The 56,080-nt window shown below is 44.4% G+C and overlaps 2 protein-coding genes across 6 annotated transcripts; one reads left to right on the top strand and one right to left on the bottom strand.

Moving 5' to 3' along the window:
* Positions 1 to 219: 219 nt before the first annotated feature.
* On the bottom strand, positions 220 to 16,307 carry SHISAL2A (shisa like 2A). 2 transcript variants are annotated; one of them, XM_083510174.1, is made up of 4 exons: positions 15,877 to 16,307; positions 10,259 to 10,404; positions 7,087 to 7,169; positions 220 to 2,887 (listed from the first exon to the last, which is right to left on the bottom strand). In XM_083510174.1, exons 1-3 carry the CDS (start codon positions 16,056 to 16,058, stop codon positions 7,138 to 7,140), a joined length of 360 nt encoding a protein of 119 aa, XP_083366300.1. In that variant the 5' UTR covers positions 16,059 to 16,307; the 3' UTR covers positions 220 to 2,887; positions 7,087 to 7,137. The 2 variants fall into 2 exon arrangements, with proteins under 2 accessions (XP_083366300.1, XP_083366301.1); XM_083510175.1 differs by having other exon boundaries at positions 220 to 2,884; positions 15,877 to 16,303.
* Positions 16,308 to 18,825: 2,518 nt separating this feature from the next.
* Positions 18,826 to 54,245, top strand: SLC26A8 (solute carrier family 26 member 8). Of its 4 annotated transcripts, XM_083510082.1 has the most exons (22): positions 18,836 to 18,948; positions 19,645 to 19,793; positions 20,198 to 20,300; positions 28,006 to 28,193; positions 30,580 to 30,719; positions 31,983 to 32,099; positions 34,043 to 34,218; positions 35,269 to 35,433; positions 36,716 to 36,865; positions 38,280 to 38,362; positions 39,812 to 39,959; positions 40,462 to 40,575; positions 41,341 to 41,418; positions 42,277 to 42,372; positions 43,181 to 43,287; positions 44,858 to 44,927; positions 45,645 to 45,737; positions 46,179 to 46,310; positions 47,988 to 48,317; positions 50,000 to 50,054; positions 50,188 to 50,381; positions 53,737 to 54,245. In XM_083510082.1, the coding sequence occupies exons 4-22, from the start codon at positions 28,021 to 28,023 to the stop codon at positions 53,989 to 53,991; spliced, it is 2,676 nt and encodes an 891-aa protein (XP_083366208.1). In that variant the 5' UTR covers positions 18,836 to 18,948; positions 19,645 to 19,793; positions 20,198 to 20,300; positions 28,006 to 28,020; the 3' UTR covers positions 53,992 to 54,245. The 4 variants fall into 4 exon arrangements, with proteins under 4 accessions (XP_083366207.1, XP_083366210.1, XP_083366208.1 ...); XM_083510081.1 differs by lacking the exon at positions 19,645 to 19,793 and having other exon boundaries at positions 18,826 to 18,948; XM_083510083.1 differs by lacking the exon at positions 20,198 to 20,300 and having other exon boundaries at positions 18,837 to 18,948.
* The last annotated feature ends 1,835 nt before the right edge of the window (positions 54,246 to 56,080 follow it).

The following is a 56,080-nucleotide window of genomic DNA, read 5'->3' as shown; positions in this document are numbered from 1 at the left end:
GTTAGCAGTACCAAAGTGACCTCCACAGAGTACAAACCTGGGCAGTGTGTATGGAGGTCTTGAGCTGCCCAGACAACAAGGCTCCCCTTTCAGCCTTGCTGATGTGGTCCAAAGGAAAGCTTGGCACCAGCTTGGCTGCAGGAGGTGCCAGAATGAGGCATACAAGGTGCTAGGCAACCATCTTAGATTAAAGAAAGATGACTAAGGAAGCTGATGGGGTAACCAATAATTTCCACATTTTAATTTCCATACAATCACCAATTTAAATCATTTGCATACAATTCACATAAGCATGGCAGAGTACCAACAATAGCTTTTGAAGTTGTCCCTTTTCTGTGATGCCAAATGCACATTTTCCGGAGGTAAGAGCAGCGGGTCCTTAGGGATTTTGATGAAAACAATTGGTTGAGATCTCATTCTACATTTTTAAAAAACCTTTGGCAATAATGGAGTGGACAGATGGAGCAATTAGTGTTGGAGTACTGGCATGATGCATGGAGCATGCAGAATAAGATGCTAGACCATTTCTCATGCCAAAAATCAATTTAATATGACACTTTTTTAAAAAAACCTATTACAAAAGCACCTGTGATGGTGGGGCTTGTTGTCTCTGACTATTCATATCAGCTTCAGCCCCTAAACTATGGAATAGAAAGGAAAAGTGCAGAGAGAGGAAAACAAAGTGATGCGTGGTTGCAGACAAACTTGTGAATAAGAAAAGAGAGGATTGGTAGACTAAAGTACAGAGGGGGAGCAGAGAGATAATGGAATTCAGAAATGGAATTCAGTGGAGGAGAATGTGGGCAAAAACAGATGAGGCAGTTGAGAAACTGAGCGTACAGTATCTGGGGAAAGCAAACAAAATGCAGACCTGTGATTGTGCAGAGAAAGAAATAGTTCGTGGAGAAGGGCTATAGTTTAGGGACAAAGCATCTGCTTTGCATGCAGAAAGGTCCCAGGTTCAATCCCCAGCATCTCCAGATAGGGCTTTAAATGTCTCCCTGCCTGAAACCCTGGACTACAACTCCCATCAGCCCCAACCGACATGACCAATGATGAGGTATGATGGCACTTGGAGCCCAGCAACACGGGGAAGGCATAGCCTCCCCACTTCTGGGATACAGAAAGAAATGACAGTGTACTATGGAGCAGAGAGAAAGAAAGAAAAGGAGGAAAAATGATCAGAAAGTGGAGTTCGGTATTAGTGAAAAGTGAGAAAGCACTGCGTAGCACAGAAATGAAATAGAGAATGAATTGAAAAGATGACAATGAGTTAACACTGTAATCAAAATACTTTTCTATGGTTCACGTAACAATGTAGCTCACTTGAGTTAGCAGAACTACAGAAGTGGCCCTCAAAGTGATGTGCAGCCGTGATCTAAACAATATGCCTTTCCTTTTTTTATATATATTTATATAGCCAGGAGTTTTCCACCCCATGCAAGTTTATGTCTATAATTAATATAGGAGAGTTGATCACTGTAAGCCTTCAAAAATAATAGTGTAAGCTAAACAGGCTTGCTTATCGTTAACATGATGCATAGAAGACTGTCAGCCTATGGTTTAATGAGAAACAGCTGCTCTGATGAACAAAGGTGTCACTAACAGATGTCTTTATAAACCGTAAGCCACTGAAGCAGATCCTGTGGGCCTCAAATGCTCCTGGCAAATTAGTAAACTGTTTACTTACCTGCTTTTTAATTTTATCAAGCCAATTTCATGGAACTGGTTTTAATTGCTAATTGCATCTTTCTATTTAGGATTATGTAATACATTGAGGAGTCTCTTCAATTTGGCTTTGAGCATGCACTTTTAACTCTTGCTCATGTTGGTGCCTTGAGTGAAGCACTGTTGGTTTTTGCTGCAATTTGAATTGCCACAACTAACTTTAATAGTATATATAGTGAAGTTATCGTGCCTTCTCAACATCTGCCTATTTTCACCCTAAGAGCTGCAGGGGAGGCCCTGCTCAGGGTCAGTGAGCATGGCCCATTTGGCAGTGACATTGAACAAGACCTTCTCTGTGGTGGCACCCCAACTGTGGAACTCTCTCCTGCTAGAGTTGCATTTGTGCCCCCCTCCCTGATTCTGCCAACAGCTAATCCAGGCCTTTGGAGTAGAGTGAATGCAACTGATCATTTGTAATCCCTTGTCTGATGTACTGTGAATTCTGTCTTTTAAATCATTTTACTGATATTACTTTGTATAATGTACTTAAGGTTTTGATTTGGTTTATATTCTTTGCCATCTTAGACCCCTGGGAAGGAAGAGTGGGGCAGAAATAAATAAATAATATGTATGAGCAGATATCATCAAAATGTGTTTCTGCAGTACACAATGAAGACACAAATGAAATCTTAGGAAGCGGGGTATTGTCTGTTCAGAAAGAACCACGTGTTTAACGCAAATGTTTGCAGATGCATAATTCAAAGCAAATATTGGGGCACAAAAAAATCACTTTCTTAACAGAAGTTATGCAGATCAAAATATACTGTTGTATTTGCATTTTGGGCATGTAAGATGGTCTGTATGAACAACAGGTTACTTTTTTTAAAAAAGCAATAGTAGCTCATTTAATTAAAAGTTAACATTCCTGCAAATATAAGACAATACATACTTGTAAAACAGAGGGGGAAGGTTGTCACTGGATCAGGGCCTGCAATGTACATGAATGGTGACAATCATGATTTCATTTTCCTGGATACTTGTCCAGGTTGGCCCCTGAGCATCAATAGCTTTCACAGCAGCAATAGAACAACTTTCAAAGTGCTCCTTGGCTTCTTGAGTTGGATTCTTCCAGTCCAGCTTAAAGACAAGAGACTCCTTTTGTTTCTGTGGGGCTGTGTAGACAGTTTTGCTGGTGTGTTCTGAAAGATGCAGTTTTCTGCTATGGAAACAAAACAGAAACCACTATTAAAAACTCTCTCTCTCTCTCTCTCTCTCTCTCTCTCTCTTCTGAATAGATTTGTCTTTGTCATACTTGAATCTCACTCTTCCTCCATGGAGCTCAGGATTGCATACATGGGGCAATCATATTTTATTTGCACAATAACTCTTTGACTAATAACCTTAGAAGCAAGAAATAATGTTACCCCAGCCAAGATCAAGGGCCAAGCAGGAATGTGAACTCCAGGCTAGAATCCTAGATCTGGGAATGCCCCATTAAAGTCAACTGGACTTGCTTCCAGAGAATTGCACTATCCGTTTCCTACCCAGGAACACGTTAACTACTACAGCTGTAGCTCTACACATGCTTCATAAGTATAAGCTTTAAAAAAAGAAAAGACAAGAACACTGAGCTAACAATCCAGTTCTGTGATGAAGCACAGAAAGTTATTAATACTAGCCTAAAAGAATGCATGAAGAAGATGACAAAGATATCTTGGCACGGGGCCAAATCAAGTGTGATGTGGGACATCCACAATTAGGATCTTTCAGCTCCTGTTTTGCTTACAGTGACTTTGAAGATCAGCTCTGGGAAAGTTTCACCCTTTCTTCCTATGTGTTTTCTCTAGTGCAAATTGCTTTCCCCTCCCAAGCTATTATTAGCTCCAAAAGGAGGCAAAAGACAGGAAACTATTAGCAGCTCCATCAGAAAAGGGGCATGGGAAGAAAGGGTTAAACAACATTCCTCAGAGCACTACTCTGCCAACCTCCAAAACAGCACAATAACAAAAACGCGGGAGAGTCTGTTAGTGGATTTCCGACCTCACATCTAACTTGTCACTAATTTAGCCAAATCAACAGCTGTCTGCCAAAAGCACAAACAGATTCATCAACAGATAGTAGCTGAAGTAGGAAAATGCCCTCTTGCATTCTGCTGGGGACAATGGATCAATAATGCCCAAGGTCAGAGTGCTAGGAAGGCTTGCACTTCAACAGCTAAAACAACCATGAAGCTTCACTCCATTTGCCTGTATAAAATCCCCACTCATTTGTCAGAGCAATGCTGATACAAATGCCATGCAAAGCATTGCCTCTTTCTCCATCGTTTTTGCCCCAAGTCAGTCTCTTGGATGCCAAAGCTGCTCCATGAAAGGGGCTTGCAGGTTTTCTTTTTGGTGTAGCTGAGTAAGATTGCCTTCCATGAACACAGTGAATCTGTAAGTGACTGTGGAGGCCAGTTCTAGATCCACATGTCCTTCCACATTGGGGACATAGGTTTCTGGCCGGAAGTTAATCATGGTGAGGGTTTGCCAAACGTGCCTTTCTCTTAGCACATTTCTCCCTTTTGTCCTGAGTTCGAGCGTCTTTAAAGTCGCTGTTCTCCAACTGGAGCGCTCACAGGCCAGTGTTTCCCAATTGTCGGTGTTTACATTTTTTAAGATTTGCCTTCAGAGAGCCTTTAAACCTCTTTTGTTGACCACCAGCATTACACTTTCCATTTATAAGTTCAGAATAGAGTAGTTGCTTTGGAAGACGATAATCAGACATCCAAACAACATGCCCAGTCCAACGAAGTTGATGTTGAAGAATCATTGCTTTAACAATGATCCTTGCAGGTACTGCTGCTACAGTGTCATGGCTTCAGCTCCTCCCCCAGCAGACGTAGTAGGGCAGCCTTGCAGTGGTGGAACAAAGATTTCATTTGCACAGGGACTAGTCAGTGTGAGAACAAGGCTTCCTGTTACACCAGCTTAGTGCTTGATGTAGTGCTATGTAACTACAGTATAACTACATTGAATCAGGTTTCAGTCCCATTGTTGAATCAGTGCTAGCTCTCACACAGTTGGCTACATTACATTCTGTCATGCTGTGCATCAAAGGACGTAGCAATACAGGTGTGCATCAGAGATGTGCATCAAAGGCACAGCAGAAAGATCTGATCAAGCCACATTTCAAATATGTACTAATAAAACATATCAACAGGCACAAAGTGCAAACAGAAGGAAACAGCCAGCTTCTTCATGAGCAGCAGAAGACTGTAAAGTGGCATCCGGGGGGGGGGGGGAGGACAGTTACACTTCTATAATATATGCTTGAGAAGACTTGCTTTTGAAACTCCAAGGGCTCTGATTTCAAAAACAATATTAAACTGCATGGTCTTTCTTTCTTTCTTTCTAGGCTATCAAGCTAAGTACCATAGAAAGCATATGTTATATATGCATTCCTCTTTGGCCATGGATTGATCTGTTCCCATTCACAATTCTGCATTAAGCAAAAACCATAGAAATTTATGGTAGCTGCTTTCCAGCCCTCTTTTTTAGCTGCACTGAATTAGCCATCAGATCGTTTTCCTCATCTTAAATACACACGTGGACATGGAAGAAAGAAGTATAGCTACATAAACTCTAAGCTCTGCTTCAAGACCCAGAAAAACAGCTTGGAGAAAAAGCCCCTGCTATTAATAATTTTGTTATCTTCACTTCGACCCTGCCTCCCATGTTCATCAATATACTAAGGCTTAATCACTGGTAACATAAGAGGGAAATGACTGTTATTCATATTTAATCTAAGCACACACACAAGGGCTTCTGATCACAAGGTGTTTAGCGCTGCAATGTTGTACGTTATCTGTTAACTCTGTTCTACCCTGTTTCCCCACTGTTTAAACCAATTCACAAACCAAGAACTTACACACCTAACGCTAATAATGAACCATATGTTGCAGATATTACACATGACAAGAAGACTTGGTCTATTTATTTGTATCATTTATTATGATCCTTGTTTATAAAACCCAATAAAAAGTTATTTTTAAAAATGCACCCTGAAACTCACAAACAAGATTGTAAAGCCAACCAAAGGAATGCAGTATATTTCATTTGTTGACTAAAGCATGTTTCTTTTATCAGCATTTTTAGTTCAAATCCTCATTGATCAGTCAGCAACACTGTGCTGCCTCCCTTTCAATAATCCACAGACAAGTGCACTACAAAAATAATTTTCTTCTGTCCAGATGAATCAGTGTTTATTCTCAATGGCTAAATCCTTCTGTCTCAGCTGAATTATGTGCTCTATGACGCAGACAGCTTGGCCTTTCACCTGAAATGTTACTACTGCAATACAACATACTATCTCCCCATCTCTCTGAGGAAGAAACAATCCACACTCATTATTCAGGAAGTAGAACAATGCTAAGCTACTTAGCCCAAACTTAATTTCCTGTCTTACCCAGGGGTCTATGTCCCAGAATATTTGCTTTCATGAAAATGTTTCATTGACTGTTTCCACAATGAGTTCTAACGCTTCCAATTGTCAGTTGTGAAATTTATTAGCATTGCATTAGGGTGGGGAGGGCAACCGGTGGCTTTCAGCCTAATTTCATGGGGTAAGGGGCAGGGCCGGCCCACCCATGAGGCAAGTTGAGGTGATTGCCTCAGGTGACAGGATCCAGAGGCAGAAGATCCTAAAAGGGATCTTAATTCCCCCTTTGTTCCTGATGTAGATCTTCCCTCACCCCTTCTTCCCTGGCAGGGAGCAGAGTACCATTTTGTGGTTTGCCTCAACATCAAAATGTCTTGGACTAGCCCCAGGTAGCTCAGAATAAGAAAACGAGGATTTGGGGAGAACCTCTGCCAAGTGATCGGTTCAGACCTCTAAGAAGAGTGATTTGTTCTACCCCCAGCAATCTGCTAAAGAGAGAAGGGGGTGACAGAAAGAGACGACTTCTCTCCTCTGTGCACCTTTAAAAGATGCTGGGGGGAGGCGTGTCTGGAGGGTGCACAGGGGTCTGGAGAGGAGGAATGGGGAAAGTTCCCTTTTGCAAATGGAAGTCTACTGCACTAGTGGAACATCAGTACTGGGTATAACCCAATGTTACCTAATCCCTGCATTTCACAAAAGCTAATATTTGACCTGAATGGGCCTGCTCAATGAAAGTCACAAAGATGGCAAGGACTCTTATGGACTAAATAATACAGCAACAAAGTAGGCATACAAATTAACAATCTTGCAAGTTCCATGACTGCATGAGAGGGTAGTGGGAACACACCCTCTGCCATTGTACAGGTGAAGGGGTTTGTTTAAACACACCTATACTGTCTTTCAAATAGCAAACAATTCTCATCAATCCTGAATTCAAAAGCAAACATTCCCTCATGTACAAATAAGAGACTGGGGGTTGTAACGGGAAGAACAGTGTACCTGTTTGCTTGCAGAACTGGTCCGTACATGTCCTGTTCCACACACCTTTCTTTAACATAAAGAACTTCCTCTAGTTTCTCGACCTGAAAAACAAAAAGGACATCTTTCTCAGTCAACCTGAAATGAAGGAGGCATCTTTCAGTTACAGGATCTAATGAGGATGCTCTGCTGGTATGGTCTGAAGGTACATGAAGCCATCACCTTGCTGAAGTTAAGTTGAGTCTGATCAATATCTGGATAGGTGACTGCCTTGGGTCCAATGACAGGGGGAAAGGGGGCTCTAACTCTAAGAAAATAAATAAAGGATGCTCCAGCCACATAGTTAGCAAGAGCAGGCAGTGCAGTGGGGAGGTGTCTTACCAGGGCAAGTCAGCAGCTAGAACAAGGCTGTGTGTGCACACTGGTGGGAGCATCCATTGGTGTGCTTGCACAGCCCCAACCTTGCACACTGCCCTGCCCTGCATCATCCCAGTAAGTGACGGTGATTACCGTGTTAGCTCTGCAGCGCTGCCCCAACTACTCCTGGTAGTTATTCTTGATGGGATGAATTAGCATAATTTCTTTCCAGATCTGATCTCTGAGCTTCTGACAAAGCAAGGTTTAGGAAGGCAATGGCTGCGTAAGCTGAAATTGAGTTTGCCGCTTAGTTCTGAACTTGCTCTATTGTCACAATTAAAATGCATCTTGTACTATTCTAGTAAGTTGGCAACCCTAATAAGCAGAGGCACCAAAGTCAACTTGTGTAGTTGGCCTTTTAACACTTACTGCACAGAGTGTCAGCTGTTCCTCAAAGCCTCAGATTTATCACTTAAAAAGGCCAAGTAGAAAGTTTCAACAGCTTTACTGTTTCTAATTAAGCAGATTAGGAACATTCAAAGCATGACTCACTAGTTCCAAAGGAAATGAACAGATATCCAGTTATGATAAAGCAACTTGATCATCAGCTAACCTTATAATTAAGAGAGATAAGAACAGGTATCAACAAATTTAAGTTAACGCACTCAAGAGTATAATAATCATTTTTAACAAGCTGGAAAACTTCAAATTCACATATATATATATTTCAAATCAACCTAATTAAGGTTGTCATAGTTACCAAATGTGCCACTTAGTGATCTTTCCCCAGGTCATTCTTTTAAGGGGAAAAACAGGAAATAAATGAGTTTATCTGATTCTGAAGTTCCTTTAATAATTAGACCAATATGTCTGCTGCTGTATCTGTACCCACAAGCAATTGTTGCTCAAAGATGGACATTAAAGCTTATTCCTTTTCTAGTCCATTGACAGCTAAGTCATATTTTCTACTGTGACCTGGTGTTTTCTGATGGTAGATAAAGTTCCACAAAATCAACTGTTTTACCATAGTTATGACGACATATGAGGCAGAAAGGGGGTGCTTCCAGATGGGAGGTTTTGTCATGACCCCACTGAAGGAAACCTCTTTGGAGGATCTGGAGAAGCAGCCTACATCACAGGGTCATGAAGCAGAGGAGGGAGAGGAAGGGACCCTGGGGGTCAACTAGTCCAACTCCCTGCATTGCAGGAATCTCAACACATGACCCCCTCCCATACAATTTGAAACCATCCCGGACCATGCTTAGCTTCGCAAATGTGCTAGCACTCTTATTGCTGCACCACTAGTTGACAGTATATATGCTGCTAGAGCTTTAGTGAAACACCACAACTGCCCCCCCCCCAATTTCAAAAGATTGAAATAATAACTAGAAAAGTAGCTGGAGACTGGTGATGGGTTTAATTCCAATTTCAGAGGATAATCAATACAGTTCCCTTGAATTCACAGAACAAAAAGTTTTCATCTGGAATTGAATTAAAATGAGTAGGTCTGTTGCCTAAGGATGAGAAAAACTAGGACTAAGAATCTCTTAATTAGCAGGCCGATATGCTTGCCATCTCTAGAGAATGTCCCATTAGGAACCCTTTAACAAAAAAAGGGAGCAAAGAAGGCAGCTTGCTGTTTCTGTCAGGCTCAACTTTGCCTTTCAAAAAAAAAGTATTAGGTGTTTTTGCTAATTAAAATAAAATAAGAGAGCTGACAGAATTCTCTATAAAATGATTGCACCTCAAATATCTTTCCACACCTCTCTGTTGGAATCAGGAAATCTTTTGTATTAGAAAAATTTTCTCTGCTGCTCCTGCAACATGGCTTATAATACTCAACAAGAAGGTGAACAGGAGGTCTCTCTTTAAAGAAACGTTGGCTCCTGTCATTTATGAACATTTTCAATATGACCTTTGAGATGAGTTTGTTTGGTCTTATTTTCTGTATATCAGCAGTAATGAAGGATTAGAAATTGGTGATGATTAGCCCGAACCAGAACTTGCTAACATCAATGGGAGCCTTTAGTCTGCAGCTGAAGCCAGACCAGGCAGTTGTGGTTATGGGCAAGGGAGCTGCATGCTTTGTATAGTGTGGGGATGCCCATGATTAAGGTGGCTACCATGCATGTGGTAATCAGATTCGGCGTCTGAATGTAGTCCTGGACCCAGCACCAGTTTTGGAGTTGCAGGGCACTAACAGTGTGGGATTATGACCATACTTCGAAATCAAGGATCTGTCAACTATCATCCATGTTCCCCCAGCTGCCAGGATGAACTACACTATCAGAGAACACTGACACCAGAAAACGCATCAGATAAGTCTTCTGATATTGTATTTAAAGACAGGAAGACACTGTGGTGATCAGTTTATAGGTCAGGCCATAGCTCTCAAATGGTGATAAGGTCTTCCCTAACATGATGGAGGCAAGATCTAAGAGAACTGCTAAGTCCTCCCAGTCCAGGTGTGCATCTTTTCCAACAAGCTATACAACAGCCCATTCCCTTCCTTTCCTAATGAGCATAAAATGAATCCCTGTGATTGGCTTGCTCCTTTTCACTGTTGTACTGAGTGACTGTTGTATTGCCCAATGGACTACTTGTTCTCCTGCTACATACTGTCTGAATATTTTTTTGCCTCTAGAACTTCAAGAAGGAATAAATGTTGCCTGAGCCATCTGAATTTGGAAGACTCGGAGAGCTTAGCGTTGATTTAGAGAGAGGCTAAAATTTGAGACTGCTTGATATCAGAACAATTTAAAAACCCAGGTGGTGAGGAATCCTGGAACTACTAAGGAAACATCTGAATGTTCTCTGCTGAATGAAGAGCTCTTACCTGCTGACTGTAAGCTTAAACTGAGGCCTCTATCCAGTTTGCTTTGTGGCTTCGTGCTGATAAACAAGTAACAAAGAACGCACACAGTGATGATAAAAGCCAGCAGGACCACTGCTGCAATTGACAAGCCAATAAGTGCTCCAACACTGAGAAAAGAAAGCAACAGAATTTAATGTGCTGGACATTCTAGGAGCATTGTCAAGCGCACCACAACAAGAAATCATCAGCATCACATGTACTTAAAGAAGGAAGACAGATGTTTTGACAGAATAGAGATAAACTGATTTGTCTTTAATATTCTCATGGGAACTGAATTTGTCATGAAATTCTACTCTTATTGATCCAGAGCAGAACTCCAACGTATAGTTAGCAGAGTAAAAACTTAAACACGTTGCAGGATTCCCAAAAAATAGATCAGAGGCAATTGTATTTCATCCAGCAGAGCTTTACTGCTACCGAAGGCAAATGAGCATAATGGTCACAAATCCAATACAATCAGGATTGGCACTGTCCATAAGAAATCTAGTTGCAGCGGACTTAACTTAAACTTACAATAACATAATAAGACTAAAACTTAACACTATATACAGAACACCACACCAGAAGGAAAAGAGAAAGAAAGAGAAACTGAAACCCAGGCTCCTTCTGGCCTTACTTTTATAGTCAGCATGATCTTGACAGAAAAGAGATCCAGTTTCAACCAGCTGTACTCAGCTTCTCTGAAGGAATAACCCAAACATCATGAACCTTCTGCTTGTTTCTTTCACACAGAGAAGCTTCCAGAACCCTCTTGAATTAAGTAGAATAGGAAAGATTTTTACACATCAGAACAATACTTTCTGTACTCAGGGGTGCCGACTTATAAAAAATATTGGGGGGGCCCATACCGGGGTCCTGCCGCTGGTTCGCTCGGGTAGCCGGGAGAACGCAGTTCGAGGTGGCGGTGTTGGGGAGAGACCCTCGCTCAGGGCGCCACTAGACTTGGCGGCCGGCGGCCTATCTGGGGGCTTTTGGAGCGTATTTCGGCGGAGCGATTGGGGAGGAGGGGGCTTGTTGCCGGATTCTTCAGCTGGGCCGGAGATCCGCTGCTGGGGGGTCCCTGGGCCGAGTTGTGAGCACGGCCTGCTGAAGGGAGATCCAGCCGATTGCGTGACGGGGACGGCCGGGGCTCTCCGGCTAGGGCGCGCAGCTGGCTGGCTGGCGAGGGAGCAGGTGGGGAGGAGGCGGGGGTCCTCACTCTCTTAGGAAACGCACCCACGCGCCCGATTGCCACGAAGTCCGAAGGGTGCGTGTGTGGAATTAAAAAGCAAAAACGAGATACGGGCAGGGCAGGCAAAGAGTTTTCTGCAAGAGGATGGAGGGCAGGTTGAAGAGAAAATCACTCAGGATGAGACAGTCAAATCAGCCATGATAAAATGGGCTCAGGATATTGGGTATAACATCATGTTTGAGGACTGGGAAAGGTTATGGACCACCGGAATGAAATTCATGGCATGTAATGCCTTGAAGGAAAATATTATGAAAATGATTTATAGGTGGTACATGACCCCAGTCAAGCTTGCAAAAATATATCACCTGTCTGATAATAAATGTTGGAAATGTAAGGAGGCTGAAGGGACATTCTTTCACCTCTGGTGGACTTGTCCAAAAGTGAAGGCCTTCTGGGAAATGATCTATAATGAGTTAAAAAAGGTATTTAAGTATACCTTTCCCAAGAAACCAGAGGCCTTCCTCTTGGGCATTGTTGGCCAGAAAGTGTTAAAGAAGGATAGAACTTTCTTTATGTATGCAACTACAGCAGCAAGAATACTTATCGCAAAATATTGGAAGACACAAGATTTGCCCACACTGGAAGAGTGGCAGACGCAATTGATGGACTACATGGAACTGGCTGAAATGACTGGCAGAATCCGAGATTTGGGAGAAGAAACAACGGAAGAGGACTGGGAAAAAATTAAGGACTATTTACAAAAACAATATAAGTTGTATGAATGTTAAAAATTTACACGATTCGGAAACTATAGCTTCAGCAATTAGATTTGGGAAACAGGAAATTATATTTTAAGTAAGAAAAGGTCAAAATCTAAGGTAATACTATGTTTAATTTAAGATATAAGTAACTGATGAAAAGTATGTTAAATTTAGAGGTATAGTATTTGAAAAGTACAAAATAAGGTACGAAACAAGGTAATAATTTGCTGATATCTTTATTATAAAGAATGCAGGGTAAGGGAGATGCGAGGAAGTCCAGTTAGTTATATAAAAAATGTGTTGAATGGTTGGTTTTCTTTTCTTCTTTTTCTTTTTTTCTTTTTCTTGTTCTTTTACTTTTTTCTTCAGTGTATGTTTCTAACTTTGTATTTGAAAACTTATTAAATATTTATAAAAAAAGAAGAAGAGAAAATCCTTTCGCTTTTCTGGGGCTCAGGGAAGTCTCAGAGCCGGAGGTTGGGGAAGGGACCCCCTTTGCTCTGCCCTCTTCTCCCGTCTTAGATTTGCATGGGGGTCCCCGCCCGAGCTTGCCTGGCCACCGGGCCACACAAGGGCCGCGCTCTACGCGGCACACCTTGCTAGCCGCGCAGCTGTCCTCCGCGGCTGCGGAGCGGCCCTGCGCCGGTGCCCAGCCCCTCTGGGCGCCCGCTGCGCTGTCAATGACAAGCGGGCGACGTCGCGGGCGGGGAAGGCGTCGCTTTCTTTCCCGATCCTTCATCCTCCCAGTCTTCCAGCCCTTTTTTGGGTTGGAAGCTCGTCTCGTTCGCCCTTCTCCTGTCTTCACCCTGCGCGCAATTTTCCTCCCTCGTCTCCCTCCCCATTTCTCCTTCCTTCCTGACTGACTGACTGACTGACTGACGGGCTTGGGCTCGGGCTCCGGCTCGGGGTCGGGCTCCGGGTCGGGCTCCGGCTCGGGGTCGGGCTCCGGGTCGGGCTCAGGCTCAGGCTCGGGCTCCGGGTCGGGCTCAGGCTCAGGCTCAGGCTCGGGCTCGGGCAGCCACAGCGTCGGCGGTGTTGGCGATCGGCGGCGCGGGGGGATGGCCCTCCCGGGGAGCCGGCGCTGCTCAATGGGGTTGCCAAGGAGACAGGCCGGCCGCCCCCCTCCCCCGGCCCGGCGCCCCCCGCCGCGCCGGTGCCCGTTATCGAGCTGGTGCGCGCCGGGCGCCCTATAAAAGCCGCGGACGCGCCCACCGCCGCCCGAGATTATTGGGGGGGCTGAGCCCCCCCAAACGAATTTTTGAGGGGGCTCGGGCCCCCTCAAGCCCCATGGAGTCGGCGCCTATGTCTGTACTGAGAAAATGCAAACTGATACTCCCCCCATTTATTAGGTACAGGAAGCATTGATATGCAAAACGCCTATAGAAAAACATTGCATGTACACCTTCCTTCTACAAGAATAAATCCTAGCCTTTTGTTGCTAGACCTGCAATTTACAGCAAACACATTCCTTCACTATTCCTGGGGAGATAAACATAGAGAGAGAGAAGGGGACTGAAGCTATCTAGTCCAACTTTCTGCTGCAGGAAGGACAATATGCCTGTCAGCCACACACACCCATTGTGATATTCAGTTCTAAATGGACTAAAACAGAAGTGGTGTGCTGAAGCAAATGTTTTGCCACAGGCCCCCATTGTAGATTCCATTTGCTGGTCTGGTCTTCGCATGCAACAGAAACAGGTGTAGAGTCCCAAGGTATGGACTGTACCACTTCAGACCACATGTGGAGGATCATTATTTTGAATGATCCTTTGTATAAAATTATTACTTTTTAATATGAAAAAAGTGAAATTCCGCAGGTTTCTTTTTAACTCCTACACAGGAATTTAATTCCTATACAGCCTTTGCTGTAGAAATTTTGTATTCTGTGAGGTGGACCTCTCTCACATGAAATGTAGTAGCACCATCTGCCTGCATAGCTTAGTACCTAAATTCAGTCACTGATGATTGATATTCTTGTTTTGAGATGGCATCTGTTACTTCTGAGGAAGAAACTGGCAGAGGAGAGAGTGTAATGAGGAACTTTAAGTGTTATGTTGCTATTCCAACCATAGTTGACATCCCATCCCTAATGACGCCGTCAGCATTGAAAGTGCTGCTGTTTTTGACTAGTCATAACAATAAAATAGCTGTTCTTGTTGGTAGCTATTTGGTCTGTCTACTTTTCTGAAATAACTCAGCATGGTGTCAGAAGTCTAAGCCTTAAAACTCACAATTGCTTACTATGACAGTTTTAAGCTCCAGAAAGCTTCAACTTTGATGATACATGTGCAAGGCTATGCCTCCTAGGAGCCACTTATTTGGCCACAGTACTTAGTGATGTCTGCATGTACGGTAGGTGTCACTGAACACAGGATCCCACCCACAAGATGTCATTTGCAAATACTCTTTTACTCAATATCCAGGTGATCACAGTTGATACTCCTTAAAAATATAAACTTATTCAATACTTTGGTTTCTCTTCAGATTGGAGAAATCTTTTTATCTTTTACTCATACAAACTTAGCAGTAACATAGAACTTTTTTAAAAGTGTTCAAAGTGTTTTCTGTGTATTAGTACAGGCTTGTTGTAAACCACTCACAGGGTTGGTTGCCTGTGACAATTATTAATCACCTCCAGGTAACCAGGCAGGGAAACCTCTACAATACGGTAGTTTGTTCCTCTTTTGAGCACAAGTAAATACAATAATATATTGGAGGACTAGACAAGGGATTCTGCCTCCCCCTGCCCCCTCAGCTTGTTAACTCAGGTGGACTTTTCCAAGGCTGCACAAACCTTGCCACAGCTACACTATCCATATTGCAAATGCGACATGGAGGCTACAAGCTTATACTGTACCCACTTATCTGGGAGTAAGCCTCACTGAATTCAACGGGATTTACTTCGAAGTGGAAATGCATAGGATTGCACTGTGAATATAACATGACTTGCCTAAAACCACCTGGATTAAGTTTGAACCAAATCAGATTCTTGTTAAGAAAACTCTTTCGCCAATTATTAATGATGAGTTATTTCTACAAAGAGACAAATCTTTCATTTGGATTAGACTAGGCTAGTAGCTACCATTCTCCTGTTCTGTACCACTAATATTAATTAGAGTTAATGAAAAGGCATGCATTGGAGTCTCAGAGAACCCATCCTTTTGTCACTCTGGTTGTTGCCAGTAATAGATATACAATGATTCAAAGGACAAGAGGGGAAATTACGGTATTATATGTTAAGTCGTCTCTTGAGCATACCTCTTTGTCTTGCTGCAAAGTGACGATCCTCTCACACTGCTGCTGCTACAAGGTTGCTAAAACAGGGGTAAAAAAATCCCCTCCTAAAATAATACAAGCTCTAAGCAATCGGTTTAGATTGCAGAAAGTTCCCATATTTGGTTACACTACCAGTTTGCACATTCACACCCCTGCCACACACATTCCCTCTCTGCTAGTGGCTCAACTTAACTTAGTGCCAAAGCTTAGCCTGGTGCTAAGGCTACACTGAAACGGGCACAGAATCATTATACAACCTCTGAGCGTGTGCAGAGCGCATTCCACTAATTCCACACACAGAGACACACCAAAGGGTCTTGGCACTGTGGTGGACTGGGCGGGCAGCCCCCCAGCCCGCCTCCTCGTCTCACCTGAGCCACCACATGTAGTTGTGCTCGTAGGGGAAGAAGCTGTTCGGGTCATCGCAACAATACTTGAGGTCCTGGAAGCCGCAACAGTAGATGGAGCCGGGCTCGCCGTCCTCCCCCGGGCAGCTGAAGGCGCTGACCAGCACCTTGTCGGCGTTCATGTAACTCGTGCAGTCGGCGCTCATGGTGCAGCCGAGCGAGCGGAGTCTGCGGCGAGGCAGCTCGGCTTCTTCTTTCAGAAGCGGCGGGGAATTGGAATCGAAGGCGCCGCAGAGCAAGGAACCGCGCGCCGGAGGCAGAGCGGGTAAAAGACGCCCGCGCTAAGGGAGGAAGAAAGGGGCAACCCGAGGGCGCCAGAGGAGCCGGCTCGCCTTTCCTGCCACTTTTGAGGCGCCACAGGCGCGCCCCCTTCCACCTCCGCCGACGGACTGTCTGCTGTCGCCAAGGCGGAGGGTTTCTTTCTCCCTCTCCCGCCACTCCCGCGCTCGCCCTGTGCGACGCCCCGCCTCCCTCGCCCTGCTGAGCCTTCTGGCCATTGCTAACGCAGCAGCGATCCTGTGAAGGGAAGCGAAAGGGATGGATCACGCAGCCTCGGCTCAGCGTCGAGGGGATTTCAAGAGAAACCATTTCAGGCGTTATTCCAGACCCTTTTTCTTGTCCGGAGGGTCCCATTCATGGGTACGAATAAATCCACATCAGCGCCCAACTGTGTTTGAGGAGCCAGGTCTGGCAGGCTGCAGCAGCCTGGAAGATTGCCGTCGTCTGAAAAACTGGCCCAACCAACGCAGTTAAAACGGTGAGGTGACAGACCACGATCTTTGGACACCTGGTTTCCAGTTTTGACATTTGATAAGCAAAAGACGCCCTGGAATCAACCACCCTGGGATCACGCGGATAGTTTGGGATTGATCCAAGAATGGAAGAGGCAGGGTAAGAAGGAGATCAGGGTAGCTAAGAACCAGCTCTGAACTGTGGAGGTGGCACCTGGTGCTAGGTGACAAAAGTGCACACACTTCAGTCTAGACTCAGGATAAGTTATGGGTTGGCCCTACCATTAGGCAAAGTGAGGCAACCGCCTCTGGTGGCAGATTCGGGGTCACAGATTCCCCTCTACCAGAGGAGAGAGCTAGGTATGCACCCCCTAACCTAGCCTCCTTCTCTTGGGTGCCATGGAGGGTGCCATCCTAGTGCCAGTACTGCAAGTCACATTTCACTGCTGATTTTGTTGACTTCCATATATGGAGCATCAGGCACCACCTTGCCTCTCTTTCAAAGCGGCTGAAGTGGGGGGGGGGACCAGAGAGAGGAGAGAGCCCCACCCCACCTCCAACCCCAGTTCCCACCCGTCAGCCCTCCCTTCCCGGTTTCTACATTCACCTGCCAACCCAAGTCTGATCCCAACAGTGCTGCAGGCCTTGTGACAAACAACATAAATAAAGAAGTGAGGGTGGCACTGTGATCTAAACCACTGAGCCTAGGGCTTGCCGATCAGAAGGTTGGCGGTTCGAATCCCCGTGACGGGGTGAGCTCCCATTGTTCAGTCCCAGCTCCTGCCCACCTAGCAGTTTGAAAGCACGTCAAAGTGCAAGTAGATAAATAGGTACCGCTCCGGTGGGAAGGTAAACGGTGTTTCCGTGCGCTGCTCTGGTTTCACTGGAAGTGGCTTAGTCATTCTGGCCACATGACCCGGAAAAACTGTCTGTGGACAAACGTTGGCTCCCTCGGCCAGTAAAGTGAGATGAGTGTCGCAACCCCAGAATCATTCACGACTGGACTTAATTGTCAGTGGTCCTTTACCTTTACCTATGCCCTGCCCTTAAAACAAACATTGGCTCGTTCTAAAATCTTGCACCCCATAACCAGGATGAACTTCAGCCTTGTAATTACAAAATGCACTTTAAGTATCCTTGGTATTACAAAATGCACACTGTAAGTCTAAATAGTGTTCTAGGACATTGTCACATTGGGGCTTTAGTTCTTGGCATAAGGGCTAAGACAGCGGTTAACCAAACGGTGAAGTACAATGGTACCTCAGTTTACGAACTTAATCTGTTCCGGAAGTCCGTTCTTAAGCAGAAACCATTCTTAAACTGAGGCACGCTTTCCCTAATGAGGCCTCCCGCCGCCGGTGCCCTTCCACTGTTCAGATTCCGTTCTTAGACCAAGGTAAAGTTCTCAAACCGGGACACTACTTCCGGTTTTGTGGAGTTTGTAAACCAAATAGTTTGTAAACAGGGCTGTTCTTAAACCGAGGTACCACTGTAAAGCTCTACAGCGCTAAAGTCAGGTGGGCCAAAAATACTGAGGGTAAGGAAGGAATTTGCCCTAAATCACACACCCACACCCATTTATCCAGGGGACTGTTTGTTTACTCAGCTAAATCTCAAAGTCATATTATCTCAGTTTTACTTTAGGGCAATAGCAGTGAACTTTGGTGCTACACAGGCTGCAAGTCACCCTACAACTAGAGCACAGAGCTTTAGCACTATCAGGAAATTGCTATGCAGTAAGGCCACAACTTTTGCAAAGGTTATGTTCAGGGCATTGTGCCCAAAGTAAAAACCCAAAAAGTAAAAACAACAACAAGCAAAGTCAAAATTGTGTGTATAGTCAAAACCCATTGGCTTCTATAAAGCACATAAGTTAAATGTGTACAAGTTGCAGGCTTACTATATTGCTCTGAGGTTGTACCTAATTAAGCAGTATGTTTCCAGTTCACTTCTATAATGCTCAACATCAGGGTGACATTAAGAATAAAAAGGAAAAAACAAAGAACACATCCATGCCAGCACACACACGGATGCAAAATTGTAGGATATAATCTTCAAACAGAAATGCTAAACTAATGCAGAAAATTAGGCATTACTGACAACTGTTAGCACCATCAAGTGGAACTATGGAAGCCTGGGAAATGTTTACATCATGCAACAGAACGCTCAGTCCCAGTGCCAGACTGCCACTGGTGCTATTTAAAAGAACACAGAGGTTCTAAACTGTTCTAACTGTTAGAGAGAAACGAGTAACGTAGCTACAAAAAGGAAAGTAGCAGATCAAGGAGCTGAATCATCCAGAATGGTAAGTGAACAACAAGAGGAAGTAGGATATTAAACTGGGCTAATGTTGTAACCGTGAAAAATTTAAAAAAATAAGTCAGTCGCTAGTAACAAAAAGTGGGGGGGGGGCAATTTCTTGTTGCGACACAACATAGTACCCCACCCCCTTTTTCTCTTTCACGTTAAAGAGCAAGTATTCACCTGCCTCGGGGATGGCAAAAACCTCTTCTGCCTGCAATTCATTTTGGAAATAGGACCATGAACACATACCTTTAACTAGGCAGCAGTGTTGGGGCTAACCAGTAGGGCCACAAAACAGGACCCTTCACGGCTAGGGTAGCAGTTTCTGTAAATTGGAGGTGGGGGCATCTGATATAAGCAAATACTACTTTGTTACAAAAAAAGGAGATAGTCATATTCCCCTGCCAATCCACTACTGATATAAATCTGGTTTATTACTCTTAAATACTTTTGGGGTTGTTTTTTTTTTTTAAAAAAAAAACTTCTCTGCTATGTCTTGCTGTTAAAGCTTAGATTTTAATTTGGCAAGCCACTTTGAGTTTATAATTATTAAAGAGAAAGGCTGATGAGAGTGGTGATGGCGGTGCTACAATTTTTAAGTTCTAATTGTTTCCACACACAAAGCAAACTTTTCTTATCAGTCCTTTAAGAACATGTTCTCTCATGTTCTTGTTCAACTTATTTCTTTGTTATTTAGAGCATTTGTACCCCACTCTTCAGCCAAGAAGGCTCCCAGAGGGGCCTTTACGCAGTCATTTAAAACAAGAGAGTCCCTACCCACCAGCTTGCCTGGAAGACACAGCACAAAAGGAAAGAGGAAGGGGGAGGCAAGAAAAGCAAATTCAGGTGCCAATTCTTAAAGTTCTGTTGTAGTTCTTATACTACCAGATAGAATATAAATACAATTATTTTTATCCTTTTACTTATCCTCTATCCTCTTTCAGTGTATCTCATATAACCAGCCCATAGGTGCTGTTGCACTAATATGAAAAAACTATCTAGAATTTGTGGGAAATTATTAGTTATTCTTCATGTTGTGATGGCAGATTATCCAGAAGCTTTTTGATTTTCCAAAAGGAGTGAATCAAACACCCCCCAATGGCACCTTCCATGCTATTGCTGATCAAAAATAATAATAATTAAAATCTGTGTTAGCGGATAAAAAAGGATAATGAAATGCCTAATGATCTTTCTATTCTATTTCTTTCTTGGCTGATTCATGAATGTAATTCTCTCAATTACACTGAAAGGACTGCCACAAAGAACAGCACTTCTGTTTTCTGTCACTGGATGGAAGTACTGAATAGTTCTTAGAAGCCAGCCAATCCATCTTCCAGGAACAAATATCACTAAGTATTAAGGCTTGACATTTTCATTATTTGTGTAACTAGTTCTTTTTAAAGGATATTCGCCACAAATGACATTTTTTAACAAAATAGATCAATAGATCTCAAATAGATCAATAGATCAATAGATCTCAAATAACATCTGCCTATCAACCTCCAAGGTCATCTTAAAATCATTAACAAGACCATGTAAAATTATTTCCATCTCTTTCTGCCTCATTGATTCTCTGTTCTTTTAACTATTTCATACAAAAGTATAATTTGCCTGGTTTCATGTGAGGCCCCTAATATAATTTTTTCCTCTCTTGTTGTTAACTCATGCCAGAGCTGCTTTGTCAGCACGTCTAACCTGACCTGGAGATCCCTGCAGGCGGCAGCTGCCTCCTCCTCTCTCTTCCTGGATGCGAGAGCCTCTGCATTCAGTTGTGCCACTGCTTTTCTGAGTTCCTCTATCTGCTGCTCAGCCGTCATGTCGTCTGCCGTTCGTGAGCTAGCTAGTAGGCACCTGTTTCTCTCCCCTCCTCGAGGCTGTAGATGCCCACAATCGTGAGACGGAGCTTACTGTCAGAGCTGCTTGAAGATCCTAGCTCACAGAGGATCACGCTAGCCAGCGATCATTAAGTAAAAGTCTTTATTGAATTACAGTTTCCATTCTCACGCTGCTGCGCGCAACTCTATGTCTAGTAGCTAGATCGGCGAAGCTCCGTCTGAGTCTCCGCCCCGTGTGCACCAACTTAATATCCTAGCCTTGCTCCACCTTTTCCGCCTGACTGTCCTCCTCTGGGTCCCCCTACCCCCCGGGGCTTCTTCCTTCCGGGATTCTTCTGACGCTGACCCGGACCCTCCTGCCTCCTTGCGCCGGGCTTTAGGACCTGGTTCCCTTTCGGGGCTGCTTACTGCGCCGCCTTCCTCTGCATTTGAACTTGGCGCGCGCGCCCAACCTTCCACTTTCCTCTTAACCGTTTCTTCGCTCCCCGATGGAGGTGTGGCCACTCCTGACTCATGCCCTCCCTCCTGTGGTGAGCTGCCAGCGCTTCCCCCCTGGCTCCCTTCCTCTTCCCTGCTTCCTGGCGGTGACGCTGGTCCCGATTTCCAGCTGCTCCCCCCTGAGTCCCCTCTGGCTCTATCTTCCTGGGGTGCCCCCCTAGACTCCCCCCTTGCCCTGGCCACTGGTGCTCCTTTCTGTGAATCCTCTGATTCACTGGAAAGACTAGGAGATCTCGGGTCGTCGTCATCACTCATCTTTTCTTCTGCCTCCTCCCCTTCGCTCTCTGTTTCCTCCCTTGCCCGTGCCTCTGCTCCTAAACCCCTGACATCCATCCCCCCCTCGAAGCCCCCCATTCCCCCCTCCCCTCCTTCCGGTGCTGGAGCTGGGGGCTGCTGTTGCAAAGGGACGAACGTCGGATATCGGTCGCTTCCCGTGGCGGGCCTCCATCTGAAGTCTCGCGGGTCTTCCTCCCTGCTCTCGTCGACAACGGTCACCTCCGCTTCCATCTCTGTGCCGCCGTGCTCGAAACCAGGGTCGTCCCCGAAAACGTCCATGTCCGTCTCTCCCTCACTTCCTCCTGGCGGTGTTGCTCGTCCTGGGCCTTCCAGCCACCGTCTGCGGAACTGCTCCTCTGGTCTATCGTCCCACCAATACGAGGGTTCTGATGCAGATCCCGAGGGTGACCCCTCCGGGGAACGGACGTCTTGTGTCGGGTCCTCGTCCGAGTCGAACCCCCGGAAAGTGCTGGCCGAAAGCGTGGGCGTGAAAAGCCAGTCGTCGAAAAAGTCTGCTGGCATAGGTCTATGGGGGAAGAGGGCATGAAACTCGTCTTTGAGGAGAGGTTCGTCCAAGGCGTAGCCCGGCACCCAGCTGTTCGCACTGGCCGGGGTGCCCTCCTTGGCGAGAAAGTATTCTACCCCCTCTTCCCCCCATCTGGAGTCCAAAATCTCCGTGACTTCGTTGATGCGCTCCTTCTGTGCCACTCCCGCGTGCCCTGTTCTGTCTCTGACCGGACTCGGCGCCGTTCCGGGTTCCTGGAACCTGTGCGGTGCCTTGTAGGGAGTGAGCACCGATCTGTGGAATACCGGATGCATTCTGGAACCCTCCGGAAGTGCCAGTCTGAAAGCTACCGGGTTGACCTGCTCTTCGACTTGGTAGGGCCCCAGTTGTTTATGCCCTAGTTTCTTCTTGGCCAACGACCTGGCCGGCACTGCGTGGGCTGCTAACCAAACCCAGTCTCCCACGTGGAGCTCTTCGCCAACCCTTCTGTGCTTGTCCGCTTGTACCTTGTATGCGTGCTTGGCCAGCTCCAGGTGGCGCCTCAGCTGATCATGGACTTCCTGCAGCTCCGACGCGAACGCATCTGCTGTCTGCGGCTCCCCCTCCCCCATTCTTTCCAGTCCCGGGAAGGTTCTGGGGTGCCTCCCGTTGTTGGCGAAGAACGGCGTGACCCCCGTGGACACGTGCTTCGTGTTGTTGTAGGCGAACTCGGCAAGCGGCAGGTAATCCACCCACGTCGCAGGCTGTTGATTTGCATAACATCTCAGGTACTGCTGCATGATGGCATTGACCCGCTCCGCTTGCCCGTTGGTCTGCGGGTGTCTCGCCGACGCCAGGTTGATCTTGACGTTCAGGAAGCCCATCAGCTTCTGCCAGAAATTCGAGATGAACTGCCGCCCCCGGTCGGACAGAATAGACCGTGGCAGACCGTGAACCTTGAACACGTGGTCTATGAACAGTTTGGCGGTTTGCTCCGCCGTGGCCACCTTAGCACACGGAATGAAATGCGCCATCTTGGAAAACAGGTCCACCACCACCAGCACTGCCGTCTTGCCCCTCGAGCTGGGCAGATCCGTGACAAAGTCCAGGGCCACCCTTTCCCAAGGTTCGACCGGAGTTTGCAGCGGTTCCAACAGTCCGGCCGGCGGTTTGTGCACTGGTTTGGCCCTCTGGCAGGTGTCACACCTCGCCACGTAGTCTGCGACCTCCCCTCTCATTCCAGGCCACCAGAAATCCCTGGCTACTAATTCCACCGTCTTCTCCTTGCCAAAGTGCCCGGCCGTGGGCGCGTCGTGCAGCTGCTGCAGCACCTTGGCGCGAAGGTCGTCTCCCGGCACGTAGATGGCCCCTTTACGGATGAGCAATCCATCTCGTAGCTGGAAACCGTCGGTCGCGGCCGTGCCCCTTTGCACCTCTGCCATCTTTGCTTGCGCGAAGGAGTCATCCTGCAACGCTCGTCGCACCGCCTCCAGGTCCACGGTGGCCGCGGCGCACGCCCATACTGTCGGTGCGAAGATGTGCATGGCGGCCGCTGGCGTTGCGTCCTCCAGATACTGTGGCTTACGGGAGAGGGCGTCCGCCATGATGTTAGTGTCCCCCGGGACATACTCTATGCGGAAGTCGAAGTTCGCAAAAAACTCAGCCCAACGTATCTGCCTCTGGTTTAGGAACTGTGCCGTGCGCCAGTGCTCCAGATTCTTGTGGTCCGTGCAAACCTGCACCGTGTGCTTGGCGCCGATCAGGAAGTGCCTCCACGCTTTGAACGCTGCATGAATGGCCAGCAACTCCCTGTCCCAGATGGTGTAGTTCTGCTCGGACTTGCTGAGCTTCCTGGAGTAAAACGCTGCCGGTCGCCACACCCCCTGCTGGTCCTTTTGCAGCAGGACCACCCCCACGGCTCTGTCCGAGGCGTCTGTCTCCACCCTCATCGGCCTGCTGGGGTTGACGTGAAGCAGCTGCTCTTCCGACGCGAAGAGACGCTTGAGTGCCTGAAAGGACTGCTCCGCCTCCTCTGTCCAAACGAACTTCTTTTTCTTGGAGCTAAGCGTGTCCGTGATGGCCGCTGTCTGCATAGCGAAGCCCTTGATAAACTTGCGATAGAAGTTCGCAAAGCCGACAAACCTCTGGACCTCCTTCTGGTTGCGTGGACTCTTCCAATCCAATACCGCGCGAACCTTGGCGCTGTCCATGGCGAGCCCCTTGTCAGACAACTTGTAGCCCAGAAAATCCACCTCCGTCACGTCAAATTGGCACTTCTCCAGCTTGGCGTAGAGCCTATGTTGCTTCAGTCTGGTCAGCACTTCCTTGACGTGTCTGTCATGCTCCTGCTGCGATTCCGAAAAGATCAGGATGTCATCTAAGAAACAGACGCACGTCTTGTAGAGAAGTCCCGCCAACACGTGATGCATGAAAGCTTGAAAAACGTGGGAGCCATTTTGCAATCCAAAGGGCATAACTCTGTATTCGTAGGTACCCAGTGGCGTGAACATGGCCGTCTTCCACTCATCTCCCTCCCGCATACGAATGAGGTTGTACGCCCCTCGCAGGTCTAACTTGGTGAACACTTTCCCCTTCCGCACCTTCGCCAGGAGGTCGTCGATTCGGGGCATGGGGAAGTCCGACGGCTTGGTCCCATTGTTTAAAATGCGATAGTCCACGACCAGTCTTTTTTGGGGCGTGTCTCGCTTTTTAACAAAGAATACTGGACTGCCCCCCGATGCCTTGGACTCTCGGATGAAACCGCGCTCCAAATTATGATCTATGAACTGTTTGAGTTCCTGCAGCTCGTCCTCTGACATGGAATACAGTTTCCCCTTAGGCAGCGCCACCCCCGGCAGCAGGTCAATCTTGCAGTCATATGGTCTGTGAGGGGGTAGCCTGTCTGCCTCCTTCTCGCAGAAAACTTCCAAAAATTCTGCGTACTTGTGGGGAATCGCTTGCAGCGTGCCTAGCAGCAGCTGTGACTCCTCTTCCTCTCCGTCCTGCCGGGGCACGATGCAGTGTTCAGCACAAAAGGAAGAGCCGAAGATCAGCTGCCTCTGGTACCAAGCCAGCGTTGGGCTGTGCTTGTCTAGCCAACTCATTCCCAATACAATGGGCGTATCCGATAGTTGAGTGACATTGAAGCTGATGATTTCTTTGTGATTTCCAAGTCGCATCGCCATGGGCGGCGTCTGCTTCACCACTTGCCCCCCTAGCAACTCCCTGCCATCCACCGTGACAACCTGCAGGGGCAGTGTGGCCGGCAGCAACTGTATAGCGTGCTTGTCGACAAAGTCCTGCCCTATAAAGTCCGCGTTGCTGCCCGAGTCAACTGTGATGGGCACGTCAGTGGTGATTCCATTGGGCAGCTGGAGAGATGCGGTGAGCCTCACCACTGGTTTGGGCGGGAGGGGGTTCACGGGCTGTAAAACCTCTGGGGACTGCGTCACTAACACGTCTGGCTGGGCCCCAGGGCCTCTTCCTCCAGCCAGACTGCGTCGTTTCCCTGCTGTGGTCCCCCTTGCTGCGTTGCTGCAGTCACCATTGCCGAGGCTGCAGTAAGCTTGTGGAGCCTCTGGGGACACTCTTTTGCCATATGCCCTGGCTCCTCACAGACGTAACACTTCCTGTTCCCTCTAGGAGGCTTCGCTTTCACTGCTGCCGGTGCTAGGGCTCTGGTTGCTGACTGAGCCCTTGCACCTCCAACCTCCATAGGTTCGGCTCCTCCTCCTGGCGGAGGCGTGGATTGCGCCCGCGCTGCTTCTCTGGGAAGGAAGGAGGGGCCCCTGGCTGGTTCGCGCCCTCCACGCCCTTCTTCCCTGCTCCACGGACGGTCTTCCAGCCTCACCCCCACTGCCAGCGCCCTCTGAACGACCTCCTGGGTGGTTCGGGGTCTCTCCCCCCTCGCGATCTCATCTTTAATCGAGTTGTGCAGCCCCTCCCAAAAGAGGTCTCTTACAGGAGCCGAATCTCTGTCCCATTCCAGGGCACTGACCAAGGCGAAAAAGCGGGCATGATACTGCCTGACGCTGGCCCTCCCTTGTCTCAGCCCATGCACCTCCTTCCGTGCAAGATCCACGTCAATACTTGATAAAAAACACCCATCCATCGCTTTAATAAAGGCATCTGCATTCTGGAGCGCCGGATCCTTATCTCTCCATAAATTGCGTAGCCATGCTTTAGCATCCCCATGCAGATGGGACATGATGAATCCCACTCTCTCTTGCTCATCTCTAAAGTCTTTATGCAGCAGTTGCAGTGCGCACAGTACGTCGGCTCTAAAGTTGGGATACTGTTGCAGGTTCCCATCGAAGTGAGAGACCAGCCCGCCTGTCCGTCTCGCCAACCCAATTCCCTCCTGCCGGGGTGTCTGCTTTGTCAGCACGTCTAACCTGACCTGGAGATCCCTGCAGGCGGCAGCTGCCTCCTCCTCTCTCTTCCTGGATGCGAGAGCCTCTGCATTCAGTTGTGCCACTGCTTTTCTGAGTTCCTCTATCTGCTGCTCAGCCGTCATGTCGTCTGCCGTTCGTGAGCTAGCTAGTAAGCACCTGTTTCTCTCCCCTCCTCGAGGCTGTAGATGCCCACAATCGTGAGACGGAGCTTACTGTCAGAGCTGCTTGAAGATCCTAGCTCACAGAGGATCACGCTAGCCAGCGATCATTAAGTAAAAGTCTTTATTGAATTACAGTTTCCATTCTCACGCTGCTGCGCGCAACTCTATGTCTAGTAGCTAGATCGGCGAAGCTCCGTCTGAGTCTCCGCCCCGTGTGCACCAACTTAATATCCTAGCCTTGCTCCACCTTTTCCGCCTGACTGTCCTCCTCTGGGTCCCCCTACCCCCCGGGGCTTCTTCCTTCCGGGATTCTTCTGACGCTGACCCGGACCCTCCTGCCTCCTTGCGCCGGGCTTTAGGACCTGGTTCCCTTTCGGGGCTGCTTACTGCGCCGCCTTCCTCTGCATTTGAACTTGGCGCGCGCGCCCAACCTTCCACTTTCCTCTTAACCGTTTCTTCGCTCCCCGATGGAGGTGTGGCCACTCCTGACTCATGCCCTCCCTCCTGTGGTGAGCTGCCAGCGCTTCCCCCCTGGCTCCCTTCCTCTTCCCTGCTTCCTGGCGGTGACGCTGGTTCCGATTTCCAGCTGCTCCCCCCTGAGTCCCCTCTGGCTCTATCTTCCTGGGGTGCCCCCCTAGACTCCCCCCTTGCCCTGGCCACTGGTGCTCCTTTCTGTGAATCCTCTGATTCACTGGAAAGACTAGGAGATCTCGGGTCGTCGTCATCACTCATCTTTTCTTCTGCCTCCTCCCCTTCGCTCTCTGTTTCCTCCCTTGCCCGTGCCTCTGCTCCTAAACCCCTGACAACTCAGTTCTGAAAAAGAAAAAGAAACCCTTTGCAGGCACAAGTTGTAAGATGAATTCTATAGAAATAATATATTGGGTTAAGTTAGGTTTAATGCATTTGCCGTGGGGAACTTCAGGAAAAGCCACCCTGATAATAATAATAATAATAATAATAATAATAATAATAATAATAATAATAATGGGACAATACATTGTTTTATAAGGCATATTAGGAAAACTAGTTTTTTTCTTCATCAAATTCTGTATTTTTAAATTTTAATCATTATTTTATATATAATCAAGGTGACCAGAGAGCTGCTAGTACAGATAAACCTCTCCCCCCACACACACACAAATGTTTATTGGCATGTAAATAAAAATCAGGCCTTCTCTTTACCAGGCTATCATATTTCATATCTGAGACTTCTTGAACTATGTTTCCACCACTATGTGGTGGATACACTGATCAGCAGTTGGCCTGGTTTTGCTTTGTGGACTGAGAACTTCAGTCTCCGGGATCAGGCTTGCCCCTGCTATAACTATAACTTTCTGATTTCAAAAACCTTACAAAGTGGCAGAGGATTAACTCTCCTCATCTCATTGGTTTTTTGTGTTAATATGTTAGAACCACTGTGACTAAATGGACTCAAATGAGAATATTGTGAATGAGAGACAGCCACTGAGGGTGACATACCACATCAGCCGAAAAGTGTACAATGAAGAAGAATTCCAACAAGATCATGACCAAAAGATTTATGCCACATCCACCAGGGAACTTGATACCCCTCCAACAAGGCGGAAAATCCAGTGCAGGTATTGTAAACTGGGACTCCTATCCCTTTGAAGATTACCATTGACACTTTATATTATAAGTGAGCAGCAAAAGCACTGAACCCAAATAGATCCCCGTTTCCTGTATATATTAGAAATGTTAGCACTATTTATAAGCTGTGCCTGCAGAGCTTACACCATGAATAAAACACATACATAGTTAGACTGAAATTTCAGGCAACTACCAATTCCTGAGCTATGTGGAGAAGAGCCCTTTTATTGGAATGGATAAACCTAAGGATACATATAAGGATCCCAGAACTCCTCTTGAAGTAAGGCATTCAGAGGAGAAATTAAATAAGTGCTGGGAGAGAAAAACTTTGCAATGGAATGCAGAAAGCACCCTGGTGGTTGAATCCATTGCATCTGATATCCATTCCTCTTCCTGCCTGCAGAGCTAAACTTGCCCAAGGAGTGGCCCAAGGAGAGGAAAGCAATGAAATGGCATGGATAAGGACTAGATCAGGGGGTCAGCAACCTAAGGCCAATGGGCCACAAGCAGCCCACTGGGGTTGTTTAACCGGCCCACGAGCCGCCCCCAAACTGAGCCACTCACTTGGTGAGTCCCCATGCGCTGCGCTAAACCAGGGTGGCGCGAGGACTCGCTTCTGCAGCGCTGGAAATCGCGCATGAGCAGACACCGAGAATTGTGGCTGCACAGATGCAGATGCCGGAAATTGTATCTGCACATGCGCAGATGCCCGAAATTGTGTCTGCGCAGACACCGCGGCGGGCGGGCATGCACGCTCACGTACATGCGTAATCCAGCCCACAAAGGGATCTCCGCTGGAGTAAACCAGCCCAGGCAAGGTAAACCTTGCCAACCCCTGGACTAGATCAATAGTGGCATGTGATGAATTCCAAGACCAACATCAGACCATTTCAAACTTTGCCTGCAAATGGCCCCATGGCTCAAAAGGCCACCACTGCAGTTCCTACTGCTTCATTCTGCAGCTGCCAGTCGTTCACCTCCCTTTCTCCCTACAAATGTATTGTGAGCTAAGAGAAGTGGCTGGGGAAGAGGGAGAAATAGGATTCAATTTGTATTTAAAGCCAAATGTATCAGATTCATGCTTTCCGAAACAATATGAGAACTGAAGCAGAGCCATCCTTCCTAAAGTTGCACGTCTCTGAATTTTGTGATGCAGTTCTCTAACCAAACAAAAATGCAAAATTAGGGGGAAATGTGTATAAGAATGAATATGTTAGTAAAACAGCATACCAAAATGCATTATATGAGGATAATTTGCTTGCAAAAATGTGTATATTAGTTGAAACTGTAGGCCAAAATGTGTTTATTAGGGTAAATTTCACACGATTTAAAAATATTCATTTTCCAGAAAAACTGATGCATATTGGGGGGTGGGGAGACCCTTAAATTTCACATATACACTTATGGAGTCAGAACTGTCAGTATCATCTCAATGAAGATGTCAACCTAGTGTGTGGCAGCTGTGGAAAAAGCAAATTCCTGCTGATAATGCATTGATGGTGTGATTGTATTTGGAGTGCTGTGTATAGTTCTGGTTCCCTCACCCCTGAAAGGATACTGTAGAATTGGGGAAAGGTTCAGAATGGGGCAACGGAAATGATCAAGGGATAGAGCAGCTCCCACCCCCCACCATGAGGATATATTAAGTTTGAGGATTTTTAGTATAGAGAAATGGCAAATAGGAGGAGACGTGACTGAGGTGCATTGTGTGGGGAAGTGGAGGTAGAAAGGTTTTTCTCCCTCTCTCATAACACTAGAATTTAAGGACATCCCAAGAAGCCGGGTGTTGGCAGATTCAAGGCAAACAAAATAAAGTACTTACTCACACAGTGCATTGTTAAACTATGGAATTCACTCCCATAAAAGGCAGTGATGGCCACCGACTTGGATGGCTTTAAAAGAGGATTAGGCAAATTCATAGGGGATATGGCTATCGGGGCAACTAACCATGAATACCAGTTGCTGCAAATCAGAGGAGAGGGCTCTTGTGCTTGGATCCTGCTCGTTGGTTTCCTACAGGCATCAGGTTGGCCACTGTGAGAACAGGATGCTGAGCTAGATGAGCCAATCGCCTGATCCAGCAGCTTCTTCTTTCATTCTTACGACGTTTATGTATTCAGAATTTCTGTCTCCTGGAATGAAACCCTCACATTTTTATTTTTTATCTTTTTTGCAAACATGGCTGTAAAATTGATATTAAGCTTAACACAATTTAAAGGCATCAGGGATATTGGCATTTGTCACCAAACATAAATGAAAGCACAGGGCTGATAAGTATTAATCCACAAAGGTGTCGCTCTAGTTAGTGGAGAAAGTCATCCAATTGATGAGTTGCAAAGCTTTTTCTTAGAAACAGCACAGTTCAATTTGTTTCAGATTCTCGTGGGTACTCTTCCGGAAGTTCATTCTCAATGTGTTTCCCTTTCTAAACTGGCTTTGTTCATATCGTGTCACTGAATGGATTTTAGGAGACATACACGCTGGCATAAATGTAGGGATGGTGCAGATTTTTCAAGGTAAACAAGCTGTCTTTATTATTTATTTTAAGTTCTCTCCCCTTTCCCTTAGGAAATACTTAAGAGTTTCCACCCTTGGATAACACAAGCTTAAAAAGTATTAGGGCTGGGGTGGTGAAACTGGGGTTCCCCAAATGTTGCTAGACTCCAGCTCCTATCTGCCCCAGGCAACACAGCCAATGGTCAGGGGTGATGGGAGCTTGGACCAAAAACATCTGGAAGATTGCAGGTTCTCCATCCCTGCCCTGGAGTCCCCCTTATGCAGGGCTGGTCTGCCCATGAGGCATGGGAAATCGGTCACCACAAGGTGGCAGGCTCCAGACAGCTGAGAGGGGCACTGCTGGTGCCAGCATATGGTTGTTGTAACCACCACACACCCTCTTCCCACCCATGCACCTGCCACACACTACCTGCTCCTCTCCAGCTTTCTTTGAATACCTGGGCAGAGGAGGAGGGGCATTTTCAGTTTTGCCTGGAGCAGCGAAACATCCTGGGCCAGCCCTGCCCTTACCTTACTCCAGAGGAGAAGTAGTCCTCTGTTTGGCAGACCAGAAAATATGGGAGCTAGAAAATCTTCTCCTTTACCGCTCCTTGACTCCTAGGTGATAAGGGGAGTCATTAAACATTGTGCTACTTATAATTTTATTTGTGTACGGCTGACCGAGAAAGCCAAACCGAAAGGAAAGGCAGATCAATGCCATAAGCACATCCAACATGTATTTAAAGCACCTGACTTCCCTTCAAAGAATTTTGCAAACCGTGGTTTCCCCATCAAACAGCTACAATTCCCAATGCCCTTAAGAAATCACAGTCCCCAAGCTTTTTGGTCATGTGCTTTTAATGTGCATTACCTGTGCTTTAAAAGTATGGTAAAAGAGAGGCCAAAGAGACTCAGGAGGGAGAAGAAGTGGGCTTTGAAGGCCAAAAGAAGACCTTACTTTAATTGCCCAACTAGGAAGCCTGCCAGGGAAGTTTTTTTTTATTCACTTATAGAGGGCATGGCTGCAGTTATATTGGAACCACAGCATACACAGAGGGAAGGTGCCTTAATTCAAATTAGTATCACCCCTTGCACTGAAATTAGCCTTAAGGAAAAACTCCTATTGAGACCATTGTAAAGCACTTTGTGCACAGAAAAGTGCTATAAGAGTAATTTATCACTTATTCTAGGCTTGGCTTGCTTCCAATACTTAATGAACTGTCTGCTTTGACACAATCTGTCTGATACTTTTGACACATTATTTGTAAAACACATTCTTCCAGGGCTATCAGGAATAGTGATAACCGGACTACCGCTACCAGTTATCAATAGTTTTTATTCTGCATTTTGCTGCTCTCTAGCATATGTCATATTTGGAACTTCACGTCATATGTCCATTGGTGAGTACTGTTCTGCCTGACTATTTCAGTCTTCTAGGGAATGTACTGTTTGCCAACAGAGATTGTAAACTTTGTTTTTATTAATCTAGGGGTCATATCCATGTGGATAGGAGGTTATTTGCTCCAGCAGAGGCTTCTATCAGTAGAAGAAGGAGGGAGGAGAATTTTGCTGATGGCCCCTCCTCTCTGAAGCCCCTCCACTCCCAAATTTGCTCCAAAGAATTAGCTGACCCTTTAGCACAGTGTGGGAGGTGGTGTGGGGGATTGTAGTGGGACAGGAAATTGGGAGAAATTGCCTCCCTCCCCATTTTGTTGATAGAAATCTCTGCTGAATCACAAGGGCCTTTAATCTGCATGAGTAATACCACTAGATATTACCCTATGTCTTCTGACATATCATCTTCTGTTTCATTTTGATTTATTGGTAATAAATATTTCACTCACAAGTCACCAAGCCCCTTAAATATCAGTTGTCTTGTTTTTACTGAAGTGCTGTTTGATCTCTTTTCTGCTAAAACCTGTAACACGTGAAAAGGTTTGCAGAGATATTCAAAACAGTTTAATAATGTGTCAAAATGGGTTATTCTCTTCTTCTTCAAGATTCATTAATTATAATTTTCTCTATACATGCCATTACCATATGGAAATGTATTCATATCTGTGTCCTCACCTGTTTGTGGGGAGTGATGCATGTCCTCTTCTTTGACAATGTGTAATGGGCCACCCCATGTAGAGTGGGCTAGTGGATGATGCTGACTGAGGCCTAGGAAAGCTCTGCTTAAACTGCCTGGCATGGCAGAGGAGAGTAGCAAGTAAGCTGGAAGGAGAACCCCATTACCACCTTCTCTCTGAACCTGGAAGAACAACACCAGCTCCAGGTTTACTGAGGCCCTTGAGCAAGCTGGTCTTGGCAGGCTTTCTTCCTGATTGGGCCCACTTCCTCTTTACTGCTGCCACCAATTCTCATTCACTCACCCTCTCCCTTTGGGCCCTGTTGCAACGCAGCCAGGTGAATGGAGAATACTGTTCCTTGCTCCTCCTGCCAATGTCCACTTGCTTAGGGGAGACAGGCAGAGGAACATCAAAGAGAATGAGCAACAGAGGCAGGGCCAAGAGGTGCCAGTGGGGCATATTCTGGGACGTAGGCTTCTGCAGGTGCACAACAATGCCAACCCTGGACAGCAGCCCTGTAGAGCCAGGAAGGGGAACTTCTGGCCTATGAGCTGAATACAGCCCTCTGGGCCTCTCTAACCAGCCTTCAGGATTCTTCCCTAGGCCAGACCACTCACTGGCCCTGTTCTGTGTACTCTCAATTTTTGCCTGGCTGGCATATGTCCTAGAACTCTGATGACGCCTCTTCCTTGCCTATACAGACAGGTATATGTGTGTGAAACTTCCAGCTGTTGAAGGGTTGTCATGTGGCTTACTGTACAAAGTTAAGAGTGGCTGTCCCTGCCCAGCATAAGTGTGTGGCCCCTGGAAGGCTGCCCGTAAGGGAATGTGGTCCCTGGGCTAAAAAGTGTTTCCCCTTCCTGCTGTAATGGGGCAAGGTTATAGCTCCGACCACTTGGCAGCCCAGGTCAGTCATATACCCTAAATGCAGACTGGCTGTCCTTATACCTTCTGTGCAGGGAGTCTGGCTGTCCTTATACCATCTGCTCAGGCCAGAACAGTGGGGGTCCAATTGGCATGGGCCAACAATTTTGAGGGCACCTGCTCAAATCCCCCCATTGAGGCAAAGGGGATTGAAATGGGGCCTACATTTCCCATCTGGTGTGGGCCTGTTACCAGCTCTGCACAGCCCTGCTGCTGTGAAACCTATTGATGGACATTTTATGCCTTGAGCTCTCTGGTGGAAAAGTGGGATATAAATTTAATTTTTAAAGTGGTTGTTGGAATTGCTTTGTTTTTAGCTTTGGGTTTTCTCCTTCTGTTGGTAACAGGTTCTTTCAGCATTTTGAATGCAATGGTGGCAAATTTTCAGAACACCCTTAATCTCAACTTAAGAATGCCATTTAACGGAACTGTGGCCAACTTCTCAGATGCAGCGTTTATGGTCAATTATATGGAAGTATTAACTTACACTGCATCTACAACATTTTTGGTTGGGATTATACAGGTAGGAAACACACTTGGATATTGGTTATCATTTCTGAAATGTTACATTTTTCTGCAGAAACCTTTCCATTCCTTAAAACTGGTTCATGAAATTAACGATTGACATAGCATATGGCTTCAATACCAGTACACTGGGCAGTTTCAATGTTGTAAGTAACTTCCCCCATATAACCATATTTCGCTTCCCATGTTCCATACATACATTTTATATTGGACGAGAAGAGGCTATGCATGCCTAGGTCTGTCCTTGCTACCAGGAAAGGTGCCACAATTAAGATTCCAGATCCCACATAGAGTTGTATGAATATAGAACACATTCTCACACTCCACTCCCTGTGAGGAGGATATGGACAAGACAAGCAAGCATGATCCCTCTTCACTCTTGATCAAATAGGTGGGAAACATGAGAACAGGGCTTATGGTCAGAAAATATACTAACATTAGCTGAGTATTAGCTTATATAGATATCTTGTGCAGATACTTTAAATAGGTGAACGTTTTCCAGTGCCTTCGTGCTTCTCCTTAGAACTTAAACCAGGGATCAGCAACTTGGTGCCTGCAGAAGCACATGCACCCACAGAAGCCCTTCCCTGGCACTTACAGGGTCTTTGGTCCCCCACCATGCTGAAATTATATTGATTCCAACTGTTCGTCTCATTTGCAAATGTGCCTACTTTAGGGTTGGACGTTAAGAGCAGGGTGGGGTGTGAGTGAGATTTAGAATTATAAGGGAGGGCGGGAAGTAGGTCTGAGGATGGGGGGGGCAATGGTCTCTGAGGTTAGATAGAAAGAGGTTGCTGGAAAGTGTGGGGGATGGCAACAATAGACTTACTTCAGGCAACTGAAAGGGTGGACTAATTTGGAGACTCCCCAGAACAGTCTCTTCCTGCCTTCCTTGCAGAATGGACAGCTGGAGAAATGCCTGCCTGCCTCTAACTCTAAGCAAGTAATATGGCAAGCTTTTATAAGTAGACTTGGCACTGCAGAAAGTTGGGGTGCACAACTGGGCCTTAAAGGTGCCATTTTCTTTCTTTGCCTCTCTTCCTTTCAGCTGTTCTTGTGCTGCATTGGCTTGGGTTTTGTCACAACATATCTTTCAGAAAGTCTCATCAACGCTTACCTCACTGCAGCAGCGCTACATGTTATTATCTCCCAGTTCTCCTTCATTTTTGGGATTGTAATTGACTTCCATTCAGGACCCTTGGCATTTTTTTACGTGAGTAAATCCAGCCTTTACTCAAAGCTAATCCTGTTTCTTGGCAGGGGACAGGGAGATCAGTTTAAGAAGTTGCAAGCAGAAAGTTGTAAGCCACTAGTTGAAATGTCTGCGAATTGTTGGGGGGGGGGGGGAATGAATGCAGTACCAGTTCCCTCCAGAGGCTTCCCTTATGTCTCCCTCATGCGTTGGATGTAGGAATGCAGAAGGAATTGATTCACTTCCCATTTAAAGGCAAATCTACCTAATTTGCCATGATATGCCCTGTACAGACTTACACAATTTTGCTAGAGTGCTTGAACATTCCCAGTGCATTTACTGTACTTGTGTAGAAATGTATATGTGACTGAGGACTATGCTTTTTGCATCTGATGTAAAATTTGGATGCACACAGGGGCTGTACGCACAGTCTAAGGACACTGAATAAATGGGAATTGGGTGCAGATAGGATCCCACTTTTTATTTTTTAACTTAGGTCAGCCATGTTTCTTTTGGACAATTCCATCTGAAAGTGTTAGAGCACCACCAAGTCCCATTGCTCCCAGGGTGGACCGAAGTTGTGCATGATAGCTGCTCCAGGTTGTGGGCAGATGGATAACCTTCCTTGAGCCTTTAAAAACAGGATTTTAATAAATCCTGAATCAATGGATTCAACTTGCAGAAAAGAAGTTTCTTACTAAACATTAGGAATAACTTTCTGGCAATAAGAGCTGTTCAGCAGTGGAACGGACTACCTTGGAAAGTGGTGGACTCTCCTTCATTGGAGGTTTTTAAGCAGTGATTGGATGGCCATCTGTCAGGGATTCTTTAGTTGTGATTCCTGCATTGCTGGGGGTTGGACTAAATTAGGGTCATTCCAACTTTACAATTATTTGATGGTGGTTGTTGTTTTTAATAAAGAGAGAGACAGAAACAGTTTGTAGCTCTTAGACCGCACTGTAAAGGGATCAGAAGGACTGCAGATTCTGAAGTGGACACATGATCCAATCTAGAATATAACCCACCTAGATCAAATCATTTGAGTCTGCTTTTGAATCTGAGTTCTGCAAATTTATTCCCCATCCCTGGTTGTAGAACACATGAATGATGAATACAGATTTCTTCTGTTGTAATATACAGAAATGTATAGCAATGTTGTGAGGAAAGCATACTTGCCTGCAATTGCTATATTTTGTGTGTGCATGTTAGTGATTTTCCATACTACTGAATTTGATTTCCATGCTACTGAATTAATTAACCCTTATAAAAATTCCTCCTGCTTAGTATTTTCTTTCCCCCTCAGAACTTGGTGTATTATTGCATGGGCCTCCCAAAAGCTAATTCGACCAGTATCCTGCTCTTCTTGCTATCTGTACTAATGCTGAGAGTCAGCAAATGCATTAAGATAACTTACAAACATTGTCCCGTTGAGTTTCCTATGGAGCTTCTTTTGGTAGGTACCTTACATTCTTTGAATAAGAAATATGTTAGGTTTCACAGACAGTCATTTCCTCACTAGATGGAAAATAACCTGAGTGGTGTTTTAAGCATAGAACCTGTCCAAGGAACAATATCCGTGAACCTTTGTATTATCTTTAGGCTTTGGTATAGAGAAAAGAGGTTCACCAAGTAAATTCACCTTCTCTAAGGCTGAAATCCTAGGCACACTTATGGAGTAATTCAAACTACCAGGTCTGCTGGCTGGGAGGGGTCAGGATGAGCAGGAAGACACACACCTCTGGTGGAAATAGGTCCACACCAACAGAAAATCCACATGCTGTTAGAACCACATCCTCATACCAGTGGAAAGCATGATAGGAACAAGAGATGCCTGGGAAGAGACAGAAGAGAGATAAAAAATGGGGTGTGCTAAGGGTGCATTTAGGGAAAGACATTTTGCCACTTACCCTCACTGGTCTTGCCTTTGGAATGGGGCAAAACTGAAAGGGAAGGATTAATGAAATTCAACTCTACAGGAGTTGGAAGCTCCACATTACAGGAGCACTAGGGATATGGCCGTTCTCAGTTGCCAATCACAGCACAACAGGATATAAGCCCTGCATGTGCCAGCCACAACTCCAGAGACTGTCTGCATGTCATGGAGCTATGCCCAACATTACCTGGTTGTATGGGCTTTGATCTCATGAGATGGGACCTTTGATGAAAGGGGACCATGGTGAAAGAGCACAAACACAGTGCACTTTCTGCAATAACACAGAACCACGGAGGAATCTCAAAGATGAATTTCAATGGGTGAGTTCAGTGTAGGTTCAGTCGCCATGGCTGTCTGAAGCAGAGTCAACGTTAAGAGTTGGCATTAGAATTTCAGGTTAGCTTTTTAAAAATTCCTGTAACATATTGTTGGAAGCATCCTCTTTGAATATGTACACATCACCCCACAGAAGAGATTTGCATAAAATGTGGATATGCATATTTGTACGCATGGATACAGATTTAGAAATAGCCACTATAATTTAAATATAGTACATGTTGTCTTACTGAGGAAGGTTGTGAACAGGCGGCCAATATGCCTGCTCAGTTGGCTACCCAGGTACCTTCAAGGCTCCTGCTTTCCTTTCTTAAGGTTCTGTAGCTCTAAAATCTGACCAGATATCTCTTCAGATAGAGGACTGTCCTCTGTAAAATGGGCACACATGTTGACCCTAACAGGGAAGGTGAAATGGTATTCCTGAGACATTTCGAACTTTAATCAGAGCATGATGTAGGAATTGTAGGGATGTGCTTCCAATTACTTGGTTAGTATTTTGTTACCTGCTCCAAGGTGGGTGGGTAAGTAGGTAGATATTATACATTGTACATTAAAAGAATATATATTATCTGTTGGTTAATTTCATTTTCTTTTACAGATTATTGTGTTTACCATACTTTCCACCCACACCCATATGTACGCTGAATCCAGTATGGGAGTTTTTTCAATGGCCCCACAGAGGTTGGTAATCGACAACTTAATATATTGCTTTATTAAGTACTCTCTGTTGGGAAAGAGGCAGGGGAAGTGTGCCCTTGTTAATTCTCCTCAACCTTCCAGCAGCTTTCGATACCAAACCTCTAGGACCACCTCTCTCCATATGAATCTCAAGTCCCCTGCAAGCATCATCAGAGGCTGCTCTTTGTGTGCCTCTGTAAGAGGTCCAGAGGGTTGCAACACAAGGGTGGGCCTTTTCGGCAGCAGCTCCCCATTTTTGGAATGCTCTCCCCAAGGAGGATGGACTGGCACCTTCATTATACACCTTTAGACAACTGGTGAAAAGGTTCCTCTTCAACCAAGCCTTTGGCTGATTAACATGTTTGTGGGAGGGAAGGAGGGGGGGTGTTTTGTTTTGTTCTTGTTTTTATTATGTATTTTGTGTTTTTATCTTGTATTTTATGCTGTGAACCACCCTGAGAGCTGCTGATTAAGGGTGGTATACAAATTTAATTAATAAGAAGTAATAATAATAATTAAGAATAAGAATATTGGTCTCTGGTCACTGAAAATAGTTTTGTGCCCCTAGAGTCAGTCATGTTCATGCACCATCAGTCAACATGAAACCTGTATTTATTGTGGTGCTCCCTATCCAACAACACTGGGTCACCAGGCTAGTTTCTGTTAAAAGTTGCTTTATGTTTTTTATTGATTTTCTTATTGCAGATTTATTTTAAAAAGCAAACAGAGAGAAAGAAAACCCAAACAAAAAAATAGGAAAAACAAAAGAAAAATCGTCAACTCACCTTCACAGTGCAATAAGCATCAGTACATACATCTTAATTTACACATAACAGATCAAGACAATATATGTCATTCAAATGTCTGAATAGATATCCAGATAAAGTTGATGCTTATAGAACATGTGTTCAAATGCAACAAGGGCATTAAGGTCTGTTTTATAGTAGATGGTGAGTATTTATCCCAGGCCTGAAGTACAAGTTGCTTAGTAACTACAAGAACTCATAAAATCCATTTTCGTTGTCCTTCCATTAGTCCCCATACTACAGACTATAATTTGAAAGTACACAAGCACCTGCTAATATAAAGGATTTTGCCAATACAAGATGAATACAGATGGCAACTTCAGGCCAAAAATGAAGCAATCACTGGACAAGCCCACCTCATATGCCTCTATAAGACATTTCTATCATTACACCTTCATTTATTTCATGCTTAAAAGATTTGTGCATATGTTTTGGCAAAAGCTTCCAAGTTAGCTAACAAATGATTTCATTGCAGCATTCAAGGTTTGGCTCATAATTCTCACTACAGACATCTCCACCTGGTAGTAAAGGTGGTTGTGTTTAAACAGAAATAATAAATCCTGTACCTAAATAAAGCTACAAGGCAGAGTTTTCAGGAATGTTCATTGAAAAATGAAGAAGGCACTCAGAATCTTTCTTATTTCAGATTTCTGCATCCTACATTACCTGACTTTTCAAACCTGAAAAAGATTTTATTGCACGCTTCATCCCTGGCCATAGTGAGCTATTTTCTTCTCATTTTTGTGGCAAAGAAGTATGGAAATATCCACAACTATCACATCAGACACACTCAGGTATAAATTCAATGTCATATGCCAGAAACTTTGAGAAGATTTTGATGCTCAGGGAGATTAAAGCAATGAGGATTAAGTATAATTTCCTGTAGTTTTACAGGATGACTGCAGAAAGGATGCTGATCTCTAGTTATTACTAGTTCTCTAAGCAAGTTGGGGTGCACACTGGGATATGTTACATGATAATTATAGAATTCATTCACCAGTGTTTGTTTGCTTGTTTGTTTAATTGATTAATTTGGTCCTCAAGGCAACTCACAATCAAGGCTATTAGAAAGGTTTCAAGCAGAAGGCACAACAGATAAAACCATAAAAAGTAGCATGTCCAAAAAAAAGGCGGGATTACATTAAATGCTTGGGTAAATTGGATAGTTTTCACTGTTCCCATGAACGATTTTACCCATGCATTCTCCTTTAAGATTTGTAAATGCATCATACTTCAAAAGAATTATTTTTTACCATTGTAATCTGATTGTGATTAATTTTTATTTACCTCCTACAGGACTTGATGGCAATTGGGCTATGCAATGTCACCAGTTCATTTTTTAAAAGTTTTGCTGTCAGTTGTGCTCTTTCTACAACTGTTATTCAGGAGAAGACAGGTGGAAAAACTCAGGTGTGTTGGTTGATTGTTGAAACCCACCGTTTCTTTTAGACCTCCATTAATAGGATGGGCAATCCAAAACATGTTTAACCAGAAACAAGCTCAACTGAGTTCAATAGAAGTCTGAGTAGGGTTATTTATGAGGGCTTATTTTTTCCTCTGAGGAATATGGAACTAAAATAGCTTCAGAGTCAACACGTATTGATTTTACATAAACCTATTTAAAATGGAGTGTGGATGTTGTTTATTTAATGAGAATAAATAATGGTGGAATAAAAATGTTCACCTAAAAGACAGCAAAGAAAAGACCAATCTGACTTGAGATGGAGTTTCACAATTGTAGTAACATCATCAAAAAGGTCCTATCGCTTGTTCTTGCCAGCTACACCTCTCTTGGCTACCTTATTTCCTATATCCTGTATAGTTTAAGACTTTATATGTAATAGTCATCAGCACCTTGAATTAGTCTCAGAAGCAAATTGGTTAACTACTGTATGTGAAAGGTGAAATTGGCACATCATAATTTTGCTTTTTGAAACTTCTGCTATAGATCCAAGGCTCTATACTATTACATTATTATCAAATTAATAAAAATACCTATCCACACAAACTGAAATGTCAAGGTTTTAACCTCCATCAAAGCCACCATTTTGAATGTGTTCTCAGTAAGATGGACTGTTGTACCTGATAAAAACTTTGATTTTTTAAACCACTGAACTCAGCACTGGAGCCTCAGTACCAGAACACATTTCTAATGCAGTATTTATTTTTAATTAGCTTGCAGCTCTCATTGGAGTTTCCTTAATGTTGGCAGTTGTGTTAAAGCTGGGAACCTACTTCCAGTACCTTCCTAATGTAAGTTAATGTGAAATGCTATTTCAGTAAACATTGATTCCACACCTTTGACATATTTCTATTGTATTCTATTATATAAAAGGCACATCTTTTGGCCATGTAAATGTTGGCACATTCAATGTGTCACGGTTTTGAGGCTGTAGGGAAGATGACTGTAGCAGATAGGGCAGAATCAAAGAAACAAGACATGGTCTTTCAGGACCCTGGACAGAGCACCATGGAAGGCACTGGCTCCAACATTCTCACACACACACACACACACACACACACACACACACCACGGGAGCAGATTGCTGAGGCCCTATGAAGTTGGCAGGGGCTTCCTTACTGTTTACCCACCTCCATTATTAAAGGGCCTCTGTTGGCTGCTACAGCATGGGGAAGGTGTGAACTGCACTGAGACTGTCTTCTGAGTCTGTGGAGTCTGGCCAAGTCACATCTTCTGACCTTAAAGATCCTGGTGGGGAGAGATGGCTCCTCCATGTTTTTCTGTGACCTCGCAAGTGGCTGAGAGACTGCAGAGCTACAGTGCTTCCTTGAATAGCTCTCTGGGTCTGTTTGTACCACATGTAGGGAGAAGCAACTCAAGGGATTGTTAGTTTCTCCTGGAATAGTACCATCTTTCCACCTTGGGCAGAACTAGGTTAGTGGAAATACCACCTCTGAAATTACCTGAAAGTGGTAGGAAAATTATAATATGTACACATAATGGTAGAGGCTTTAGAGTTATACAACATGATATATTGATATAGCATTGGCTTGCTAAACAAATAAAACTGTTTGTTCCTACAAAGCCATTTTAAATGAGCTGTGTATCCTTGGCGAAAGAATAGCCAGTTATTGTTGTTTTTTCCACAGGCTGTTGTGGCTGCTATTGTACTGGTCAACATGTTCCCATTTCTTGAAAAATTTATGGATGTCCCTTTCTTGTGGAGGCAAGATAAATATGATTTTGTAAGTGTCATATGATCCACATGGGGTTGGAGAGGGGAATTAAATGGGGTATCATCTAAAGTTACACCATGGCAGCAGCGGTGCAATGCCAGTGTAGATGTGCTGTCATACATATATTTGCATGTACAGCTGATCAAGATGATTTGGGGATCCAGCTAGACAAATTGACAGAGAACTGTTGTCAGATCTCAACATCTCTTTAAAAACAAGAACACAGCCATGGGGTGTCCCAGTGTGGATCTGGACCATGGAACTGTGGGAGATGTAACTCTTCCCCCTTGTGATATTTTCCTCAATGCAAACAAAGCTTAGAAGTGTATGTAAGTTTTTCCCAGTGGTGTTAAGTAACCACCTCCCAACCAGGAAGCTGTGGTTTAAGGGCTCCCTCCAAACCAGTACATATAAAACCCAAGATGTGATGCTGGTTTTGGACATCATGGGAAACTGTGGTTTAAAATGCTAGGATAGCTTGGTTGAAGCTGTGCATGGGAGGAGGGGTGAGGAGGGAGCACATAGGCACACTACTTGTTCTTGGATCAATTATTGTTTATTAAACCAAGACTATCATGACTCTGTAATGTTAACAGTGCATAGATCGTTTCGAAGTTCTAGTAGTTTTGAGAATTGTACCCTAAATTCAAACACAGAACCTTCATGGTTTAAATAACCAGTACTTCAGATGTTTTATTCTTTATATACAAAAAACGGCAGAGGGGTGTCTTGTCACATTGACACTGTACTTCGTTTTATCTTCAACTTTGTCCCTGCTAAGTAGCTTATATTGCCCCTATTTCATTTTTCCTTAAAGGGAATTTGGATCGTGACCTTTCTGTCTGTAATCTGTCTTGGTCTGGATATTGGCTTGGGAATTTCTATGGGATTTGCCTTCTTCATAATAAGTGTGCGGTCACACAGGTACTGTCTCCTATGGTAGTGTTGTATTATAGGGCTACAGGTGAGTGTGTGCGGAGAAAGGGAATTATATTGCTACCAGAGTATATTAGAAAAGTGTCTAGAATGATGAATTCTATGGGAAGGGGCCACTACTCAGGATACTGTTGTGATTACAGAGAATAGTACCTGGGTTGTGACATTCTCCATATATTGATGTCAGTTGTGACAACCTAAAAGGATTATTGAAAAGAAAAGAGGAGGATCAAGAGTAGCCATTAGGGTGCCACCACAGAACCTTCCACTGCTACTTGCCAGGATGGTGAGGGTGCAGGGGCTCAGCAATACCAGGATGTGCTAATTGCTGAGTTGGCAGAGTCGATCCAGTGCTCCTGTTGGTGCACCTATGCTGGCCTGACTGTACCAACAGCCTGTGCCACACCATCCTGGTAAGCAGTAGTGATGCTGCTACTGGGAGGCTGGATCTGCAGTGGTGCTACACCAAAAGCTCTTGAGGAGGAGTGTATCCCATAAATTTAAAGTTAGCAAGTATATGAATTATATATAATTAGATATAATATATAACTATCATTTAGTTAATTAATTAAAAGTGCCTTCTCTAACTTCCTTAGCTCATTTGTGGCCTCACTCAAGGCATACAACAAATTCTAAAATTCAAGTTTACTGGCCATGAAATATTATAATGAGTAAAGAAGCAGAGGAGAAGTAAGCAGAGTGCAAAGTGAACTAAAACCCAAAATTAGCATCCAGCTGGCCTTACCCTTGAGCAAGCCATGAAGCTCAAATAATATGCCTGGAATATGCATTTTTCTTCAGTGTATATTGTTCTTTAATGCAAAGACTAGTAAAATCCTCTCACCATATATTGGGGTAGCAGGGTGGTGGAAGAGAGAGCACAAGCAATTGGGGTTTGAGACAGCGTGAGCAAGGTCACATACACTATAAACCTTTGGAGATGGGTGCTTTGGGCAATAATTGCTTTGCCCAAATTGGGGAAGATGCGTAACTTGAATGGATCTCTTCTTGGGTTCCAGTCAGATAACTAAAGAGAAAACACTCATGTATTTGTGGTGCTTGCAATGATTTTGAGCAATGATCTAAGGAAAACAGTGAGTGGGTGGAGTGGCAGGAGTTTCTGCAAGCCAATTAGGAAAAAAATCCTCACTGTTTTCTTTGATCTGCGCATAGCAAGGGCAAAGATAGAAGGATGATAAAACACTTTCCCTACAGATATAACTGATGCTCATACAACTTGTGGTCTGGCACTGAGCCTGGAGTAACAATATTGTATGTATTCTTATGGAGAGACATACTGCACATTTGACTAAATGCTCTGTTTCCATGCTACAGCAAGATTAGGATCAGATTTTACCTGCTCTTTTCTTATCCACTCTCCATGGAGAGACATGAAAGTAAAAAAGATAATTCAAGGGGAGCTTGTGACCATTCCATTCTTTAAAACTACATTCAAAGTTGAATAGTTGTCTGTGTCTGTCATGGTTTCTTTCCTTGGCTAAAGGTTTGGCTCTGCTCAATTTTTAAGAAGGCAATCTAACTTAACATTTTGTTTCAGAATGAAGATGTTGACACTGGGTCAGATTCCAAACACCAATATTTATCGCAGTTTTTCTGACTATGCTGAGGTAAGGGTGGGAGGGAATAAATATTCTTTGCTGCAACCAGTCCCCTTCACTAGCACACTAGCAGCTGACACATCAGGTTGAATTAATTCCAGGAATAGTGTTGTGTATAATTACCACCTTTATGACTCGTAATGAAGAGCCATACTTGAAAAGACAGAGTTGCAGGAACCCCACAAGCATCTCTGAAAAACACACAGCATAGTGATCCTTCTGACAGGATTTAATTAACAACTAAAGCTTGGTGACCCTGACATCAGCAATGAAAGCAGATTTGTAGCACAAATGTTATGTTATATACTCTGTTCAATCTCTGCATGGTCCAAATGTTGTTTTATATGTCTGGCTTCCTCTGGTATTAGATCATACCAAAAGTGCAAATTATTCTTCTTTGCAAGGTGCCAGTTTATTAGCAAATAATCTCAATAAAAATGTGAATAATGTAGCCAAATGATGACATCCATGCACAGAAAAAAGGTATTGGTAGGACTGGGGAAAGTTTGCAGAGATAAAAATTAATCCATAGAGGAGGGAAACCCAAAAACAGTTCTGCTGTGATTCTGCATACTTAGTGGGCAATGAATGCTTGGGGCTACAGAGGAATGGTAAATTGTATTCTGAAAAAGAGCACATCAGGAATCCTGAACAGGAGCTCTGCACACTACAACATTTTGTTGCAGGTTCCACTAAGAAAGACTTAAATTTTATTTCTCTTTTTAGGCTATAGAGATTCAGGGGGTGAAAATGTTCCAGTGCTGTGCCTCCATTTCAACTGCAAATATGAAACATTTCAAATCCTACATTTTACATAAGGTAAAAGGTGCCCTCCAAATGATTATCAGATAAAGATCCTTCCAAAATTGCACTTTTCTGAATTTTGAGATGCAGTTCTCCTGTAGTGTACACAGAAGTGCATATTTCCTGGGGCAAATTGTGCAGATAATACTGTACACATATTAGTGAAAATAATATTAAAAATGCATTCTATTAGAAAACGTTTCTTTGCAAAAATGTGTATATCGGGCAAAGCTGCATACCAAAGTGTGTATTAGGAGATTCATACTAAATGTTTATGAATTTTAATGAGGACTTTGACAACAACAAATAATCACAAAGATGTGGAAATGTGGAGAACCAAATTTAAAATTGGAAAAAGGAGAAAATGAAATTGGCAGGTTTGCCCTCCCTACTCAGAACCTCTGCAAGTAGACAAAGCTGGCCATATCTGATAATCTATCCTTATTTCTATTTCAGATGGACCTGAAGGCTGTGCCACTTGATGAAAATGAAATGAGAGCTTTGATCTCAGTCAGTATGTCTAGCGTTAGGCAGAAAAAGGATTTAAATTGTACCTGTGTTTGTGAGCCACCTGAACCATTACCCAGGGTGAGAGATTTTGTTCTTTGTTTGTTTTACATAGAACTCTCTTAGAATTCCCATACAGGTGTCACTTAGACAATTCCTTCCACCTTGCCTAAATCAAAAGCCCACACCTGCCTGGTGTATACATCTACACATCACTCAGTGAAAAATACCTAAGCTCTGGTTATCTCTCACTTTAACTACTGCAATGCGCTCTCTGTGGGGCTACCTTTGAAGATGGCCCAGAAACTACAACAAATCCAGAATGCGGCAGCTAGACTGGTGACTGGGAGCGGCTGCCGAGACCACATAACACCGGTCTTGAAACACCTACATTGGCTCCCAGTATGTTTCCGAGCACAATTCAAAGTGTTGGTGCTGACCTTTAAAGCCCTAAACAGCCTCAGTCCAGTATATCTGAAGGAGCGACTCCATCCCCATCGTTCTACCCGGACACTGAGGTCCAGCACCGAGAGCCTTCTGGCGGATCCCTCACTGTGAAAAGCCAAGTTACAGGGAACCAGGCAAAGGGTCTTCTCGGTAGTGGCACCCGCCCTGTGGAATGCCCTCCCACCAGATGTCAAAGAGAACAACAACTACCAGACTTTTAGAGGACATCTGAAGGCAGCCCTGTTTAGGGAAGCTTTTAATGTTTGATGCATTACTGTATTTTAATATTTTGTTGGAAGCCGCCCAGAATGGCTGGGGAAGCCCAGCCAGATTGGCAGGGTATAAATAATGAATTATTATTATTACTACTACTATTATTATTAGCAGCTCCATTTACCAGTTTATATAAAACATGGCATTCCTTAGGGCCAAACTAGATGTTCAGTGGAGGAATACGTGAAGAAGAGATGCCTATTCTACACTGTGCTTACATGATTTTCTCGAAGTGTAATTGAGGTAATGGCCTCTAATGCAAGCAGACCTCTATTCCCTTGCTGTAGAGGTGGGAGCCAGTCCCACTGTGAGCCATTGAAAAGGCTTTTTGTTGTTGACGCTTCAGTGCAAGCAGAAAGCCTCTATGCTGCACGGGAATACTGTGCATGTAATAGGGAAGGGAAGAAAACTTTCTTTCAATCCCTTCTTCTCCTTTAGGTCAACAGAGTGGGTTTTCCATTCCCATTATAAATGCACCAAGGTTTTTATTTCATGTATTTAGACATTTGAGCTTTGGTGGCTTTGCAGACCTACAGTACTCAAACCTATATGCCAGAATGAAAAATCCGCATTAGTTTTTCCATCCAATACCTGGATCATAATTCCTGTTGGAAATCACCCCACAGTAAATGGGACAGGATCAGATGCTCAGCATTTCTCATCCAGTTCACTGTTTCTTTTTCTATTGACATTAAACTCAATGCAATGGTGTTTTTACAAAGATAGTTTCTAAAATTAATATGCTTTTGATAGCACCAAGAGGCATGATCAACAGTGCCTCCCTATGCATATCCACTCAGCAGCAAGGCTCAGTGAGTTCAGTGAAATTTGTGTGTAGGATTGCAGCCTAAATTGAGAATGGCAGAATTCTTGGGTGCGTGACTGTTCTTCTTGCTTTAGCCAGGCTATGCTTATATATCTTTGTAACACAACCATAGTTTTCTTAAATGTATTTTAACAGGAGAAAGGAAAAATGCATAAATGAAGCTGAGTATTGTCCTAGCCTGCTCTAGAACCTCATCTCTCCTGCGTTTCTAGGTACCTTACACAGAGAAACTTCTAAGGCGGGTTCGTACAGCTAATGAGATATCATCTGCATCTTCTTTGGCATTAATACGCTGGTCAAGAATTGAGAGCAGATACCCTTCTGAGATTCATTACATAGAAAGGGAAACAGGACAGGAGTATGTAAAGAGGAAAGAAGATCTCAACAGGTTATGGTTTTGCTCAGACCCCCCTGTCACGAGATCCACAACTCATTTGCACCCACTTGAATCAGAGACATCCACTTACATGATCCACACCATTATTTTAGACTTCAGTATGGTGCACTTTGTTGATCTACAAGCTTCCTATTTGTTACGAGAGGTAAGTTGCCTGAACTATTGCAGCTTAGTGGTTTTTATTTAGCTATAGTATTCATTTAAACTAGTGCTCTCTTGCACTCGTGCTCTTATTTTTAAAGACCCTTTAAAAAAATAATAATATGGGTGGTCATGAACACGTTATACGAGAGTAGAAGCAAGATCGGCTGCAAGCAATGTGGCAAAACTAGGTCTTAGGAGAAACTAGAATGATTCAGATAGCCAGTTTCCTACCCATAATGGTGGGGGGGGGGAATATTTTAATACAATAGCTTTTCAGTTACTTAAAGGAGGATTGATGTGCAATATGATCCTGCCACATGTTTAAGTCCCAAGACCACTTACATTCAGCAGGTGAGTTTTTCAGGCTTGCAGGAAATGTCTTGGTAGCCAAACGTTTGATAAGTTTCTTCAGAATTGAATTATGTATAAATGCAATTACAAAAAAAAAAGATGATGGGGAAACTAGGAGCATAACTTGGGCTTCTAGATACAAGCTAAATTGATGTTTGCCAAAAGTGTTAGAATGTCAGCCTGCCTGGATTAAGGATGGGAGGAAGGATTAAAGAACAACCCCCCCCCCCAAACATTAAGAACCACACAGGGGTCAGATCAGATTAAGAACTGAGTCAGAAGAGAGAGAAAAAAACTCCACAAAACTGAAAAAGCAAGTACAGTCATATTAGCATGAAGCATTGAAAATGAACGTCCTAAAGCTTAAGAATTGGAAACAACAAAAGGTAGTTAAGAGGGGTTGAAAGAATTTACATCATCAAAGCAATAGTCATTTTGCTGAAAAGATGACTCAGAAAAGAACAAATATCATTGTGGCAAATTGCCCAACAATATATGCATTTCACTAACATAGGTTTTCATATGGACTGTAAACGCATTAATGCTCACCTAATGGGCTACAGATTTGACCTTTCTGTTTTTCATGCCTTTCCACCATTTAGTACCCATTCATTCCTCCAGTTATTTGTATACCTGCCTTTCATTATTTGTACACAGCCTTTCATTAAAAAAAATACCAAAAGCAAGGGGGGGAGGAACCAAAACCATCTTATCAAATGATTCCTCTGATTACTAGGAAGTAGGGATGTTGGAAGGCATCGTTTTCCATTCTGCTCTGTATTCATCACATACAGTACTGTGTTCATTCCGCTGCAGTGCTTCTTACACTAAAAAAACTATACTATTTGTCTCTCTGTCTTCTGTAGCAAAATTACTTAACTTACATAATTTATGCATAAATTTTGCTGTCTATGTTATGCCACCCCATTGTAGAGGGAACACAATGACAAGCGGAGGAAAGAATGTAATCAATTCCATATTGTTTGCTGGGATGATTTCCATTCTGGATGTGGGACAAATAAGCAAACACTGGCAATTTCTGCTCCCACTCCTGTTTTTGTTGGAATTCTCCAACATCCCTACTGGGAAGGGAGCAGTTTGCATCCCCCATCAGGGCTCTGAATTAGGTGGAGAACTTTGAACTTCTCTGCCCACCCCTGCACCATTTCTGCTTTAAATTGTTTTGGTGAAAGTTTACTGGTGCCAGTATTGGTGGCATGTCAGGAAAATTTGCTTGGGATTCAGAATCAGGCCCCAGAACCAGGCGTTAGTCACCCCTGATCTGGAGACTGAAAACATCACCCATTTTAATACATTGTTTCCCTTCTACAGCTGTGTCACGCATTTCAGAATATTGGCATCACACTCCTGATAGCTGCCTGTCATCGTGAGTATAGTTGCTGCACTTTTAAAATCAGCAATTTTGGATATTGTTTGTATGATTAACGCTGTTGTAAAGCCACATCTTTTAATCATGCTGTTTTGTGTGATTATTCTTTCTTTCTTTTTTAATCTTATAGCCACTGTAATAAGGACCTTTGAAAAGCATGACTTTTTTGACCAGTGTGTTACTAAAGCACGGTTCTTTCCAACCTTACACGACGCAGTACTCTATGCAGTGGAGCCAGAACTCTTGGAAGAGACGGTGCCAGTAGAACCTAGTATTATCCTGCCTGAGGAAGTGTTGGCTGAAGTAACTCTAAATGAGGAAAAGGTATAATAGTTGGCTGAGACCCATGATCAATGTAATGACCTGACAAGTGCTAATCCAGAAAAGCAGTCTGATCATTTCAACTAGGAGTTACATAAATGATTTGTTTCAGTGGCATTTTTAGCAGTAAAAGATCTTTCCAGATGAATTATTAAGCCCAGTATCATAGAACATTCTATCTGTTTCCTGCAATAGGGAATCAGTCCCAAATATTTTGCTGCTAGGAAAAATAAATACTCCCCCTTTCTCTTCTACTAACACCTAAATTGTGAGTACTATGTGAAATGCATGGGACGCGGGTGGCACTGTGGTCTAAACCACTGAGCCTAGGGCTTGCCGATCAGAAGGTTGGCAGTTCGAATCCCCGTGACGGGGTGAGCTCCCGTTGCTCAGTCCCTGCTCCTGCCAACCTAGCAGTTCGAAAGCACGTCAAGTGCAAGTAGGTAAATCGGTACCACTCTGGCGGGAAGGTAAACTGCGTTTCCGTGTGCTGCTCTGGTTCGCCAGAAGCAACTTAGTCATGCTGGCCACATGACCCAGAAGCTGTACGCCAGCTCCCTCAGCCAGTAAAGTGAGATGAGCACCACAACCCCAGAGTCGTTCACGACTGGACCTAATGGTCAGGGGTCCCTTTACCTTTACCTTTATGTGAAATGCACAAGTGTCAGGGATCCCTGTTAACTAGTGTAATTTTTTGATGGGGGGGGGAATGCCCTGAGAGCAGCCTCCCGATGGTCTGTCACCCCAGGCACCTTTGGCCCAAGCTGAATCTGTAATATGCCTGTGGCAATAACCAGCTGACTGTCAACCCTCCCTTCTCCTGTGCAGGTAGTGTGGTTTGGCTAAAACAGCCTTATGGGCCAATTGGGGAGGCAGGGTGGGTCAAAAGTAGCCCACAGGCTTGGATTTCCTCACTCCTGCTTTAGATATAGTATCTTCTCCCTGGGACCTCACATTTAATTTTTCTGTGCATTTTGGAAGACCAGGGGGCTAACACATGTAGTCACATAATGTTCTGAAGCCTATAAATGCCAGCAGTTTTGTTTCCCATTGTCCCTGTGATCATGATGTTCAATATTAGTATGCTGCCCAAGGCTGGCCATATCATTCACCATCAGGTAAAATGAAGTGCTGGTGTCAGTTGATGTGTTGCAAAATTTTTGATAAAGGTACCAGTGTCCAATTCAATAGAGTCAAAGAATTGACAGACGCAGCAAATGGAGAAAAAGAAGGTGAAGTTTATTGCTGAGCAATAATTGACCCAGTGGAATCCTTTCCAAAAGACTGGGCCCAGAGCATTGTATATCTGGGGTTTTATACCTGAGTACAGCATCACAGATCATGACATAATCAAATACAATCGCGAACGCCAGCAAAAATAAGCTAATGAGCGCATTCAAGCCTGGCTCCTGACCGTGCAAAGAGTTCTCCTCCCAACTTCTGCTTTTTCAGTCTGAACACCAGACCAACCTTTCCCCTAGATTCATTGGTGCAGAATAGAAACTTAAGGCAAGGAGGAACTCTCCCCAATGACCATCTGTTCATTTAAGGACATCGTGGTTAGCACCTTCCTGATTCGTGTACAGACTTAGTCTGGACAAGAGGGGGAGATGTGCCAGCACCTCAGATTTATAGCTTCCTCTTTAGTAGAGAGCAAGAAAATACTGGGGCAGGGTTCATTCTGGAAACTTGCAATTTCAAGCAATTTTGCTGTTAAGCTAAGCAAAAGCTTTTATGATTCAATGGATTATAAAATCACTGTAAAACTCTGGTTATGTGTGAATATATGTGAATATACTGATAACTGATTACATGGATAACTGATTATATGAATAACATAAGGGTAAAATTCTTCCAGACCCTGCTTCAGATGCTGTGGGTGGAGAGAAGTTGTACAAGTGCAATGTGTGTGCAGGGGAAGATACAGTCCTATCACTCGGAAAGTAAGATTTAGCTGCCAGCACAACCAGACCATGTGCATGGAATGGGAATGGGAAGGTGTCATCTTATCCTTTGCCTTGGGCTGCAAAGCATATTGGCCTGACCTTGCTGCTGCCAGCCAGCTGCCGCGGCCTGATGGCTCCTCCCTCCTGTGCACATGAAATACCCTTGGAAACACTTGGACTAACCGTTCTTGAAATAGCATGTTCACATTCAAATATGACTAAATGCATGGGCTAAATTTATTGAGTCAGGATTTCACTGCTAGTCCAGACCCCAATATCACCATGTCATTAGGCCCTATCTCTAATGTCTGCATATTCAGCCAAAAGGTGTCTATTTGTACAGTCCTGATGTTGCAGGTCTTCTGAACATGTGGAACACCTGTGTACAGCTGAACATGCAGGGCCATTCCTTTGCAGGTGTCCCACTCAACGTGGGACCAATAGGACATGTCAATATTGTGGGTTGGGCCACAGGGCATGGTTCCCCTCCCCATCTACATGTTTAGTTGACATGTAGCGGGAGCACCTAAATAGGGCTTCTGCCTTATAGGATAGTACACACTTTCCTGTTTCTCATATTCAAGCCCTACCCCCTCTTTCATGTTCTCTCTCATTCTCCGTTCTAGACAGAGCAGTTCATAGTTCAGAATGTCACTTGTTCTGTTTTAACACAGTTTCTGATAGACCATAGTGAATCTCACAAGATCTGAACATCCCATATAAATACAGGGGAATGTTTTGCATAAACATCCTCAAGCCCAATCTAGAAGTTCTATTCAGATGCTGCTGCACTCAACTTTCATCATCCTTGATGATTGGCCATGCTGGTTGGGTTAATGAGAACTGGAGTCCAAAATCATTTGTAGCATGACCACTTCCCCACCCACTGTGGTTGGTTTACTGGTTCCCCCTTCTTCCATCTCCACCCATTCTTGAGCCCTGCCTGGAAGGGGACATATTCAGGGCAGAAAATGCTTCTGGGCATCAAGCTAGTCTGAGAAGAATATCATAAAAGCAGCCTTTAGGAATCAAGCTGCCTGTTTACTCTGCATTGCCCAAAGAGAACCCAAGAGATTTGGACTAATATGCAATTAGTAAGGCACAGATTAGCCGTTGTGTCAACAGGAGTTATTTCTAAGTAAGTGTGAAAAAGATGGTAGCTTTCAGAAATTCCCTCCTCTCTGGAGGTTGCCTGTGGTCTTTTAATAGGACAGACTGAGTTTTTTTATTTTAACTTCCTCAGCTAAATTGCAAGTTTGTGGAGTTATGGCTTTCTGCAACTGTGCATGGGCATGGGGACTCCTATGAACATATAAGATGTAGTACCTTTTTGGCAACCAATTGGATGCACCAGCAACATTAACTGGGAATATAAAATATATATAGGCATTGTGCATTTTTGTGTGTTTCAGGATAGGAGTCAACACTCAGGGAGGAGTCCTCATTCAGATAGGAGGAGCATTCAGTCCAATGGGAACAGAGAAACTACCTCAATCAAAAGTGCACGGAGCGAAACTTACATTGATGAGCCCATATCAGATCTTTTCCGCACTTATTCTCTCCAGAGTGACATAGAGGCACTCCCTCAGCGTGAAACATCTCCCATTGAGGAAGATGAAGATGATCAAGACTGGGATGGAAAATGGAAATATAACAGTGATGTCTAAATTATGAGATCTATTAGAATTAGCTACATTAAAAAATGGTGCATACGTGAAATGATTCAGGTCTGTACTGCTCCTTTTTGAAATTCTGCATCTAAATTAATGTTGTTAAAATAGCTAACCATTTCCCCCCTGACATTGCTGAAGGAAATGCTGTTGTACATTCAGAGCAGATCAGAAACACATTGTGAAAGAGTGAGAGAAATGAAATTAACTATGACACTCAGAACCATTAATTAAATTGTTTAATTTCCAAAGCTTTTGTGCATTTTGCCATGTGTTATTGTTGAGTGCCTTTTCACAAAAAAGACTCTCTACTTTTAGTCTCTGGAATGTCTAGAAAAGGAACTGTCTTGTAAGAAGCTGTGCTGCTGAGAAACTTTAAGTAACCCTCCATTAGAGCCTATTTTGAACAACTGAATGAGCAAAACAGAAGCCATGAAAGACCCATTGGTGCCCAAATAGCAGCGCCATGTTTTTCCTCTGCTGGCAATAGCAGTGGATTCTAAGGGTGTGCACCAGATTCATTCAGACCAATCCCAAACTGAGCCAGGGTGCCTTAAGATTTAGGACTTGTCAAAGGTGAAACCGAATCTGTACAAGATTGCACAGCTTTGGCAATGCAGTGAAAATCTCTGGTTAGTGCAATGGTGGATCTGGAGTTCTTTTGAGAGACAGCCGTGTGATCTCTTCCAAGAGCATCCTGATAAAGGGGGGGTGGGGCCTGCTATGTCCTAATATATACCAAGAAGACAGATGCATCAGGAATTTAAAATGAGAGAAAAGGGAGAAGCATGAGTTGCTGTGGATAATGAGAAGCCTTTCACCTTTAGACTGAGATAAAAGTATAGTATGTAGGTGAAAGATTAGTGCTAAAAGCAGGAAGTGATTTCCATTATTGCTATCTATATTTAAATTTACACCAACTCAAGAGCTCCCTCGTGCCCTTTTGCCTACTTCATGAGGAGTACCAGGCAAAAACATAAGAAAAACAGTAGGGGGGAAATGAAGCTGTTTCAGCTTGCTTACTTTGTGCATTGTTTGCAGTGATGTACTTCTAAATAAGCATTGCTGAAGTCGAGTATTTAGTGTCACTGGACCCATGCTGTGGAACACACTTCCAGCACAGATTCAGCAGGTATCCTCACTTTTAATTTGCATTTCTTGAAGACCTTTTATGCCGATAGTCCTATGGAGCTTAAAAGTTTCATTGAGCAGCCCGCCATTTTAGTGATTGTTTTGTACTGCATTTAAAGATTTTTACATTGTTGAACACTGCCTTGATGTTTTGTGAGAGGGTGGTTGTTGTTGTTGGTTTCCATCTGTCTTGGGAGACTGGAGGAGTACGCCTTTGCAGGTGAGGTTAAGCTGTTGGAAGTTTGCAGTGCCTGCTGTGGCTGTGGAGGCCAATGCGGGAGAGACCTGGTTTTTTGTTTCAGCTGGGGCAGATGAAGGCATCCAGTTTTGCTGCTGCAGATGCACCTTGGGGGGGTTTTCTCTCTGTGTTTCTCCCGGTGGTCATTTCTCCTCTGCCTGTCTCCAGGCTCTGTGTTTGTCTGCAAGGGATTCCAGCATGTCAGGGTTGATGTTGCCAGCCTTCATGTCATGTTTGCAGTCATCTTTGTAACACAGAGTTGGTCTGCCAGCTTCCTTGGGGATCCTGCCATCTTCCATTCTGTGAACATGACCAAGCCAGTGTAGACATTGTTGAGATAGGAGTGCAAACATACTGGAAATATAGGCTTGGGAGAGCACATCTTTGTTTGGAATTCTGTCCTGCCATGGGATACTCCAAACCCTCCTGATGCAGCACATGTTGAAAGCGCTGAGGTGTCGCTCCTGATGGTTGCAAGTTGCCCACAACTCACTTCCATAACGCAGCGTGCTCAACACACAGACCTGGTTGACTTTCATCTTGGTATTGGACATTAGGAATACCTTATAAATAAAAATCTATTGTATTTGAAGGTGAGAAGGTTAATGAGCCCCTGATGTTGTAGGTGACGCCATTAGGTCCTGTAAGAGTTGGCATGGTGAGTTAGCGGCTGGGTCTGCCACATGGTCCTTGTGTCTGTCTCTCTGTTACATAGCC

The sequence above is a fragment of the Podarcis liolepis genome (assembly GCF_965112155.1).
Source record: "Podarcis liolepis genome assembly, chromosome: 6".
Classification (NCBI taxonomy): Eukaryota; Metazoa; Chordata; class Lepidosauria; order Squamata; family Lacertidae; genus Podarcis; species Podarcis liolepis.
Note: the sequence above shows the minus strand (reverse complement) of the source record. Positions and strands in the feature narration are given on the sequence as shown.

What these genes read in the sequence shown, in the direction of transcription:
- SHISAL2A (XM_083510174.1), bottom strand. Translation starts at nt 16,058, where the DNA reads ATGAGCGCCGACTGCACGAGTTACATGAACGCCGACAAGGTGCTGGTC. An exon ending in AACTACATGTGGTGGCTCAG is followed by an intron (nt 10,405 to 15,876) that starts GTGAGACGAGGA and finishes TTCTTTTCTCAG; the next exon opens with TGTTGGAGCACTTATTGGCT. An exon ending in TTTAAGCTTACAGTCAGCAG is followed by an intron (nt 7,170 to 10,258) that starts GTAAGAGCTCTT and finishes TTTGTTTTTCAG; the next exon opens with GTCGAGAAACTAGAGGAAGT.
- SLC26A8 (XM_083510081.1), top strand. Translation starts at nt 28,021, where the DNA reads ATGGACTCAAATGAGAATATTGTGAATGAGAGACAGCCACTGAGGGTG. An exon ending in GATGGTGCAGATTTTTCAAG is followed by an intron (nt 30,720 to 31,982) that starts GTAAACAAGCTG and finishes ACATTCTTCCAG; the next exon opens with GGCTATCAGGAATAGTGATA. An exon ending in GACCCTTGGCATTTTTTTAC is followed by an intron (nt 35,434 to 36,715) that starts GTGAGTAAATCC and finishes TTTCCCCCTCAG; the next exon opens with AACTTGGTGTATTATTGCAT.